This window comes from Haemaphysalis longicornis, unplaced genomic scaffold (genome assembly GCF_048455015.1).
Source record: "Haemaphysalis longicornis isolate Haplotype H1 unplaced genomic scaffold, Haemaphysalis longicornis Haplotype H1 scaffold_1, whole genome shotgun sequence".
Taxonomy (NCBI): domain Eukaryota; kingdom Metazoa; phylum Arthropoda; class Arachnida; order Ixodida; family Ixodidae; genus Haemaphysalis; species Haemaphysalis longicornis.
The window spans coordinates 231,438,629-231,499,576 of NW_027526203.1; the positions used below are offsets into that span (position 1 = coordinate 231,438,629).

Here is a 60,948-nt window from a genome sequence, read left to right on the forward strand (position 1 = left end):
CCATCTGTGCGTCAGCGCGGTCAGCGCGCAGCTTGCGCTCGGCTGCGCTCGCTCCCGTCGCCGTGCCAGCTGTGCGTTAGCGCGCAGCTTGCGCTCGGTTAAAAATTTACATCATCTTCCCGCGAGGGGAACCATGGGGTAGATGCGACGCATCGGGGGTGAACATGCTGCGTAAATAGGATACACAACAACAGCAATCCACACGCTGACATCGCTAACATAACGGAAACGCAACGGCAACCCCCGATGCGTTGCATCTACACCACGGTTCCCCTCGCGGGAAGATGGTGTAGATTTTTTGAAAAGCCATTAACCAACTAGCCAGCAACCATTGCAATTCTTGTAAATCAATGTTTTTCCACGACAAGCAATAACGTTCTACTATCATGCGGTATTTATTCTGTAAACGATTCCCGATTACTGTAGCAAGCTTATTTCTGTGAAATTAAACACGTTTCTACCGTAGTTGATGAAGTTACGGAAGCATCATTCATCACAATTTCTGTTTTGAGGTAAATCTTAAAAGGCACCCCCCAACTTTGTCTTTCGCTTGTGCACGGCGCCGTTTCGTCATCAACAGCAAAAGGCCAGCACCGCAGCATTCCTGGACCGGCTGCTTACACCGGCTTTGTAAAAGCATTTAGCTGCATTATATTCCTCGTAACACCAAACTGCACGCAGGCATGAAAAATTCTCCCGAAGGAACGGGCTTTCACTTCCAGCTTGACTTCGAGCTTGGCGCATTGAGCGTCGTCTGCTATTTGCAATTAAGTATTGGCGTAAATCACACACATGGCATGCCTCGTAAAGGCCGCCTCTACTTTTAAGATTTACCGATCTTAAAAAAGTCCTTGTGGTTACCTACGCTTTGCAACCCGCAACGTAGCAGAACGACAGTAAACCATGCACAACTACGCTGCGCTGACCGCCGCCGGCATTCCACTGACGATCGGTTCGCCACGGGCGGCGCTGTTCGCTGAAGCGACGGTGGTGCCATACAACGGCCTCCCGGGAGTACAAAAGACCTCAAGAATTACAGACACATCAGCCTACTCTCTGTTGTGTACAAGCTGTTCACGAAAGTAAAAAATTGACCACACCTTTCCGCGGGGGGAAACCATGGGGTGATGCGACGCATCTGGGCGGTGCTTGTTACGGTTGCGCCGACCATCGCGGTAGTAGACCTGTTAGTATCCATTCAAATCATCGGTGATCATCGGATGTCATCGGAGCGGCGGTGGTGGAGCGACTGAGCGGAGCGGCGCAGTTATCGCGTTTATATGTACCGTGCGTTAATGGTGAGGGGAATGTGAGAGAGTAGCGCATGCGCATGTGTTAACCGAGCGCTAACGCGCGCTGACGCACAGCTGGCATGGCGAGGGGAGCGAGCGCTAACGCAAGATGGCGCTGCGGTGAGAGCGGCGTTACCGCGCAGCTGGCGTGGCGAGGAGAATGGGGGAGAGGCTACGGATAGATGGAGGGACAAGGCGAGTCAAAGAGATGCGTCGCATCTAATAGTTAAACGCATAAGCGACAGCTTAAATTTCCAAAAACCCAGAGAACAGGCAGGGTTTAGAAAAGGATACTATACAATAGATTCAATTCAATTCAATTTTATTTAACATCACATGATGTTGGGAGGTACGGGCAAAAAGCCATAACGAGGCTTGACTGGACCCGTACCCCGGCTTTGCAAACAGAGGAAACGTTGCACAGAGTACATTATTAGCACATCTGCAGTACAGTGCATCAATTGAAATAAAAAAATACAGATTAGGATTCCGAAACAGAAAAAAAATCTACAGTCCGATTGCCGAAATGGAGTGAAACATACAGGGAAAATGCACCACTTGGTCTGTACGTTATCAGCAATATACATATTAAGTGACTCAGCAAATTTCCGTGAATAACAGCTCAAAGACCGAAAGAAAGAAAAGCATACCAGGCGAAAAGAAAAAGGAGAGAAAAAGAAAGAAGAAAAAACAGACAAAAAACAGAGAGAACAGCTCAAACACAAAAAAAAGTACGCACAGGGCAAAGAACTTAGCACAACGCGAATTAATTACAGTCATACATCGCAAATAGAAACAAGTGAAAAAAATAGCGCCAATCCACCCTGTGGATGGGGTTGAAAAGCAAAGCTGTAAATGGCACCCACATCGATTACCCATAAGACGTCACCTAAATTCACTCACGCTGCTCTACACATAGCGAAACCAGAGAGAAGTGAAATGCACTTAACCACACCCTCTATTACTTCAAAGAGATATTCTTAAGGTTAAATTAATGCAAGATGCATGAACGGTGGTTGGTTGAGTTGTATTGGTGTAGCACGTGAGTGGAAACGTTTTTTTAATAAATTAAAGCTTAAACCCGGTGTTAGACGATCTCACTTCTCCATCTTTGCCGTCGCGGACGGAGGCGACGAGATCGGCGGCAGAGACGGCGGAGGAGCTAGAGGAGGAGGAGGAGGAGGAGGAGGAGAAAATACTTCTATTCAGATTTCCGAACGGCCCAGAGTGCAGCCCATGGGAGTGGTTCCTTCTTCATTGTAGCCCATATTCAGTCCGCGGCGCCTGTGCTCTGCCCACCAGCTGAAGCTGGTTAGGCAGGGAGGGGCTGGACAGCAGCATCTCCCATTGCTCTTGTTCGGTAGTTGACGGAAAGAGAGGAGGGTGCTCAGGGCTAGAGTCGCACACCCCGATTATGTGGCTGAGTGTTCCTACTTCTGAGCAAAATTTACATTCAGCGTCGTAGCGATTCGGGTGCATTTAGTGAAGGAAGGAGCAGGATTGTATGAACCGTAGGGTAAATTGTTGTTCTATGGAAAGGTCAGGGTAAGGGGAAGATAGGCTCTGTCTCAGAAGGCGATAATGCTGGATTATGTCCCTGAACGAGACAAGCGGTTGACTGTCCTCGTGCAGCTCCATAGGACGGGCGTAAAAGTGCAGGCTTGGTGGGCGTATTCGTTGCCCTCCATGGAAGCGTGAGCGGGTGTCCAGATGACCTGAATGGAACCATTTAGGGAGTGGTTTTTTAGCGTGCACACGGAGTGCAGGTTGGGGCACCAAACCCGGCTGGTAATTCCGGTAGGCTTGTTGGGAATCGGTGACCACCTTACGAACACCTGGTAGAGTGAGATCAAAGGCGATGGCTGCCTCTTCTACTGCCGTCATGGCTTCGGGCCTGAGTGGGGCACAAGCAAGGAGGTTAGTTCTGGAGATAGCCACGATGATGGCGTACTGCTGCCCTCGATGTTGGGAGGCGTCTGTGCAAATAACTGCATGATCCCCACCGAGGGTGGCGTTTAGCTCTTGAGCTCGTGCTTTTCGGTGATCCTCGTCATGTGAGGGGTTCATATTTCTAAGCAAAAGGAGCATCTTTAGCTCTTGTTGGCAAAAGTCCAGGAGTACATCAAGCGGAGTGTCATTCTGTGCGGCCCAGTCAATCTGGTGAAGGATACGGCGACCTGCTGAAGTTCTGCTCATTCGGAGCTTCTGGATAGAAAGATGGCCCTCTAACAGCTCTTCCACCGTATTGTAGAGCCCCGTGCTAAGCAGCCTCTCTGTGGATGCACTCATGGGAAGACCAATGGCTTGCTCAACCGCCTTTCTAAGCATTATATAAAGCATATTTATGTCTCCTTGTTGAGAAGAAGACAGGGGGTTGATGTAGGTGATTCTCGAGAGGACAAAAGCTTGAACTAATCGGAAGGTATCAGATTCCTTGAGGTCTCGCTTCTTGGTGGCAACTCGCCTGATCATGTGTACGTCTTTATTGATGCTGTGTTTGAGGGGCTGCAAGGATACGTCACTCTTGGTGTTGGCCTGAAGGTGTAGGCCCAGGATCGTGATGCTGGGGCATGGAGGGATGGCCTGGCCATCAAGAGGTATTTGAATGTGTTCGTTGAGGTGTCGTTTTATTTATTCATTCATTTATTTATTCATTCAAACATACTGCAGCGCCTTTGGGGCAGGAGTGGGGGTAGGTAAAAAATATTGAATTAAGAAAACCAGGATACAGGCATACATGAATAAAATATACAGACTACTTGCCACACTGGCAGTGCAGGATGCGGAATGGACGCGACAGTAAAGAAAACTTATAATGACAAGGTCACAAGTGTACATATTGAGAGAGTATGTATAACATACGAAACACAAGTATACTGTGCGCACATCAACATGCCCTACAAATAACACGTTTTTACACCTATGCACTGATCGTGGCCTCCGCGATCGGCTGCCGGCGGCGCGCGCGCCGCCGGCAGCAAATCGCGGAGGCTACGCACTGATACACAAAGTTTGCAACAAAAAAATACACAAAAAAAAATATTAACAAGGCATAGATTAGTCATTTTCAAGTGCTTCCAAAAATTTCTGTGATTGAAGGGAACGGACGCTGCCTGGAAATCAATTCCATGCTTCTGTGGTGCGGGGAAAGAAACTAAACTTAAACGTGTTGATGCGTATGTGATAAGGGGAAATGTTCAGGGGGTTACTGCTTCTTTTGTCGGAGGCTTGGCCAGGGTGATATACTCGGAAGTGGATAAACGATACGTAGAATGAACGACGCGGTGAAAAAAATTTAGTGAATCGATGTGTCGGCGAGCAGACAGTGTTTTAAGGCTAAGCGATGGTAGGGCAGCAGTTGGGGAAAAGTTGCGGTCGTATCTGCGGCAGATAAACCGGACGGCTTTCTTTTGCACTGCTTCAATGCGGTTGATGCCACATTGTTTGTGTGGATTCCATGCGATGGAGGCATATTCCAATATCGGACGTATTATTGTGTTATACATTAATAATTTTGTGTCTTGAGGGACCTGAGGCAGTGTACGTTTCAGGTAGCCAAGTTTTCTTTGTGCTTTGGTAGAGATATGTTTGGACCATGACAAATTACTGGTAAGGTAGACGCCTAGATATTTGTAGTGTGGGACCTTTTCTAATTGCACACCCTGAGAAAAGTACGTGAAATCGGACGGCGATGCGCTGTGGGTAAATGACATGACTACGGTTTTACTAAAATTGATAGTAATCTGCCATGACTCGCACCACGCACAAAATGCTGAGAATGATTCGTTAAGACGATGGTGATCTTGTTTTGTTGTGATTGTGTGGTATAAGACGCAATCATCTGCGTAAAAGCGAATCTTCGAGTTGATGTTATAAGGCGGGTCGTTTATGTAGAGTATATATAACAAAGGGCCAAGTACAGAACCCTGGCAAACGCCGGAAGGCACACTGGAAACTGGTGATTCGGCTCCGTTATAGTCTACATATTGCGAGCGGTTGCTGAGAAAATGCGAAATCCAATTGACGACCTTCGTGTTATTTAAAAGTACTTCATTTGCAGATGAGTTTTGCATGAGGCACTATATCGAAAGCTTTCGAAAAGTCGATGAATATACATAGCTTGCACTGACGTCACTATAGCGGTCATTTTGGAGCACCGCTTGCACGGTGGAAGGCCGTGAACTTATCTCCCCCTCCGATCTCGAGTATCACTAGGAAAGCGGAGAGCAGTACTCCAGAAAGGGCTGTGGGGACGTCACATGCAAGCTATGTATAGCGTCAGTTTGGTTTCCGTAGTTCAGATTGTTAGCAATGTCGTGCGCGGATTCCGTTAGCTGGGTAATGGTACTGAAGCCTCGACGGAACCCGTGTTGTACGTTAGACAGTATGTTATTCCTTTCCAAATACTCTATTATGACGGTAGATTATATGCTCGAGCAATTTGCTCGAGTAAGGTGAAAGTGATATCGGTCTATAATTACTGAATAGTTGCTTGTCGCCGGACTTTTATAATGCCAACACTTTTGCTATTTTCCATGAACTCGGGACTGTACTTGTTTCAAATGATTTATTAAATATGATAGTTAGGTAGCGGCATGTCCATAAAGCGTACCGAACAAGAAACATGTTCGGAATCGCATCTGGTCCACTGCATTTCTTTGTGTTAAGGTTCAGGATAAGATTTAGGACGCCTTCCTCACTAACTGTTATATCATCCAAGGATATGGACGGGTTACAGCTCACGAACTCTGGACATTGGCCGTTGTCGCGGCTAAACACGGAATGAAAGAAAGTATTGAAGGCACTAGAGATCATAACGGGATCATTGATCATGTCGTTGTTTATTTTAAACGAATTCGACACGGTGTTTTTAGGCAATATTGATCCCCAAAATTTGCGGGGATTAATTGTTAGCAGGCGTTGTAACTCTACTCCGAAAATGAAATCTTTAGCGCACTTTATTTTGCTCCCGAGTTCTTTCTTTGCCTTGTCGAATTTGGCTATGCTCTGCGGGCTACTAGTAGATTTGGAACGCCTTAGCCGACGAACACGGCGCGATAAATGAAGAATTTCACGATTCATCCAGGGAACGTCAACATTTTTCTTTTTTGTTTTAGTAGGAACGAAACGTTCCATGCAAGATTTAACCAGGCTCTCGAACCAGGCTTGACGTGAGGGCGGACGAGAAGGAGCTGAGATTTTTTACGTGTACACTGGAAGCCACAGGCTTTAGCACATTTGCGTACTAGAGGTGAGATGCCATGGGTTGGTGTGAGCTTCCTTTAATCGCTATCGCGTGGCATTCAGTGAGAATTCAGGGGTTAAATACACCACTTGTGTTCCCCGCCTCCGCATGGGCTCGTAGCTAAATCGGTAAGACAACGGGCTCTGGCTTTGTTACTCTATTAGTTCCAGGTTCAATTCCTGGCGGTGCGAGTAAATTCTTTTATTTGTTCGCGGTAGTTTTCTGTTGACACCAACGGTCGCGAAAGAACCCTTGGGGGGTAGAGGTAAAAAGCTTTGCTTTAAAATACGTTTTTGCGCCAGTGCAAAGGAACTGCAAGAAATTTTCCCGCAAGCGTTTGAATGAGACGGAAGCGATATCTGAGTTGCTTTCACGTGATAACGTATTAAGAATGGACGGTAGACGATGCTTCAGCATCTGTGTACCATAATCGGTTCGGCATGTATAAACTTTGTAAGGTTCAGGATGGCGAGTGCAGTAACTTGGATCATTTATTCTTAGGTTAGCTAATTCAGCCAAAGTGTGTTCTCTTTGGTTAAGTTCAGTTTTGTAGCATCGACACAATCGGAAAGAATATAAATATTTAACACTAATAATCTTCAATTGCTGGAAGAACTGGGCAGCATGGGTTAGGTAGCAAACCTTAGTAACTATACGAACGCCTCGTTTCTGAATTCGAAGTACCTTGTGGCGAGTTGGGCGAGTTGGTGTACTTGCATCTTGGGGAACAGCGCGAACTAACAGGGACACAATAAGAAAGAAGTGGACAGGACTAGCGCTGACTTTCAACTCGATTTATTGGAAAGGACGTAACTACTTAAACATACACAGAATCCTCCTCCCCCACCACGCCACGTGCCCACCTTAGCCAATGACATACTATCACGACCAAAACACTCCACTGTTGACAACGCAACTTTCTTAACACTGGAACACTTTATCGCGACGACCGCTCCAAATATCCAAATTCTTTTTCGTGCAAGAAACTGATGTTTCACTGATACAATCACTCCCCCACTTTCTGATGTTGTATGATTCCATCAACTCTCTAGTACGCCTGTCTTTATGCTTAAACAGGATATCAGTCTCGCGGAAAAGCGGATAGATGAGGAAAATAAACAGTTGTACGAAGTTCGATTTACGGAAACAGGAAAATACGGACAGTGACGGCGCAGACAACCTATCACTTGTGACAGTTTTTAAATTGTTCTTTGTCGCCCAGGTGTGAATAAGTTTAAGCGTTTTGTTCGCCTGGTTGGCAAGATCAACACCTGTTTGGCTGTGAAAAAAACAAACTAGTGTCATCGGCATACAGGATGTATTTTGCAGATGAATCAATGTTTATAATTTCGTTAATATAAAGAATAAAAAGAAAAGGTCCAAATATACTGCCGAGGGGGACGCCAATGGTTACTGGTTTTATCATGGAGCAATGATGGTTAATGTCTACAAACTGAGAACGGTTTTGAAGATAGGAAGCTATCAAAGCGTGCATTTTAAACCGGAAACCATAGTATTCGAGTTTAAGCAGAACAATTTTGTGATCAATAAGGTCGAAAGCTTTTGTAAAAACTACAAAAATCCCAGGAACCACGTTCCGGTTTTCAAAAATTTGTAAAACATACTCCTTTCGGGTCAGCAATGCCACTTCAGTAGATTTATTCTGTCGGAAATTGAATTGCGCCGAGCTTATGTTATGCAGGTCCGAAAAAGATAACAGTCGTTTAAGAATTACTTTTTCGAGTCCTTTTGAAAAAATTGGAAGGATAGATATTGGACGGTAGTTACCAAAGTCATTACTGTCGCCTTTTTTAAAAAAATACGGTCACTTTTGCGCATTGCATATTACGAGGAAATATTCCCGCCGATAAACAGACGTTAAATATGTGCACAATAGGATTGATGAGAGTATGTCGATGACATGTTTAATCGGTTTAACTTGAAGGCCAAGATTGTCTTCAGCTTCACTATTTTTGAGTGATGTGAATGCCGATATGACTTCACATGGGGACACGGGCTCTATAAACATTGTGTTTTGTTGGTGGGGTTCCATGTAAGAAAATTCGTAATCTGTATTTGTAGACACTGGCGCTAAGGACAGAAAATAATTATTAAAGACATTTGCAAGGTCAGTTTTAGTTAACTCGCAATTACCCCTAACAATTTTAGTGACAGGCTGCGTGGAGCGTCCAAGTAGAGTTCATTATTTTTCAGGTGTCTTTTGAAGTTTTTTTGCGGCAGCATCAAATATATTGATGTAATACTGCCGTTTAGAAGCGCGAAGTTCTTTTGTAACATGGTTTCTAAACTCTTTAAATTTCCTGAATTCATCAGGGTCCTTCGTATGCATAAATCTTCAATATAGTTGGTCCCTCTTTTTTATGAGCCTTAACGTTTCTCCAGTCGCCCACGTCTTCCGCGCCTTTTTTGACTGTCTGAAAGTTTTAAGAGGGAACGAACGGTTATAAAAGTCGGTGAATTTCGTGATGAAGTTTTCATGGGCCGATTCAGGGCTGTCATCTTCCAGCACGTTGTATCAGTTAACATTCGTAAGTTGCTCTCTGCATATCTATCTCACACTACACACACACGTACACGCACGCACACGCATATATATATATATATATATATATATATATATATATATATATATATATATATATATATATATATATATATATATATATATATATTTATTTATTTATTTATTTATTTTAACATACTGCCAATCCCATTTGGGATTTTTGCAGGAGGGGCAATACATCGTTGCAAATACACAAATTTCAAGCATGGTTTTCGTTCATACAGGACGAGAACAGTATAGACATCTGAGAGAGAGGTTTTCTACATGACAAGCGAAGGTTGCATATTACATATGAAATCTGAAATCTCGTGCATCAAACTTCACCAGTTCATAGAAAAACAAAGCAGCAAAACATAGTCAAATTCAATGCAGGATGAAACACAGACAGAATATGTTACAGCAGTGATTGAAGAACGAGCGAAACCAAACATTTTATGAAACCAAGCCAAACATATTACTGAAGAGCTACTCAGTAACAGTGAAAATCATAAGTGACCCAGAGAGCCTAGGAAAACCGTGTAGACTCAATTAATGAAATTTTGGGCGTCATTTTGGTTAATTTGTTTCATGGAAGTGGTTTTCAATTAGACTTAGAAATCGTTCTATAGATACGCTACTCGTAATCGATGAATGCATACTGTTCCACTCTCTTACAGCTAGTGGGAAGAAAGAATATTTAAGGCAATCAGTGCGATAATTGTATTCTTTAAATGTTAAAGTCTGATTATGCCGCGTGGGCCTCGCTATATTGGTAGCGAGATACTTTGAAGTATCAAGGTTTAGGTTTTTATTAAAGAGTTGATGTAGGAATTTTAAACGCGCTAGTTTTGAACGATTCTGTAGGGTTAGCATACCGGCGTTCCTCAGTAGTTCTGTTGGTGAAGCATTTGTGTCATACCGATTGTAAATGTACCTAACCGCTTTTCGTTGTATTCGCTCTAATTTATTTATGTGTACTTTAGCATGCGGGAACCAGATAATGTTAGAGTATTCGAGTAAAGATCTCACAAAGGCGTTGTAGGCTAATTTCTTCGTTTCTGGCGGTCCTGATCGAAGGCGTCTTCTGAGGGAAAACAGCCTTCCTAGTGCAGCCGATGCGATATGATTTATGTGGGCATCCCATCTGAAGTCTTGCGTAAATATCACTCCCAAGTATTTGTGCTGGTGCACCCGGATTATAGGACTATTATTTATGTTGTAAACGTGTTCGTACCTGTTCTTCCTTCTTGTTATTGATAAATGAACGCATTTTTCTACATTGAGGGACATTTGCCAGTCATTACACCAGTAATAAACAGAGTTTAGTGCAGATTGTAGTATCAGATGGTCTTCTATGGTGTTAATTTCCCGGTAAATTACGCAATCGTCAGCAAATAATCGAATGTTGGCTGAAATACTAGAAGGCAAGTCATTTATATAAATAAGAAATAAGATTGGGGCCAGGACGCAACCCTGGGGAACTCCGGATGTGACATGTGTTAATGGTGAAAATTTTCCATTGTATTCTACGTACTGAAAACGGTTGATTAAGTAGTTTTTTATCCAGCGAACCATGACATCGTCGTTGATAACCGCCTCTAGTTTTTTTATTAGCTTATTGTGTGGTATTGTGTGATCGAATGCCTTTGAAAGGTCCAAGAAGATTACGTCGACGTGATTTTGGTTGTCTATGCTTACAGATATATCATGTGTTAGTTCAACAAGTTGAGTTATTGTCGATAGACCCTGACGAAAACCGTGTTGGCAAGGTGATAATATATGTTCACGTTCTAGGTGTGTAGTTATGTGCTTTAAGATTATGTGCTCAAGCAGCTTGCTTACTGTGCAAGTTAAAGAAATTGGTATAAAGTTTGACTCGGCGTCATAGCGGCCTACTTTGGGTACGGGAACAATTTTGGCCGTTTTCCAGTCTTTCGGTAATGTAGCTGTTGACAGTGACTTGTTGAAAATCAAGACAAGATATTTTGCTACCAGTTCGGCATATCGTTTTAAGAAAGCGTTTGGAATATTGTCGGGACCGTTACTCTTTTTTGTGTCAACGTTCAGCAAAAGGTTTAACACACCTGCTTCCGTTATAGATAGTGGATCTAAACGGCGTAGATTTTGGAAATCTATGTGTCGCATATTATTGTCATCGACAGTGAAGACGGATTTAAAGTAATCATTCAGCGAGTCAGCAGTAACAGAATCTTTGTCTTGGGTTTTTACATTTTTTCTGGACTTTTGGGGCTTAAGTAGTTCCAAAACTTTCTAGGAGAGCTTTTCAGAAAGCCCGGGAGTACTTGGCTGAAGTAATTGTTTTTGGCTACCTTTATTTTCGACTTCATGTCGTGAAGTGCGTCAGTAAGCTTGTTTCGTGCAGATTCTTCAGACTTTGCTTTCAAAAATTTTCTCAATCGTTTTACTTTACGTTTAGCGTGTATTATGTCGCGCGTTATCCACGGGTTATGTTTTCGGGATTTTTTAACTTTATTGGGAACGTATTTATCTATGCAGTGGAAAATTATTTCTTTAAATTTCTGCCATAGCGTTTCGATATCAGCAACGCTGTCGGTTGAAAGTTCTTCGAACCAGGAGAATTCGAAATCAAGGTGGTCTACTATCGCAGTGTCGTCCGCGGAGTTAAAGTCAAGAAATGTTATTTTAGGTTGGGAGTAAAGTGGCCTGTCCTGAACGGGGAGGGTACATATGGTGAGTTTGTGATCTGATATGCCATCAACAATTTCAATCTTCGCTTCATCCGAAGGAAAGTGCTCGCTAAGGAATATTAAATCTAATATATTCGAAGAAGACCCCTGAATTCGAGTCGCTTGGGTGACAATTTGAACAAGGTTAAAAGAAAACACAATATCAAGCATAATCTCTGAGCACGTGGAAGAAAATTGCATTGTCTGCCAGTTGGCATCTGGTAGATTAAAATCTCCCAATAATATCAGCCGCGAACCTAAAACGTGTCGTTGCATGTATTCTTGTAGTGACTGCATGACGTCACAGTCACTTGTTGGACTGCGATAGAAGCATCCCACAGTAACAGCGCATGATCCAAACATTAGCCTGACGAAAATAGCCTCCACACTGTCAACCTCGGGAAGAACTGTGTAGCTGATTTCTTTCTTTACCATAACAGCCACTCCCCCGCCTCGCGTCGGCCGGTCCTTCCGTATTACTGCATAATTTGGGGGCGCTATTTCATCGTTCGTGACATCGGTGGTTAACCATGTTTCGGTCAGGCCAATAAAATCTGGGTCAAGTCCGAGCAGTAGGGATTCTAGCGATTCCAGTTTGTTAAGTATGCTACGAGCGTTTACGTTCACGAAGCTTATTTCTGATGTCGCGGCCTGCGAGTGCGTGTTGTTGGTGTATCGTCTTGGGAGTTTTTTGTTGTTGGCGGATGATTCCGGTGATCTTTGATAGATACTTTGTCATTTTTTTCATTGTCCCAGATAAACGTTTCTTTGTTAATGTACAATTTATCGTATGACAAAGTCACCTTGTCACCCGCATCTTTATTTGCTCTTGCACTATTCCACAGCTTCCTCCTGATCTCTCGTACTCGGGGTGAAAAGTCTTCACTTATAGCAAAGTCTGTTTCTTTCAGTTTGTGACAGTTCTTGAACACTTTTGCCTTATCTCGGGAATTTAACAGTTTTAGGATTACTGGTCTATTTTTTCCTTCGGCAGCTCGCCCTAGACGGTGTATCCGTTCAATGGCTACAGGCTCTATCTCTAGAATGTTCTTCAGAATTTTTTCATTTATTGTGTCCTCAAGAGATTCATTATTTTCGTTTTTGTCCTCCTCAATGCCGTAGAATATTAGATTAGATCTCCTTGAGCGATTTTCCAGGTCATCTAATTTCAACTCAAGAGCTGTTATTTCCTTCTGCAGGTTAGATACCTGGTCCATACACGTTGATATCTTGCTGTCGAGTACGGTCAGGTTTTCCAATTTCGCGTCAATGGAAGCTAACCGTCCCTCTTTGATCTCTTTTATATCGTTAGCTATAAGTTCTATCTGCTTCGCTATCTTAGCTAAGTCAGGTCCCGGGTTAGTCTCGACGTCACCACTTAAAAGCAGTAAATCTAAAGCGTACAACAGCATGTCGGAAAGCATAGGACAAAGCAGCCTTGGGCACGGCAGCACAATCAAGCAAGGATCGCTAGATCGGAAGCATTTGCCGTAGCGTTTGCTCACCTGGACGAAAAAGAAGAACGGATTACTGATCTGCATGCCTGCAGTGCTGCCGTGCCCTGTGAGGCTTGGGTGACGCTGTCCTGGTTTTATACCCGAAGGCGCCCGGAAGGCCGCCAGGGCAGCGTTGTAACCCGCGCAGGCGTGCTGTGTTGTCCCTGTAGGTCGGTGAAGCCAGCAGGTGTCGATGATTCCCAGTGTCAAAGCGGCATTTGCGTCGTAGTCGTGAGTCAGTCTTATCGGGTTGACTTTTGGCGCCTGCGCAGATCCTCCATAGTCCACTGGTAGCGGCAGCAAGGCGACGATAATCTGGACGAAAAAGACGAACGGATTACTGATCTGCATGCCTGCAGTGCTGCCGTGCCCTGTGAGGCTTGGGTGACGCTGTCCTGGTTTTATACCCGAAGGCGCCCGGAAGGCCGCCAGGGCAGCGTTGTAACCCGCGCAGGCGTGCTGTGTTGTCCCTGTAGGTCGGTGAAGCCAGCAGGTGTCGATGATTCCCAGTGTCAAAGCGGCATTTGCGTCGTAGTCGTGAGTCAGTCTTATCGGGTTGACTTTTGGCGCCTGCGCAGATCCTCCATAGTCCACTGGTAGCGGCAGCAAGGCGACGATAATCTGGACGAAAAAGACGAACGGATTACTGATCTGCATGCCTGCAGTGCTGCCGTGCCCTGTGAGGCTTGGGTGACGCTGTCCTGGTTTTATACCCGAAGGCGCCCGGAAGGCCGCCAGGGCAGCGTTGTAACCCGCGCAGGCGTGCTGTGTTGTCCCTGTAGGTCGGTGAAGCCAGCAGGTGTCGATGATTCCCAGTGTCAAAGCGGCATTTGCGTCGTAGTCGTGAGTCAGTCTTATCGGGTTGACTTTTGGCGCCTGCGCAGATCCTCCATAGTCCACTGGTAGCGGCAGCAAGGCGACGATAATCTGGACGAAAAAGACGAACGGATTACTGATCTGCATGCCTGCAGTGCTGCCGTGCCCTGTATATGTGTATATATATATATATATATATATATATATATATATATATATATATATATATATATATATATATATATATATATATATATATATATATAAATAGGTCGCCCAGATAGCCGAATTGGTAAGGCATTCGACATGTAATCGAAAGGCGTGGGTTCGGTCCCCACTCTGGGCGCGTGTTTTTCTTTCTTTCTTCTGTATATTTAAAAAAAAGTTCACTTCATTAACCGTAATAAAAAAAAAGAAAAGAGCCTAACCACACCCCTATGCCTCCTTTGGCGTCGTAGACTGCTGACCTATCTTTCTGTATTTCCTTAACGAGCCCCTCATTTCCTTACTCTATCATTCTGCGAAAGCTTAGCGAGGGTCTCGGTTCTGGCAGCCTTGATGCCTAGGTAGCATAAGAGGGCTTCCCGCCAGTTACCCGCTCATGACAGGCTGTAGACGTTGGAGTCACGCCCCGGGGGTTGAAAAGAAGGTCCCCTTCTCCCCGTGTAGTCAGAGTGGCGCTGGCTACCACCCTCAAGTGTCAGATACACTCCTAGTAAATATAAATAGCCCAGAAAGTGAAGGAGAACACAGTCGCCCAGATAGCCGAATTGGTAAGGCATTCGACATGTAATCGAAAGGCGTGGGTTCGGTCCCCACTCTGGGCGCGTTTTTCTTTCTTTCTTCTGTATATTTAAAAAAAAGTTCACTTCATTAACCGTAATAAAAAAAAAAAGCCTAACCACACCCCTATGCCTCCTTTGGCGTCGTAGACTGCTGACCTATCTTTCTGTATATCCTTAACGAGCCCCTCATTTCCTTACTATATCATTCTGCGAAAGCTTAGCGAGGGTCTCGGTTCTGGCAGCCTTGATGCCTAGGTAGCATAAGAGGGCTTCCCGCCAGTTACCCGCTCATGACAGGCTGTAGACGTTGGAGTCACGCCCCGGGGGTTGAAAAGAAGGTCCCCTTCTCCCCGTGTAGTCAGAGTGGCGCTGGCTACCACCCTCAAGTGTCAGATACACTCCTAGTAAATATAAATAGCCCAGAAAGTGAAGGAGAACACAGTCGCCCAGATAGCCGAATTGGTAAGGCATTCGACATGTAATCGAAAGGCGTGGGTTCGGTCCCCACTCTGGGCGCGTTTTTCTTTCTTTCTTCTGTATATTTAAAAAAAAGTTCACTTCATTAACCGTAATAAAAAAAAAAAGCCTAACCACACCCCTATGCCGCCTTTGGCGTCGTAGACTGCTGACCTATCTTTCTGTATTTCCTTAACGAGCCCCTCATTTCCTTACTATATCATTCTGCGAAAGCTTAGCGAGGGTCTCGGTTCTGGCAGCCTTGATGCCTAGGTAGCATAAGAGGGCTTCCCGCCAGTTACCCGCTCATGATAGGCTGTAGACGTTGGAGTCACGCCCCGGGGGTTGAAAAGAAGGTCCCCTTCTCCCCGTGTAGTCATAGTGGCGCTGGCTACCACCCTCAAGTGTCAGATACACTCCTAGTAAATATAAATAGCCCAGAAAGTGAAGGAGAACACAGTCGCCCAGATAGCCGAATTGGTAAGGCATTCGACATGTAATCGAAAGGCGTGGGTTCGGTCCCCACTCTGGGCGCGTGTTTTTCTTTCTTTCTTCTGTATATTTAAAAAAAAGTTCACTTCATTAACCGTAATAAAAAAAAAGAGCCTAACCACACCCCTATGCCTCCTTTGGCGTCGTAGACTGCTGACCTATCTTTCTGTATATATATATATGGAGAGAGAGAGAGAGAGGAAAAATTAAGGATTGGCAGTCAAGGAAACCTCGGAAAGCAAAGGGGAGAATGTGGTAGGTCATTGAAACAGATAAAGAATTTTGAAAGAATGAAAGTGGAAACAAAAAAAGCCCGCCGGGTGGGATCCGAACCCACGACCTCCAGAATACCGGTCTGGTGCGATGACCACTACGCTGCCAGCGGGGCTATTTTCCCCTCCACTTTTTGGGGGTATTTATGTTGTGTATTTTTGTTTCCTAAGCTTGGGGGTGGCAGCCAGCGCCACTCCAACTTCTCGGGGTGAAGGGGACCTTCTTTTTAACCCCCGGGCCGTGACTCGAGTGTCTAAGACATGTCGAGAGTGGTCGACCAGCGTTGAACCCTCTTAAGCTCCCTATGGCACCAAGACTGCCAGAACAGAGGCCCTCGCTATGCATGTAGCGAATCAGAAAATGGGAAATGAGGGACTCGTTGAAATAAGACAGAAAAAAATATGGATTGGCAGTCAAGAAAACCTCGGAAAGCAAACGGGACAATGTGGTAGGTCATTGAAACAGATAAAGAATTTGGAAAGAACGAAAGTGGAGAAAAAATGCCCGCCGGGTGGGATCCGAACTGGAGGTCCTGGGTTCGGATCCCACCCGGCGGGCATTGTTTCTCCACTTTCGTTCTTTCCAAATTCTATAAAGATATTTCATTTTAATAAGATCACATCGTGTCAAATTAAATAACAATAATGCGCTTGGGGTGCGTTAGTGTATTTAGTGACATTAGGGTGCGTGACACGAGAAGTTACTGACTTGAATTTCCAGTCTTTGAAGTGGGCGATTTCGTGCGTCTGTGATAACAAATGGAGGGGTCTAACTTGAGACTGCTCCCAGCAATTTGTAGATTTAAACTTTTTCTTTTGAAAGCAAGAAATCTAATTAAGTCTTTTAAATGGTATACCAGAAACGCTAGTTTGTTTTTGTTTTGTTTACCATTTTTAAGCATTTTCTCGGGAGCGCGGAAACAGACAGGGAACTTCGTAACGCTTTGTCCTTTTTGCTGCTCTCCATCCGGTAGCGATGTTACATTCATTCGCTCGACTTATTCAGGGCAGTTCCAGATTTAGAGACTGGGTATACCTTTGGCATCGAGATCCAGTAAATCTGTGCATACATTTTATTCGTTCTCATTGCATTATGCATGGTGGCGACAGTTGCCTCTCGTGCCCGCTTGTTCTTGGTTTCTGATTAAATGAACGTGAAGTAAGTTGCCTGTCCGATGTGATTGATTGATTGATTGATTGATTGATTGATTGATTGATTGATTGATTGATTGATTGATTGATTGATTGATTGATTGATTGATTGATTGTGATGTTTAACGCGCCGCCGCTACACAGGCTATGAGGCCCGCCGTAGTGGAGGTCTCCGGATTAATTTTGCCCACCTGGGGTTCTTTAAAGTGCGCGAAATCTCGAACACACGGGCGTTTTCGCTTTTCGCCTCCATCAGAAAACCGGCCGCCGCGGCCGGGAATCAAACCCGCCACCTCGTGCTCAGCAGCACAACGCCTTAGCCACTGAGCCACCGCGGCGGGTGCCTATCCGATTTCTGCAAATGCCAGGAAATCCGTACTTCACGCTTTTGTTTTTCTGAACAACGCGGTGCCTACTAATACAGGTAGCTGCTGACCATTGTCCTTGCATTCGTGGAAAGTGCTAGCAACGCCGTAATCGCTTTGTTTTGCGAAAGTAAATTTTCCGCGAACTGTGCACACCTTATTTCACGCTTCAGAGGCCCTGGATAGCATAGCCGGAACCGCCGGGATTGTGAAAGCAGACGTGCGGAACAGCTGTGTCACTTTGGACCACTTTTTGCCTTGTGGTTCGCGTTGTGGTTCGTCGCGGTTAGCGTAATCAGTAATGAATGTTCCCTAGCCTTTGCTACGGTGCCGATCTCGCTGACTGGGGAAGCCTCGAAAACAAGTAGATACAACGCCTACTGTTAAAATTAGCCCAAACCCTGACACCAACAGTCGGCCCGAACGGGAGCCAGCAGCAGCTCGACGCAATGGCGTAAACGAGGCTCTCCCGCCTGTTCCCCTATATATTTTCCCTTCCCTTTTTCTTGATGCTTAATTGTATAGGCTTAAATGGACTCTGCTAATGAGGTATACTGAGGCAACTATTGAACGCCCTTCCAAAAAGTTATTATACTTGGTAATGATAGGCGTAAGATGAACAAATTTTAGCTGTGGGTGTGTCTACCCGCGGCAGTGTGGATATAAAATGGTTTGGATTGATTGATTGATTGATTGATTGATTGATTGATTGATTGATTGATTGATTGTATAATTGATTGCGGGGTTTAACGCGCTGAAGCTACACAGGCTATGAGGTGAGCCGTAGTGGAGGGCTCATTAATTGTGACCACCTGGGGATCTTTTCGAAATCTCCGCACACGAGTGTTTTTGCTTTTCGCCTCCATCACAAAAGCGGCCGCAGTGTAGAAAATGGTATTACAATATAAATGATGTGGTAAGGTAAAGAAACATTTTTATATTTTTACTTTTTTGCGGAAAACAGGAGCTGTACTTTTGTGTAAAGACTGCAGTTCCTCACAGTTTTCTGACAAGAAGCCAGCAGACGATCCCATAAGGTGTGTTGTGGTTTCAGCATAGTGCGCGATTTTTTCGTTTCTTGACGTCTGCTTTCAAACGTGATTGAGCAAAGCTACAGCTTCTGTGTGGCCACGCCCCACCAAATGCCTTACATGAAAACGACGACGACCGTTATGGCGGTTTACATTTGGCATTTGTAAGGAAGAGCATCAACTCATACACCCATACATATATGTCATGTGGCGAAATAAACGATCATAAAAAAAACAGCAACAACAACGGTCGCATATCTCCTGCGTCGACGACGATGCCAATGACGATTAGTATTTTGGCTACACACTGCACTCCTGTGAACAAAGACAACGTATAATGGTCAGCGGTTACCTTCCACAGCTAACGGCTATCGGGTTTAATCCACAGCGGGGACGTAGCGACAATTACCATTATTAACCTTCGCCTTCATTGCCAATTTCTCACATTGACAAAGGTGACGGCGGTAATGACGATGATTGCTTTCACTACTCCACGTGTCGACAAAGACGACGGCCGCAATTATGATGTCAGTTAGCTTAGTGGCCAGTATCTTGTGTAGGTGAAGACGGCGATGACCGTGGCGATGATTGTACCTACCAGTTCCTTCCACCTTGTACCTTCCTCGTACTCCAAAAGTAAAAAAAAGAAAACAGTGGGCAGGGGCACTGAACTAGAAGAGAAAACACAGGGACGCTCATATACTTGCAACTGTTCTTTATTTGATGAAACTCCTTTAAAATACGTTTTCAAGCGAATTTTGTCTTGGCTGACTTGCGCCGTTGGTGTTCGCGTACGCCGAAACGCCTTGCGGCAAAGCCAACTTTATCCTCCTGCTCTTCAGGCGCATCTCTCATTCGCCGTTCGCAGCTAATGATGTCGCGCGCGCACAAATGTCGCGCTATATCACGCCACAATGTGAGCGAATTAGCGTCGTCGCTCGCATCACGCCACATCGCAAGGGTGGTCGCTCGTCTTGTCGGGCAGCTCACCTTGGGTAGGAGACATGGGTAAGCCGCGTGTGGTTCGCTCTGCGGGTGCACGGAAAGCCATTGAAGAACGTAAACGTTCCCGATAATCGCCCAAGAATAATATACAATAACGTATACCGAGCTTATGCGTTCGGGTAAAGGTCAGCGAAATGAAAGGGATTTGTTCTGATGGTCGATGGTTTCGCGTTTTCATTTCGGTCATTGCCTTTTTATTTTTTTATTTATTTATTTATTTTTATTTATTTATTCATACTGTAAGCCTAATTAAAGGCTCATACAGGAGTGGTACAGTGCAAAAAAAATACGACACTTTAACAAATCTCTTCAAAGGTGTTAGCATACAAGGGCTAATAATGGCGATGTACAGTGGGGTCCACTGTTAAAGGAGCCATGAAGAGAAAACACAAGTTTGGTTCATTCAAAAGATTGTCTCGTTAGAATCATACTGATACCACTTTTAACGTAAACTTCGCTCAAATAAGCTACATAATTAGGAAAAACGGGAATGGTCATGCGACCCACCAGCTCATTTCCCGCAACAGAACCGATGATGTCACATGAGCTAAGCTCTGCGATTGGCGGAGGCTGGCAGAAGAAGACGCAAATTAGGTAGAGCTTACAAACTAGACGAACGAGCGATTTGCGCTTAAATTTAGGGCACATTCTTTACAAAGCAATAAGAATGATGGGACAAACGGTGGAAGTTACGAAAGCACATGTAAACATAGAAGTACTGATGCGTTCTGCTGTTCGTACTGCGCACAGCATGCTTGGTTTAGCTGCACAGCACTACGGGGCTTGGGGTTGTCTCAGACGACACTGGCCGATTGACGCAAGCAACGGTGTCTTACGTGACCCCATTTGTCGAGCGAGCACTGTTTCAGGGAACGAATATTTTCTCCCAGAACAAAAACAAGCCAGGTTTAAATGCGGGCAAAAACAAACCAAACGCTTGCCACGGTATGGTGGCGCCATCTAGGTTACGGAACGTAAAGAAACGCGGGAACAAACTAACACCGCTGTACAGGGTGGAGACAACCTTTGAACGGTCCCGTGCCGCCGCAATTGGGCCAACGGGCTCAACGCGTTATTCTTTTCGTTTCCCACGAGACCTAGCAACGCGAAACAGACAATATGATTCAAACTTCTTCAGTAAACCGCGTTGCGGCGGTAATTTTAGCGCGGTTTTGACACAATGACTTGCTTCGGCGGCGAGCGAGCAACCGAAAATGGCGGCGCCAGCGTATACGTGTCTCTACCCTGTACGGGGGATGCGTGAATGAAGGTACTCTAGGCTGCAGAGCGGTCGGTTCCTGTGATGTCACTTGGGACCACGAAAACGCATGATTGAGCGGGAAAATCAAAATTTTAACCTAAATTGTTTAATTTCTCAGTGAATAAAGCACCGTTTGTATCCGGACAAGCGCTGGGGGCACTATAAAACACGAAATCTTTCGAATAAAACCAACTTGCATTTTCTCTTCATGGCTCCTTTAAAGGAAAACGGCGAGCGCGTGGCCACTGCGCTCCGCGAAGCGCCGGCGCCGAGAAGTGGCGAGAATCTAACTCTATGCGAGAATCGGAGGCAGCCGGCGCATGCGCACTGACCGCATGAGGCCGGCGCTTCGCCCAGCCGCTCACATCCTACGATTGCGAAAGCGGAGCGCCGTAGCAGACGACAGAGCAGCTTCGCCCGCCTCAGGCGGTCAGTGCGCATGTGCCGGCTGCCTCCGATTCTCACCACTTCTCGGCGCCGGTGCTTCGCGGAGCGCAGTGGCCACGCGCTCGCCGTTTCCCTTTAACAGTGGACCCCACTGTATGTTTATATTTCACAGGTTAACACACTTCCATTAGTATTGAGAGTTATACAATATTTCAACTTTAGCAACAAACATGTCCACAGAACGCGCTTCAACAACTTCACTAGGTAATTTATTCCATGTTTCTATGGTTAGTGGAAAATAGGAAAATTTGAAAGTGTTACTACGAGGAACAAAAGGCCTGATATTACAGCTATGGCTGGTTCTACGTGAATGATAAAAAGGAGGCCAGATATACGAGTCTTTGTCTATGTTTAGGGCGCCGTGATAAACAAGATAAAGGAACTTTAAGGATGACACCTGTCTGCGGCATTTTAATGTTGGTAGGCAAGCTTGGTTGCGGAGTGCGGTTATGCTATCGTACCGTGAGTATTTCGAGTAAATGAAGTGCAGGCCCATATTTTGTATGTGTTCTATCTTATCAATGAGGTATGCCTGGTGAGGGTTCCATACTACGCTCGCGTATTCAAGAATGGGACGTACTAGCGTTGAGTACGCTGCTAGTTTTGCTTTAGGAGGGGCCGCTGACAGTTTTCGTCGCAAAAATCCTAGTTGTCTCAATGCTTTAGCGCAAATATTGTTTACATGTATAATCCACTTTAAAGGGACACTGAAGTGATATGTAAACATTGCGGGATTACTAGCGCAAATTGTAGTCCGGAGTCCCCAGGCCATGTTTCGACCACTCTAGGCGCGTTTACGCGATTTTATTTAGTAGAAAAACTAATTCGAAAATGCTGTCCTCCTCTCTTTACGCTCGTCCATTTTCTGTGGCGTTTTCGTGTGACGTCAGGAGGGGATTAGCTGGCCATTGGCTGCGCTACTGCACGGCTCCCCGGCCTTCAGACAGAGTCAGTCGGCCCAGCGTTTCGTCCGCCGGCCGCCGGCGGGTCGTCGCAATCAAGGAGGTTAAAAAAAATAGCTTGGTCGCAATTCGTTCGCTTAGTTGAAACGAAGCCAGGGCACGTTTGTGAATGGAAGAATGTGCCTTTCTTTACTTGGTTTGTTTGTACACTGTATCTAGCTCCAAGTCAAGGTCGCTTCACACAAGCGCTGCACAAGCGCACATGCGACGCTTCGCTGACTGGTACGCCAGTAGGAAAATATAAGGCCTCTTGAAGGCGGGAGAAGAGTCAGCGAAGTCAATATAGGTACTAAGGAAATAAAATCAACTGATATTTTTACCGTACAGCGTAAAACTAGTGCGCGGGAAGCACTTTTTTGCGCTGGGCGAACAAGCACAGCGGTCAGCAGCACGACTACGCATCTGCGAACGCTTTTCCGTCTACGAAATGCAATCGCTAGACGTGAGCTACTGTGGAAACTCGGGCGACGCTTACTGCACGAGCACAGTACAACAAATAGTCACCTAAGCTGCTTGAAATGCCAGAACTAAATAAAAGTGTAAACCGGTTGTACAATATATACCCTATATTAGCAAGACTTCGCATCCCGCTCCGTGGCTCAGTGGTCTGGGGCGCTAGGTATGTCACCGCAAGTGTTTTGCAAGTCACGAGTTCGAATCCCCGCGGGTACGTGATTTTTTTGTAAGTTAACTTTTTTGTTTTCTTCCGATGTTTTCTAAATTGAGTTCACCTTTTTTTGGGCCGCAAGGTTCATGGCTACACGAACTAGTTCACAAAACGCGCGCAGGCTGGCACTGGCGCGCTAGCGAGTTCTCGTTGGCGTGCTGTTGCCATAAGCACCGACTGCTTGCAGGCAGTGGGCACAGGCCAGAATGAACGGACCCTTGGCCTGGTGCGAACACGCTTTTTACGATACAGGCATGAGGGAGGCAAGCTCCAAATATGGGGGAAAAGCGCATGACATTTGGGCGTCTGCGGGTACGCGGAGGGCGTTCATGCACTGCGTAGGTCTCGGCTAGTGAATGCTACGACTACAAGCCGTCCTGGGAGGCTTATTTTGTGCATTTTACAGCCGACAACATGGCAGAAGCGTGGTACGATGATTACTGAGATATTGAGAATGCCCATCCAACAACGCCATTGGTTGTTTTACAGAACCGAAACCGAAACTTGTTTGATTGCTAACCTTGGGCATCGTCCAATCACGGCGCCCCTCCTCCCAACGTCACAGCCTTAGTTGGTGCGGCCGCCGCAAACCGCGCATGGTAGTTTTTCTTCTTTCGCGCTTTGTAAAATAATTACCGATTTGTCAACCGGATAAACGATGAAAAGTGTGCTAATTTGAGCCAGTCTACGCAGTGCAAGCAAAAACGGGAGCTTGACAAATTCACTTCAGTGTCCCTTTAAGTTTTTAGCAATTGTTACACCTAGGTATTTCACACTGTCCGTCTGAGTTAAAATATCACCTTCTAGATCGTAATTAAAGCATAGGGGCTGTTTTTTCTGGGTTATAGTGATACTTTTTGTTTTGTTTGCGTTAATCTGCATCCACCATTTGGCGCGCCAGGCAGAAATGTTCGCTAGGGAAGTGTTTAGTTTCATTTGATCATCAATTGTCCGCACAGCCGTATAGATTATGCAGTCGTCTTTTTTTAATTTGTATTTATTTATCTATTTATTTGTTTGTTTGTTTGTTTGTTTGTTTGTTTGTTTGTTTGTTTGTTTGTTTGTTTGTTTGTTTGTTTGTTTGTTTTATACTGCTAGCCTCAACTCCGGAGGCGGGCAGTGGCGTCGGAAATAACTAAAAAAAGCCAAACAAGCAACAACAATTTCGCCACGCGGAATCGCCGATCATGGCCAGGCCGCTATCTATAAAGCCGGTCGTGGCGCGCGCTATAGTAGTACCCTCGTCTTGATTGGTGTTTAAGTCGTTCAGTACCTGCTGGTGCCTGCTGGGGTGTAGCTTCTGTGTACGGCAGCGGTGACACCCGTCCAATTTCTGAGACTGCTATCCGTTTAGTAGAGTTTTGTTTGTGGATTATTTGTGCCGGTTTCTGGGACTCTGGGCCAACAGTGACGACTCATCTCTAAAGACGAAAATTTTGCCGCGTTTTCTGCGGGGCTCTAGAGTAGAAAAAATCCTATAATCCTTCAACTGTGCGCGCGACTAGATCATGCCGCTCGCGTTGCATTGTCATGTATACTGTAAGTACATGTTTTTTTTCAGTTTGTTGGTTTGGTGTTTTCTACGTCCTCGGCAGCGTTTTCCTTGATTTTTTTATTCGACTTTCTCTTTAGAGTTTTTACTCCTAATTTTGTTTCTAGCATGCTATTGCGTCTCGTTTGTTTATATTTTATGTTTGTTTTCTCTAGGCTGTTGTCTCTGCAAGATACCGCAGTCTCCCACATTCTCCCAACGTCACTTTAGTCATCCCCATTTTGCGTGCAAAGTCCTGCCGCTTGTAGGGATTACCTTTCACATTAAATAGTTCTATTTCCCTGCCTCTTTCTCAGCCCTGCTTATCTGCTTCAGGACGGCCTCGACGCGGAGGGTCCATCTCTATTTGTTCCTGTCTGGATGCATGCATATGTTACGGTATATTGAGTCAGTCAGTACAGATTCCCGCTCATGTGTTAGGTTTCAGTTGTGTGTAACTCTCTCTTTTTGGCTGGTGTGGTATCCTCTATTTTGTAGGATACTTTTTCCTGTGTCGTGCTACGCAGTCGTTGCAGCTGGTTGGTTTCGTGGGCGCCTCATTAAGTAGTACCTCGAAGTCTGTCACGCCTGTGTCTGCCAGTGCCTTCGTTGAGGTGTAGGTGAGCGCCCAGATTGCAATTTTATGGGCCTTAACAGCATCTCCGCTCAAGGGCACTTTGCGGTGCGAGCACTAGGGTATGGCTATGCCCTGCAGGTGAATCGTCAGTTAAACTTGCTGTTTTCGTGGTGTGCTTATATACCACGAGAAGCTCGGATTCTTGAGGGGAATAGGCGAGGTCACCGTTATAGTAACCTTCAACCACTCGGGCTACCTGTTGAAATGCTTCTTCGACTTGTACAGGGCCGCTTCTCATTATCTTTATGGATATATCATCTACATATACTGCAGGTTTGATATCACCAATGCTGTCTGGTTCCGCTGGTGGGTTTTTCATGGCTATGATAAGAACTGGGGTGATAGTAAAGCACCTTGAGGCGTGCCACGGTTGAAGTCTTCCTTCTCCCGGGCTTTCAGTGGTCCGAGCGTGAGTAATGTCTTCCGGTTGCATAGAAAACTACGCACATAGTTGTATATTTTGAGCCGCAGTTTGTTTCTTGCAGATTTAAGCTTTAAGTCATGTGATACATTATCAAATGCCTTCGAGGGGCCGAGGGCCAGGCTGCTTTTATCTGAGCGAAGCTGGGGTCGTCCTCGTTGAGTGGGAGAAGGTAGTCCTGTACCGAGGTCCTCTTTCTGTAGCCGATGAGTCTATGTTGGAATGCGCTCGTGTCCTCGAGGTTCTTGGCGAGTCTGATTAGGATGACCTTTTCTATGAGTTTGCCCAGACAGGATGTTAATTATGGGGCTTAGATTGTGCAGGCGAAGTTTTTTTTTTTTTTTCTGATGCAGATACTATAGTATGACCCAAGCCGTCTTATACAGGCAAGGCGGGATCTTTCCTTTCTCCCAGGCTTCGTTCATGGAGGTCGTAGGCGGGCCTAGTCTTTGCAATGCTTAATTCACATTTCTTGAGTAATCCAAGAAATGTAAATATGCTTGTACTGAGCTCTGTCCGGTTCGTCTGCCATGCTGCGTTTCGTGCGCTCCAGGGACCCAGTGTTTTCTCTGTGATCATGGATCTATTCAGGTATGCGAGCCAATTTGATCCTCCTGCATAAGCTGGATATACTGGGCGATCTTTGAGAGGGAGGTACCTCTTGGCTAGTTTCACCAGTAGGTGCCTCGGATCTTTGTTCTGTCCCTCTAGCAGGCGATTGGTGTCCTTAGCTTTGTCTGTCGCTGACTGATTCAGTTCGGTGTGCCGCGTAAAAGTTTTTAAGCGCGTTTGATACGTTAACATTTTCACTTAGGTAATGCCATTTCGTACTCGTGAGCGCCTCGGCATAGCCTTGTGCTTCACTGAAAATGCGGGCGATCCCTAAAATCATACAAGGGCTTCTTGTTTTCATGAGTGCGCCCGCTTAGCGCCATGCAGGTATCCCGAAAGTATCGATAAGGTACGAATAGGGTTGTCAAGGGCTACACGACAGTTGTTGCTTGGACTATACCGCAACACGTTGCTATAATTTTTTTGCGGATTAATTGCTTTCTGTCAAGGAAACAGAAAGAGAGCTATTGCATTTTGTGCTTTGTTCACTGCCTTCCGGCATCTTGTTTTAAATCAGCCCCTTGCAATAATGTTAAGTTTCCGTTCATGTAAGTTCGCAAGGTAGTAGCTGCCCACAACACCCGCATTCCATCGAACTATACGCCGGCAATGCGACCGCTCCTTCCGCTGCGGTGCGTGATGAAGCCCCGAGTGTGCCTATAGATATTCCAGGAGTAAAGAAAAAAACGTGATCTTTCAATATCGGCCCTGCAACAGCTAACTTTGACGTACCTGCACGAGACATACAGTGACCGAACCCATGTATACACCGATGGCTCGGTAACATCGTCGGGTTCTGCCGGCGCTGTTATTATACCATGAATGTCACTGTCCAGCAAATTCAAGATAGCCAATCCTACAACCTCCATGGCTACAGAACTTACGGCCATCCGTAGCGCTCTTCACACCATCGAGCAAAGTTCGTGCCGCAAATGGGCTGTCTTCTGTGATTCGAAGCCTGCACTTCAGTCACTCCAGTCAGCCCTGTGCCGGGGACCTCACGAACAGCTCCTAACAGAAATAAGAATGGTGTACGACCGTGCTGCCCAGGCGGGCCATGATGCCACCCTGCAGTGGCTTCCCAGCCACTGCGGAATTGTCGAAGTGCGGACGCTGCCACCTGGTTGGCGCATCAAACAGCGACGACTGTACTCATTCCATTGTCTAGGACGGACGCAGCTAGGGCTCTCCGCATACTTGCCCTGGAAACAGCAATCTCCCAATGGTCTACAGAAGGATTCACATGTGCACGCATTGGTGCCCTTGACCCGCACCTGCAATGTTCCCTCCCACTAAGCCTCCCACGGTCTGACGCAGCTCTTCTTTGCCGTCTCTGGCTCGGGGCGGCTTTCACAAATGCCTATTCATACATAATAGGAATGGCAGTAAGTGAGAGTGTGAAACGTGCGGCACGCCAAAGACGATACGCCACGCATTATGCAAGTGCCCACGCTACTCGCCTGAAAGAGAGAAGCTGTCGTCAGCACTGAGGAACGTGTACTCTCGGAGGCCATTTTCGGAGGAGAAGATTCTGTGCCACTGGCCTTCTCTGTCATCCGTTCAGAAGGCGACTAAGGAACTCTTACGCTTTCTACGCGCGACGAACTTAAACAACAGACTATAGACTGAAAGCCTCCAGTGTCAGTGTCAGTGCTTCAGCGCAGGGCATACGTGCCTGCTCCAACTTTTATGCATTCTTTCCTTTGTCTTTTTTGCCTATTTTCCCTTTCCCACGTGCAGGATAGCAAACTAGGCTCTAGCCACGTTAATTGTCTTGCCTTCCTTCTACATCCTTCCTTCAGTTCATGTAAAAATCAAGCTGAGTTATAGCGGGTGAAGTTCAAACCCATGTCACTAGAAAATAACACACTCAGTTTTTTCTGAATTCAAAACTTTGCTTTTCACCGCTACGACGACGTAGTTGAAATTCATGGCCACTCGGCCCTGAATCCCACGCCAACGTCGCTAAGCCTCGTCTACGCGCACACACGTCCGACAAACGTCATCGCACCGTGGCGCTAAGCATGGTGACGCACGCTATTGTAGCCGTATCCTTGACCTTCAGCCGAATGCTGCTAAGTGCACGCCCAGCGTGTCCTACCTTGTGTTTTCTACGGGTTGTACTCTGGACGCCAGCGAGCCCACACGCGACGAGCCCCGAATGCGGAATCGCCATGGCATGCCGTAAAACCCAGGCCTCAGCCGCCTTACTCTGTCCGCCCTGCATTCGGCCACGGCCCGGCTACCACACGTTACGCTCCGTCGAACACTGCGCCCTGCAAGTGCCGTTATCGTGACCTCAACCGATACGGTGCACCTTACGCAAGCGGAGCGGTGGTGTGGCCGTTTCTCCCACACGTTTCACAGCGACTAGCTGCTGACCAAACCTGCGTACGTCGACACGGTGTGTGTAGAAAAAAAGTCGCGTCGACAAAATTTTATCTTGCGGCAAAGCCAACTTTCGTGTGAATGCTCTGTAAGATCTCAATCTAATGCAGGTATCTTGTAAAAAACATCCCACTGAAATTGGCCAATAGGGTGATTCTATTATTATAGCTGAGCTTCCTTTACTTGTTTATTTATTTCACAGCGAAGTTTTAAACGTTTCAGAATTCTCGGCTGCTGTCAATTCATGGCCGTCTACGGAGGGAGTATGGTTCCAGGAAACGGCGGCCGTAAAGCTTGTTTAATCGAAGCTATCCCAAAACAAATTATATGAAAATTGGCCGCTAAGACGACTATAACATTGCAGGGAGTTTAATTTAATTTTCGTAATTACGTAGTTTCACATTGAAGTAGCAAATATTCTGAAGTTCCCGTCTGCTGTCAATTCGTGTACGTATTCTACGGAAAGGAAACGGAAAGCCGCATGTTTTTCCGCTAAAATAAAGCTCTAATCAGTCCAAGTTTTATTCAGCGAATTAACTGGTAAGTATGCTCAATAGCAAATCACAAACGTGTTTTGTTTCGTGCAGTTCTTGTTCGTTTCCTTTATTTATTACGAAAAACGGGGTCGTGTTTAAACCACATAGCGTTCGAAAAACAGTGCTCAAATTGCAGGGTGGATTAGCTATTCGCATACAATTGGATACAGAGTTTAGTAATGTTTAGTCATTTTAAATCACAGTGCGCCCCAGAACTACCCTACTGAAAAAAATCAAACGATATATGAACGATAACTCGTATACGAGATTATGGGATCGTAAGGTGAATGATATCATAGGCTTCAACGACATCATTGAGATATCGTAGTAGCATATCGTAGTAGCTCATCGTAGTAGCTCATCGTATACGTTGGATCATACAAGTCGGATCGTTGCAAGCGATGTCGTTCGAGTTTATCGTACAGATTTTGCTGGGGTGAGCGACAATATGTATTCGATGTGTGCGTGTAATACAAGCGTTAAATGCGCAGGTGTTGATATTGTGCTGTGAATGTGCTTAGATCGTTGCACAGTAGAATACGCAAAAGAATACTTGGAAGCTGCTGCCTTTTCCCTTTTATTTCATGTCCCGCAGCAGGTTGGCCACATATCCGTTAAATGCTTTCAGCCGCTTCTCCGTGGTAGCTTCACTGTTCCGGTGTTTCATGAAGTAACCATGGGCACCTGCACAAAATGGAAAAAGAGAGGGAGCAGAGAACATGTGTTTAGAGGGTGCACGTGAACCTTTTGGGTGTGTCTGACCCATTAATCAAGCGATATTACATACATGCTCAGTTAGTTGTACCACCTGTGAAGACTTTCCATGGTCAAATGAGGCTACTCTTCACAACTGCAGAAGCTGTGCTTGCTCACAATGCTATGACTATGACCACCAAACATCGTTGGCCCACACTTAAATGCAAGATTCGTCACATGTGGAGATGTGTCCCTTATTATTGTGCTAGTGCAGTGGAGAAAGGTGTGGGGAGGGGCACCTAAGAAAAGCCATGTTTCCCTTAAGCTTCATGAGCTTGAGCTCACAGCATGGCTGCAGGCTGACGCTAAGGTCCGAGGCGCAAGCCTATACCAGCACATCTTATATTGAGCACGGACCACCACTTGGACATGGCACTTGCCTCACGAGTTTATGTGGATGCTATGTCGTGAGAACAGTGCATTCGCAATATTGTTTATTTTGCCCCTATCCCTGATCTTTAATAATGTGCAAGAATTCGCAACTACAATATAACAATTGAACCAAATAATGCAATATTTCATTACAACTCAAACCGAATAAGACCTGGTGAAATGTAACAGCGCAATAAACGGCAAGGGACACAGAAGAAAATTCACAAGACGGGCGCTTCTGTGTCCCTCGTTGTTTATTGCGCTATTACATTTCATCATGAATTTGTACCAACTCACCCAAATTTCCATTTTGTTCGAATAAAACCATTTGAAAATTACGAGCGAGGTCTCTCCACTTGGGCTTTCCTGCACTGCTTGAGTGACAAACAGTGAAACGCTGATGGAGCATTTGATAACCACCTCTCATCTCCTTAGTATTATTGGGCCAGCTCTGCCCCTCTGGCCATAATGCAATTCATGAAAACAGCAACAGTGAAATAATGGGGGGCAAAACCAACATGAATCAGAGGCAAGGGCCCGATATATGAGCCTAACGTTGGAATAAGTTGAACGAGTATTTGATGACACTAGATGGTGGCTGAAACAAACCATTGCAGTCTCGAAGACATCAAATAACTTTGCATTTAAAATAAGCATCTATTGCGGGGAATTCGTCACAGCTCTCAAAAATAAATGAATTGCATCGCATATGACCCTCCTTCTCATGAAAATTTGGATCGTGTTAAAGCTTACAATCGATAGCTAAATGTATTGTTGTTCTAGGACACCTGCTTCAAGTGTTCGTGGCAAGAGCCGAAGGACTGTATGGAGAATGTTTTATGACCTGTAACGTGCGCCAGTTGTTGCATCTCGAAAACTGTGTGGAAAATTTAGGACCGTTATCGGCTTTCTCCGTCTTTCCCTTTGAGACGGGAAATAGAAGAATTACAAAAATGGTGAAGGCAACAAAAGGAGCTCCTTATCAAATTGTGGAAAGAGTTGTTCATCAGGAGCTAGAGGTTATGCTTCATTCATCACCTCTAGCCTCAAATGTGCAGCTCTTCTGTGAGCAACAATTACGCAATGCTCTTACCACGAAGAAACACACAATGCAAATGGGTAAGTGCAAACAAACAACTATTTATTCTTTGGAACGCCTCCAACAGCTTTACAGAAAAGAGAAGAAACAAACACTAAAAAAAGGGTGGGGGGGAGATTTAAGGCGAGAAATGAAACAACGAAATACAGAAATTTTGACTCTGAACTATTCAAGTTGAATGCGCAGAAGCCTAATCATCAGAATTTTCTGCGCACACCCGGATTTACGGGGGCCAGGGTGCATCTTTTAAAAGGACAGTTTTGCAACAACCTTAAGACTATGACGCGTGCTCACGTATTCTCCGAATGTGCCTGATCCCATGAAACAGGACTTCACAATTTTCCTTTTCTGCAGCTTGGGTGATTTGAACAAAACCTCGGTCTGCCCAAATAAAGCCTTCTATCCACACACTTTGCAGTGTGTGGCCAAGTTTCCAGGCCCGCTCGTCCGCTCACCTGTGTAGCGGGTGCTCCCTGAGCCTGGTGTTTACGCACCTGCCTGGGTGTCCCATCCAGCTTCTTTTGCAGTTCAAGGGGATGCGGTAGACAGCGCCGACCGAGCATTCAACAAATTTTGTTTTCTGCTTTGTGTCAAACTGATATTTTCACGCCGTGTTTCCATCCTGATTAACCCTATTACAAAGCCCTTTAATTTGATGGGGGCTGAGAAAACGACTCCAGCTTCTCGCTTCGCTTTTAGCTTCTTTATCTTGTGTATGTACAGGCTAACTTTCTTTCTCTGCTGTTCTTTGGGCCCTTGCTTGGCTTTACTCCCTTTAGCACTTCTAGGCAGTGGACACAAGAACTTGCGTGGGAAACCCACTAGACCTTAAGCGTGCCCACTGTTACAGTTACAGGACTTTTTTTAGGGCTTGGAGGAAACAGCCTGCAGCAATGCTTCTCTGTACTAGCTTCGGATGTCCAGAGTTAAAGGGAAGCATAGGTACCCCCCCCCCGCTTCGATAAGACCCGCACGTATTGGATGCTCCAAAATGGATTTGAATGTCTAAATACCGCAGCCTATCGCTGTCAGGTGTCTCATGTTTGAACTGTAACCCCTCAAATGCAGTGTGAAAGTGCTCAAGTATGGCAAAAAGCTAGTAAAGAGAAGCATTGTTGCAGGCTGTTTCCTCCAAGCCCTAAAAAAAGTCCTGTAACTGTAACAGTGGGCACGCTTAAGGTCTAGTGGGTTTCCCACGCAAGTTCTTGTGTCCACTGCCTAGAAGTGCTAAAGGTGGTAAAGCCAAGCAAGGGCCCATAGAACAGCAGAGAAAGAAAGTTAGCCTGTACATACACAAGATAAAGAAGCTAAAAGCGAAGCGAGAAGCTGGAGTCGTTTTCTGAGCCCCCATCAAATTAAAGGGCTTTGTAAGAGGGTTAATCAGGATGGAAACACGGCGTGAAAATATCAGTTTGACACACAGCAGAAAACAAAATTTGTTGAATGCTCGGTCGGCACTGTCTACCGCATCCCCTTTAACTGCAAAAGAAGCTGGATGGAACACCCAGGCAGGTGCGTAAACACCAGGCTCAGGGAGCACCCGCTACACAGGTGAGCGGACGAGCGGGCCTGGAAACTTGGCCACACACTGCAAAGTGTGTGGATAGAAGGCTTTATTTGGGCAGACCGAGGTTTTGTTCAAATCACCCAAGCTGCAGAAAAGGAAAATTGTGAAGTCCTGTTTCATGGGATCAGGCACATTCGGAGAATACGTGAGCACGCGTCATAGTCTTAAGGTTGTTGCAAAACTGTCCTTTTAAAAGATGCACCCTGGCCCCTGTAAATCCGGGTGTGCGCAGAAAATTCTGATGATTAGGCTTCTGTGCATTCAACTTGAATAGTTCAGAGTCAAAATTTCTGTATTTTGTTGTTTCATTTCTCGCCTTAAATCTCCCCCTCCCCCCCCCACCCTTTTTTTAGTGTTTGTTTCTTCCCTTTTCTGTAAAGCTGTTGGAGGCGTTCCAAAGAACAAATAGTTGCTTGTTTGCACTTACCCATTTGCGTTGTGTGTTTCTTTGTCTCCATCCTTGTATCGTAAGCCTAAGCAGTGCATTAATCTAACCCAAGCGTGATATGAACAACTAGCCCAGAGAAGTGCTTTAATCAGTTTGAAAGCATTGATGGTGGTTGTCGAAAAAGATTGTGTGATAAACTGCAACATCGTCTGCGACGAGATGTGCACGGGAAGATATGCAACATGGTAGATGATAAAAATAGATTTAAAACGTAGAGGACCAAGCACACTGCCTTGGACGACACCAAATTAATGGCGGCAAAATAAGTAGAGGTATTAGCAGACGTTAACTTGAAGGGGCACTAAATAGGCTCCCGAAGGTAGTGGTTTCAAATACAAAATTGCTAGACAACATGTTCACGACAACGTATACCAAATATAATACCTCTGCGTAAAGCGAATGCTGCACAAAAGTGCAAGAAAGGTCTTCGCTTCTTTCCTTGTTTACCTGTCAATCCTTGTCGCCATTCTCACACACTCTGACGTAACTTTGCGACTCTGACGCAACCTTCATGGCAAAGCTGGTGCTGAACACTACAGCGTTGCTTTTGGCGGGTTTCCTAAAATCTGCAGTTAATCAGCGTTCCCAGCTGCGGTGGAAATGCGGGTGCATGGTTCGGCGGTTCCGCCGAACGGCACTACAGCACAGCTATCTTTGGAAAAACAAATGTCGATCGTTGCCATCCGTTACACGAGCTTAGCTCAGTTTGTGGATATAGTGCATTGTTTGCAAAGTATGAATAACACCGAAAAACACGGAGAGCCTCTGCAGGTGGAATCGCCGCTACAAGCGTGACCGCGGCAAGCATCTGCCTGCACGGTCGACAAGGACCCCGCTATGCAGTGTATACGTGATATGGCATGAACCGCAGCAGTTAAAACTTGTCACTGCCCTATTGCTGGAAATCAGTTTACAAATGCATGAAAGGGGGAAATAGTGCAGTCCCTGGTAATCGTCATCAGCTCAGCTTCGTAAAGTGGTGACTGAATAACTGCGGCGATGCTAAGCCTTTTTTGCGCAAGTTAGAGGGACCTGCTCGCTGCAACAGCGCCACCTGCAAGAAATGCTAGCGAACCGCCAATCGTAGGTGGAAATCTTCAATTACAGTCACCAGCGAACATGTGTTTGGGACCCCCCTATCTGGCCGTCAAACACTCATTTCCCCCATTCTACAACTGACGTACCGACGCAACCACGGCAGTGCGAGCGGCCCGCCTGCTTACTGCCCCACTCAGCTCAGCGCAGCCAGCAGTGGGCAGAGCATACACGTCGCCTGCTAAAAAAGAAAAGCGTGACAAGCAGAGTCAATGGCTGTGTGTACCTCGAAACTGTAAGGTCTCTAGGTGGTCTTGTGCATGTCAGTGATGTCATAGCATTCACACCGATTAAGAGGTGCGAGGACAGGGTGAAAGCTCCAGGCCTTATTGCCAACCCTTTTTATTGAACAATAACTAAGCTAATACTTAACACTTTTAAACCATTTTTTGCGGGATGCTGTTCCTTCAGCGAACAACACGTAAAATCGCTACATTTGGAACCCTGTTTAGGGCCCCTTTAATTCAACAAGGAAGAAAATCCGTGATCCAAATGAGGACATTAGGGTGAAGTCTGAGTAGTAGTCTGCGGTGTGTAATGCGATCAAATGCGTTAGAAAAATTGAGATAAACTGCAGGAGTGTGTAAACCTGCGTCAATGGATGAATGTAGACCCTGAAGAATCCCAGAAAGTTGCGTTTTACGAGAGTAACCCTTGTGAGTTACTCTTAACCCCATGCTGATATCCAAATATGATGATGTAATTTTATAAGTACTTAGTGACTTGAGAGAGAATGAAATGTTCCACAACCTTGCATATGGTGCTTGTTAGGGAAATTGGCCTGTAGTTTAATGGTGAAGCACGGTACCCAGATGGAAAGGTTTGTACTACCTCGGCTATCCACCCATCACTGAGAATAGCGCCTGTCGAGAGACTGAAAATAGCGCCATCAGAATTCTACAGTGTGGATTGTACTTTTCAGTACACTGTAAATAATACCAGTAGGATCTGAAGTAGGTGGAATTTTAAGCTTACCTAAAATAGAAAGTAGTTCCACGTCAGTTTGTATGGTTAGTTCTTCAAGCCTTATAGAAATATTTTATGATGATGATGGTGTTTAGGTTTTAATGGCGCAAGGCCAACTAAGGGCAAAGAGCGCCAAACAAAAGTCGTGTTATGAGAGCGACATGAAAGTAAAAGTAAAACATTTCAGTAAAAATAAACAAAGTAAGACACAACATAATTAAGATGACTGGTGTAAAGGGCCAGGTTGTCAAGATGCATGATAAGAAATGAGATGTAAAAATTTTACGTCGGTAAGAAACTCGAAAACACGTTTGAGTGAAAACATGGGCTTGTCTCCTACGAAGTATGACGGGTGTTGTGGAATATGTCGTGTGTATAGTTGTTAGAAGTGTTTGAATTGTGTTATGCCAAGTGCCTTGCATTGAATGAGTATGTGGATTTGGGATAGGCCCTCTCCACACCCGCTGCATATGTATAGAAACATTTTAAAAGGATTGCCTGGCTTGATTCCATGCGAATGAACCCTTTAAAACAAAGTTCGGTTTCTCTTCCTGCGCCTCCAGATTCTCTTGAATATCCCCACTAACCAATAACATGCTTAAAATGCACAGCACTGCTTCACGAAAATGTTTCCAATAACCAGAGGCTAGAACACTGCTAACAGGTATACATCATGACAATGGAAGTTTGCACAAAGTGCAATAACTAACCTGCAAGTACATAATCGATGGGTGCACTGAATGGCAGCAGTGCCTGGGGCCGAGGAAATGACGTGCGTTTGAAGGGGTGTGCCGAGTGACTTGGTGCCAGGTGACAGACAAAGGAATGGCTTTTCCTGGTGGCGAAGCATACAGAGCACCAAGGGAAGGCCGGCCGCAGCTTAGGTCCAGCAGGTGGTTGGCCAGGGGAGGCCCTGGCAAAGCCTTGGGAACTGTACTGACAGGCAGCCGACCCAGGACAGCCAGCAGCAGCACCTGAAGGTACACGATCTGTGAGTGCACAGACAGTAGTTGAAATACAAGAGAAGGCCACGCAAAGATCAAATGCTTACATCAAGTGGATTTGTAATCGCTTAAGGACATTCACCATCAAGGCAATAATAAGAACATTCCAGCAACATCCAAAGTGAAATTTAGGTCACATTAAGGATGTGTTTATTAGACACGCCAGTAATGCGATTGGGGTATTCATGATATATCCAAAGCTTACCGCTACGCTAATTTGCATTGAACGCATGCTAGCAGCTTATCTGGGTCCATAGCTTTCAATAGGGACTAGTGTGTGCTTGTTGAGGATCCTCTATTGCATTGCCTAGCTTGTCTTTGCAAGTTCGATTCTCCAATATAAATCGAGTTGAGAGTGCGGGCCTACAGTTTCCTTGTTAGTCTCTGTATGGTCTTCAATTTCGGGATATTAGGATGTTGACACCTTGCTTAACTTTCATCACTAATTTACAACAATGCAGATGCCTCTGATATCGAGCCCCACAGTTCCCGCGAGCTGCTCCTACGGAATCAAGTGCCCGCTTTTTCGCATGTACACTACTTCCAGGGCATCTCCTGTCCACGTTACTTCATCGTATACCGCAGGCATTCACGAATGTGTACTGATCACAGCGTTGTGCCGCTCACGCGAAATTTCGACGGGATCTGCAGTCGCGAAGGCAGATTTTGGTAGACACATAACGCAAAAACGCATAGGTTTTAAAGAACCTCGCGTGATGTGATCATGTCAAATAATTAGCAGCCCTCTACTACAGCGCGAGCGTCGTAGTTAAGGTCTAGCTTACGCGTAATTTGATGCTGACTGCCGCGGAAACCGTGGACAGGTAAATCCAGGTCGCCCAGAAAGTACGCAAGTCCCCTAGGATTTAAGAGAAAATGAGATGGGGGTTTAGTGAACCGCTGACCCATAAATACCAGAACCCATTCCAAACAAGTACAGATTTATAAAACATGCCTACTTACCCTAGCAGGAACTGTTTCCTACGTAAAGTCCTTCTTCACTGTCGTCCTCACTTTGCGAACACCAATACACTTTGTTCGGAAGCAATGCCATCCACTTTTGACGCGCAGTCTTTTGAGGCGGGCGGCGATGATCGTTCTTCCAGTGCCCATGTTTTCAACACATGCGTAGGTTGGAAGGACTGACATCGCGCAATAAAACTTCTATAAGTTTGATTTCAGCTGGAAATCTGCAGATAAAACTGATGCAAACAGCACAGCACAACGCGGGATCCTCACAAACGCACACACAATGTGAGACATAGTTGCCAGGCTGCAATAGCAGCACCTCTTTGACGAAAGTCGTGTTAGTACGAGAATATCGGCAATAATCTTTTCGTTTCTGAAAGCTATAACAAGTTTATATCTTAAAATTGAGGTTTTCATACGCAGAAGTACATAGTAATGAAAAACTTTGACACATATACATTGATGTTAAAGTAGTTTCGATAGTTTTGACGGCCTTTATTCTGGTCAATTCTCAGCGGTTTCTTTTCCTTTTTTAGAGAAATAGACGGAACAAATCGCAAACGTTGACGTGATTGGAAGCAGGAAACAAGCGCTTACCCTTGTAAAATAAAAAGCTATTAAATTCCTCACGGACAAAAAAAAAAAAAATCTTTCCCGAGATTTGAACTTGCGACTATCAAAACGCTAGACGAGCATTCTACCACTGCCCTATCCTAGCAAGGTGCTTTGGTGGGCTAAAAATGTAGTATAATTACCAAAGTGTCAATAGATATTGTTGCTTGAGTCTTGTTTTGACCGTAGTTTAGACATTTCGGCAGTTATAGCGCTTGCTCCTCTCGCACCGATCTTGCTGACAAGGCCAACTACGCTAATGTTACAAGCCATATAGCCAAAGCTCCCTTATTTGACCCAACAAAGCTATCTCAGATCATCCCCGATCTCTTCCATGCAAGCGACGGTAGCCACGAATGAAGTGAAATGCGCCGCTAGTTTGGTAACGCTTGTTTGTCACGCACCGATCTTGCAGACAAGCCACATCACGCTAATACGACAATTAATGACAGCAAACCTGTTGTGTAAAACGACTGCTGACAGCACCGAAAACCTCTGAAGTAGTTAGAGTACGTGGGCATAGCTCAAGGCGCAACATGAGAAAGCAACCGAAGCGACGAACGACGCGAAAACCGTGATGGGTACAGCAAACAGGTGCAGTGTGCGGTAGCGATGAGCGAAAAGAATATTACAGGCCGCTCCCAGCGGCCCATGTGAAAATAGAAGATAGAATCCCTGCCTACACGCCCTAAAATACATCTGCACAGCCGATTGAGTTTGTCGCTAAAGAAAAGCAACCAAGGCTGCAGCAATAAACTGTGCTTGCCTTGGTGTGAGCCAAAGCATGTCTTGACATCGTTGTTTGGTAGGGCTTCTGACTGTTATTAAAAAAGAAAAAATACAGTGTGGACAGGCAGCTAGGGCACAAATGTGTACGTCTAGCGTCTGTCATGCACTGTTTTGGAGGATACGGCGCAACGTGCTGTTATACAGAAACAAATACTTCACAGTGAACAGTTTGGCTGTACATGGTACGTTTCACTGAAAAAAAAAAAATGCTGAAGCCCCAGCTTGTTATGTGCTTTTATGGATTAAGCATGTCCCATCAGCAGCTGTTTTCAAATACTCTAATTCCTATTGGAGCATTGTAAAGTTTAAACAGGGATTTCTTCAATGCCCCCTCCCCACTCAAAATCCCCCCAACACCCCATGAGGAGAATTCGGACAACCCCCCCAAAAGCAAAATTCTGGATGAACCCTTGTTTGTGCTCAACTTGTGCATCTTCCAGTAAGATCCTTACAAACATTCCCTGAAGGAACAAGGGGTGTCAATTTCACTGAAAATGATAAATGGTGCTTTTTAGTTTTGGTCGGTTGTCAACATATAACGTCCTCAATAAGCACGCACCGGGGTTGCCCCCAAAACCGGTGCAACGCACAGTGCCAGGTGACAATGTGCACCCGGCATGGAGCGTTGATCGAGGACAAACTGAGCAATTCTACCCAAGCACCATCTCTTAAGCTAAGAAAGCCACGCATAAAAATGTTCACAAGTGGCAATACAGCAGCATAACGTGACACAGCGCTACTAGAAAGTGATATTTATTGAAGGGCAATGATTATGTGTACATTAAACCCATATCCGTCACACATGCGCAACAATGCACTTTCACCGCTTCAACTAAACAGCTACATACAAGCTGATTCTCATCTTCGTTAAAGCCATGATACGAGTGCCTGTTTCTGTCCACCCTTCCGCTTGATGGTCTAGGCACCCCAGTGACTGTTCATGAAAATTCAATCGAACGAAACGGATGCAAATCTCCAACTGGCTGGCAATTCATGCAGCCTTCTTTGCAGTACACGAAGTTCATGTCTTCATTTACAATCTCTGGCCATTGTTGCCTCCGTGCGGAGCCCGTCGCATCATTGCCTAATGATTTCGCAAGCAAGTCATCCTTGTCAGTACCAACATACAGCTCTGTCCACCTTCACACAAGTGCACCGATGCGCCATCACCACCGTCGCTGCAGCAGACGGTGGAGAAAGCCGCTTCTCCAGCGTTGTTCGCAATGTATCTTGTGATTGCACCCCGGAGCCCCGTCGACTCCCTCAGTGTGTGGCGCGACGGTGTGGCCCGGTTTATGGAGGACAGGTGGTGCACACCAGCGCAGTTGATCAAGGATGAAGAGGCGCACCGGTGCGCCCCGGTGTGACTGGTGCAGTTTATCGAAGATGCTATTAGTAGAAATCACTGTGTTTTTACGTGTCATATTTAAATGTCACCTAATAATGCTGTCAGTTCACTTTGCAACAGGGTTGAAGAGCTGTGTGTTTAGATCGCCCAGTCCAATTTAGGGTTATTGAGTGGTTGGCTGAACACAGTCGACCAAATAGTCCGAGTACCAGTACAACCCTTGGGCAGACATAAAAATGTCTGCTGGTGTGTATGTAGGGGGGATATAGGTAACATATTGAAGAAGCAGAGGGAGAGGGCATGAATTAAAACCTAACACACACACAATATTGACTAAGAAACAAAAAGATGTCAAAAGCACCGAAATTTTGAAGCATTAAGGCTAACACGGTGGGCAGCAAGCACAGCAACACTCTCAAAATCGTATTGATCCATGATCATATTGATCCAACACTTGATCGTATTGAACCATGACCCATGATGTATCTTTTTGTATCTTTTGCATCTGATGTATCTTTTTTTTTGTTCTTGCTGTTTTACAGCTGTGTGCAGTATTATATTCTTGCCCCTCCTGCTGAGGCCCTTAAATGGGCCTGCAGTATTCTGTGAATAAGTAAATAAATAAATAAATAAAAGACATTGTACCCAGAAATTACTTTCAAGAGATACGACAGAAAAAAAGAGGTGTGGGGACTCTACGGCGCCATTCACCAGAAATCTGTATGCAGTTGTCAACGGGTACAGCAATACCGCAAAAGAGAACGTGACTAAGAAACACATCCACCTTTCTGTCTAGCCATGCACACCACCGGGTTGACAAACGCTCTGTGCGAACAAAACTATGAAATTGACTATGACTAAGAGATGCAACAGGAAAAAAATAGAATGGGGGGGGGAGGTTGTACCGTGCCATTTACAAGCAGGCTGTACCAGTTGCTGACAAGCACAGATGAACACATGGCCAAGAACAAAAAACAAGAGGGCAATAGGAACTTAAGCACTACAATTTACTACAAAGCCCGCATTGCGAAGAGCCAACAAGGTTATCCATGAAGATCAAAAAGTGTGGTCGCTCAGTATCTTTAATTTTTGTTAATATAGCAAAAAAATGCTGTATTCAATGACCCTACTTTGCAGATAGTCAATTCTCATTGTTGCAAACTTGACAGGACATTGGAAGTTTGTTGAATGGGCAGAAATCATCATAAATATCACTCTGGCAAAGACAAAAGTGCACGTTATGTTTGGACATGGATTTTAATGACATTTTTTAGCATTTTGAAGGCTAAACTACACAAACTGAACTGAAAACTGAAAACAAACTGAAAACAGAGGTGAAAAGTCCACAACTAGTTAATTCGTCTTCTACTGCTGACCAGAACTTTCAGGGCCTATATAACAAGATTGGTCATTTTCAACAAATTGGGTCACGTCAAAAATGACAGTTTTGAAAATGACCAAACTTAATACGGTCTTTGAATACTGAGTAGGGCTAACAACAATGCTCTACACTAACGTTTTGCTTTATTTCGAACGTTGGTTTAGTAGCAAAACATTCTTTTTTGAGGTCTTGACATTCTTAAATTAAATTTTCAACTGTTTAGTGATATTTGGACACATATTTTTAGCAGGTGGTAATGAAGAAGCAGATATTTTCTAGTGTGGACAAGTGCAATTTATGAATTAACTGAATGACCGAGTTTGAATTATGCACCCGTAGAAACATTACAGAACAAGAGGTTAAAGAATTTGAATTTTGTGTAAGTAAACTTGAGAGTGCAAAGTGTCAGCGTTTGTATTGTACTTTATTTTGTACTGTACCTTGTACTTTTTTCCAGTGCTGACAAGGCAGAATATATGTTGTCGTAAGACTACCTTGAAGACATACTGCAGAAATTCTACGACTCATCGTTGAAATCTTCATATCATGAAGATGTTGTCGATCTTTTCGTGACATGTCGTTCCGCTCTATGCGATAACAGACCTTTATGATATCGTAGCACATCGACATATCGAAGAAGGCCTTCCGATGTCAAAGACATGTCGTTGAAGTCATTGCGACATCGGACCTTTACGATGTCAGAGGACAACGATAAGTCATTGAAATCCTTACGATGTCAATGACATGTCATAAAGCTTCTTCGACATCGTATTGAAATCTCTGCGATATCGAAGACATGTCGTTGAAATGTTTATGATATCATTCATGTCGTATGGATATCGCTGCCATATTTTCAGTAGGGTAGCGCCCCGTCGCTGCTAAGATGTGAGCGAAACGGCTCTTGAAACCCAACAAGCAAGCTGACAGACACACGTCGTAGAAGTGGGTGCAGCGTTCGCGACTCGCAAGCAGTGACGTAAGGCGGGACGTCCGCCGGCGCGCGCCACATAGTGGATGAGTGCCTGAACTAAGCGTCCCTACCGTTCCTTTTGGAAAGCGGGCGACGCGTTAGGTAATGTTTATACAGGCGGCGTTGGTGTAACACACCAACACAAACCGTTCGACCACGGAGGGCAGCAGACAGGTCGCATTGGGCCGTGATACGTCGGCGTTTAAATCTCCAACCAGCCCAACGGGCATGTCATTGGTGACGGCATGAGGCCTAGGTGCGCGTGCACGCACACCTCCCCCTCCTCCCTCCACATCCCACCCATGCATGCTTAAGCCATAAAGAGAAAACACGAGTTTGGTTCATTCAAAAGATTACTTAGAATCATACTGACACCACTTTTAGCGTAAACTTCGCTCAAATAAGCTACATAATTAGGAAAAAATGGAATGGCCATGCGACCCACGAGCTCATTTCCCGCAACAGAACCTATGATGTCATACCAGCCAGCTCTGCGATTGGCAGAGGGCGGCAAAAGCAAACGCAAATTAGGCAGCGCTTATAAGCTTGCCGAACGAGCTATTTGTGCTTAAATTTAGGGCAGATCCTTTTCAAAGCCGTAAGAATGGTGGGACAAACAGTGGAAGTTACGAAAGCACATGTAAACATTTTCTGATGCGTGCTGCTGTTGGTACTGCGCGCCCTGTGCTTGGTTTAGCTGCACAGGACTGCCGGGCTTAGGGGTTGTCTCAGACGACACTTGCCGATTCACGCAGGGAACGGTGTCTTACGTGACCATTGTCAAGCAAGCACTACGTTCCACGAAACAGTTATTTTCTCCGTGAACAAAAACAAGCCAGGTTTAAGTACGGTCAAAAACAAACCAAAGGCAGAAAACGGCTTGCTACGGTATGGTGGCGTCATCTAGGTTCACTAACGGTAAACAAGGCCTCCCAATCGGCTGCAGAGCTATGGTCCCTAGAAACCATAGCAGAGCGCTCAGTTCCTGTGATGTCATTGCAGACCACGAAAACGCACGATTTAGCGGGAAAATCAAAATTTTAACTTAAAATTATTAATTTCGTTGTGAATAAAGCATCGTTTGCATTCGGGCAAGCGCTGGGGGCACTATAAAACAAAAAGTCTTTCGAATAACACAAACTTGTATTTTGTCTTCATGGTTCCTTTAAACTGGCTTGCTGAACAAGAATTTTTGGCCTACGTTGGTGTTCCAAACGGGCAGGTTGCATGCTCTTCATCCGGGAGGTATTCGTAGCTACTCGACAAGGTGGAACTTGAGGCGAAAACGGTGGCGGCTGCACGTTCTGCGGCAGCGTCTTTACGTTGTTTTCGCGCGCCTTCACGCTCCTGTGCGCGCCGACGCTCATCTTATTCTTGCCCCTCCCAGGGAACGACGCGTGTTCGTCCCATAGTGAGTTAAAAAGTGCAACTGCTGATATCTGTGCTAGCGCTGTTATCAGCCGATTACGCAATTTCTGAAAGTGGCAACGGTGGTGGCGAGGGGTATAAAACTTGTGTAAGAGGCGTCGGCGCTAGCGAGGAGGAGTGGAAAAGCGGTGCGAAGAAAAGCGGGTAATGAAAACCGCGGGAGGGGGAGATTGAACATATACAGCCTCGCTATAAAGAACTGGATTCAACCTCCCCGTTGCCATTTTGTGATTGGAGTGAGTAGGACTTAAAGGGGCCATGCAGACAAAATGCAAGTTTGGTTCATTCGAAGGATGGCCTCGTTAGAATAACACTGACACCACTTTTAGCGCAACCTTCACTCACATTAGCTTTTTACTAGGAGAAAAAGAGAATGGCTATGCGACCCTCTGGTTCATTTCCCGAACTAGAAACTATGACGTATTATGGGGAGCTGTGAGATTGGCTGCGGCCGGCAAAACCCAACGCAGACTAAACGGGATTTATAAGCTTCGAGAACGAGCTATTTGCGCTTAAATTTAATGTGTATTCATTTTATAGCAGGAAGAATGGTGAGGTAAGTGATGGAAGTTGCGAAGTGCGTACTGGAAGCACTATGCCGGTTATAGCTGCACAGCCGTCCGGCGCGCTCAGCTTACACTGGCCAACTGGCATAGGCGGCATTGTATTCTGTGACTCGGTTTGTCGAGCGTACCAAATGCTTCATGAAACGAGTGCAGTTGAACATGGATATAACGAAGTTGACAAGAATTCGCAATTTTTCGTTACACGCAGGCTTTTGTTACATGCAGGTTTCGAGATAAAGCTCGCGTGAATGAAGAAGCAACGAAACCAAAATGCTAGACATCAGTGGCTGTGAACTCGCCCTCAAGAATTTATTGGAGTGAAAAATGGCATGATTTGCCCCTGCGGGCTTTCCACGAGCTTAGTCACTGCAGGGCACTCTAAAGAAGCAATGTCACTCACCCCCGTATTCACAAACGTAAATCACGTTTGCCGTTTGACACATGTCGGTACCTTCACGCTTGTCAAGAACCAAACTTCTGCTGAAAGAAAGCCTTGTCGTGAACTTGATGTTCTTTTACACGCTCAAAATTAGTGAGAGGGTGCTATACTGTACCGGGTGGTGACGTTCTTCTTTCTCGTCGGCGGAGACGGCATTTGAAAATGCAAGCTTGTCTTGGAAAGACAAAACTTTTCGCTTTCTGGCAGCATAACTTATCACCTACCAACCGACACCACAGATACAAGTAGAGATAATTGAAAAAATGCGCTAACAGGACGGGACTGAGGGAAGGAAACACAAAAACAGCGCAGACTAGCAAACTGAGTTTATTGACCACAGCATATATACTACCACTTATCGGCACGTGGGCAATCAACAAGGAAAGATAAAACACACATCACTAAACGCACAGGCCGCCACATGTCGGTCAATAGTCCAGGAACGCGATTTCTTTGGTCGATAGGGATATCGACGCAACGCTTATGCAATTATCACCCGCATGCGCAATTTCTCGTGCTTCTATAATCTCCCGCGTGAGCGAGTCACGGCTCTTGGCAATCACCTCGGTTTTGTTAAACAAGGGGTAGCAATTTCTACAATCACGGCAATGAATAGCTAGATGCCCATTGTTAGAGTTCCGGACGTTATTTCTATGTTCTCGTAGCCTATCGTTAATGCATCTGCCGGTTTGGCCGATGTATATATACTTTTTACAAAAAAAGAGGAATCTTGTACACTACTCCTTCGATGCAGTCCACAAACATGGTGCCGTGCCTAGTGCGACAGTCACTCTCCTTCTTGGGTCCGCAATTAATCTTCCGACAAAGCTTGGACAGCTTGTCAGGCGCTGAAAAGGCTACTTTGCCGCCGGTGCGCATGGCAGTCCGGGAGATTATAGAAGCACGAGAAATTGCGCATGCGGGTGATAATTGCATAAGCGTTGCGTCGATATCCCTATCGACCAAAGAAATCGCGTTCCTGGACTATTGACCGACATGTGGCGGCCTGTGCGTTTAGTGATGTGTGTTTTATCTATATGCTGTGGTCAATAAACTCAGTTTGCTAGTCTGCGCTGTTTTTGTGTTTCCTTCCCTCAGTCCCGTCCTGTTAGCGCATTTTTTCAATTATGTCAAGAAACCAACTAGCCCCCCAGACAGCTTTGACAAGTAGAGACACACGACTACACGCCGACAGGCAGGCCTAGCACCTCACCGCCGCGCACTCACACATGGAAACGCACGGTAGTTTGCTGTGCGGATAAAATTTTCTAAATCAGTGCATATGTTCAGCCGATTTTTAGAGAAAGTGCAAAAAAACAATGGCTCATCACCGTAGCGAATTCGTTACATCAAGGTTAACCGTCCCAATCCCTTCGTTACACGAGGTTGCAAACACATGGGTTTCAATGGGGCTGGCAATGGGAATTGAAAAACTTCGTTAAAACCAGGAATTCGCTACATAGAGGTTCGTTACACTCAGGTTTAACTGTACTATCAACCGTAACAAACATTATACAGGCACAAATCTGGTCAAAAACAAAGTAAGGTGGACAGCGGTTCCGAGCGGTATGGGGCCGCAATTTAGGACTGGCAGCAAACAAGGCGTTACGCCGTTCGCGGCAGCCCTAGTCCGCATACTTAGTACGTTCGCTTCATTACTTACCCTGGATACGTCATCGCAGTAGTCATGAAACACACGATTTAGCGGGAGAATCAAAATTATGGCTTATATTGTTTAATTTCTCTGCGAATAAAGCACCGTTTGGTACCGGAAAAGCGCTGGGGGCACTATAAAATCCCAAATCTTTCGAATAAAACTTGTATTTTGTCTGCACGGCCCCTTTAAGTTCCTCCAATTTCATCGCTCCTTTCAGCGTTCAGAAGCATTGAAGTTTGATTTGCATGAGTGTTCGCAAGTTGGTACATTGCAAAAATTGAACATTGCTAAGACGGGACGCGTACCCGTGTTTGTTACTTTTTACTCTGTCGCGTCTTAGCTCTGTTTAATTTTTGTTATTCGCAAATTTCCATTCTTACGCTCCGATTCAACTGAGTGTAGGTAGGTCTACTAATTCACTTCAGCTTTTGACACGCGCCTAACGCCTAACGTTCGTGCGGAGCGGCCTTCCTGTAACCGATCTTATCAAAAACTCGACCCCTGAGGACATAATGATCATAATGATGAACATAATGAACATGAACATAATTAACATATGATAAGCAGTTCTGTCTTGGCCAGGGAAGAACAGTGAGAGTGACATAGTATAATTTTTCGGGGGATTAATGGATCACAGCGAGCGTTTCGAGAATACCGGACAAGTGGGTCCTGCTAAGTTGTTATGTGGGCCCTGCAGCGGGCTTTTAAAATGTTTTCTTTGTTACCTTCGCGGCAGGCGAGCAACACTGCGCAAGCTTTGGTTGCACCAGCACAGAATGACCCACCGTGATTTGCACCGTAGCAGACATACTTATGATCTGGGCCTACTGTGGTTCTTTAAAGCGGATATGCTTTTACTGCTGCAACTGAAAGGAAACCGGCACACTGCAGCGATATTGCTTCTGTGACGCCGCATGAGCGCACAAAGAATGCGCGGGCTTTGAAGAACGTCGGGCGAAAGAGTCTTTTGGACGCGTTTTTAAGTTATCCGACATGCTCATCTGGCTCAAATATTTCATAGCCACTTCACCTAAGGACTGCAAGAGCTTTCGACAACGTTCTAAATCGTCTCAGACGTTACAAAATACTGAAATAAGTGTTTCGTGGGCTCTTCGAAATAAAGTACTGCTCAACTTCCTACTTTAATTGCACATAATATATTGCACATAATATCAAAGGAGGATATTATCTAATTTCAAACAACCTGTTTTTCAACTCAATCGCAAAGTGGCTTTACAAATTGGTGGATAGAAGCATTGCATACCTCCCTCTTTCCCTCTCCCTCCCTCCTTCCCTCACTCACTCACTCACTCACTCACTCACTCACTCACTCACTCACTCACTCACTCACTCGCTATCTCTTGGGAACACCATTTAAGCTTAGTTAAATTTTACATATTGTTCCCGTGGACTTGATCACCCTTTTGTCGAAGCTGTACTACTAAAATTCAAATTGCGCATTATTGTATCTTTAGTGGCGTTTTGATCATGACACGCATGCACAAGACCACGGGAATAACGTTTAGGACTTTCTGTGCCGACGCAAAACTCCAGGCAATGAAACGTAGCATATCGCGTACGGCTTCGAAATAATTGAGTTCCCCGATGTTTGTTTAACGTGCTTTTAAAAGGGGCCATGCAGACAAAATAAAACTGTTTAATTTGAAAGAACGACACTCAGCTCCATTACAGCCATTGGTTGGTGAAACGTTTATTGAGCTTAAAGGGAATGGTAGAACGGTGTGGTTAGCCTCCTAAGTCCATGAGGCCCCTTTTCCGGGCTGCCTCCAGGGCAGAAGAATGTTTTTTTTTTTTTTTTTTTTTTTTTTTCAGGAGGCCTCTTGTCCGGGCTGCCTCCAGGGCAGAAGAATGTTTTTAGACGGAAAAAAACGCAAAAAGTATTAAAAATTTTCACATTTTGAGCTACAGTGACATGTTAGGAGTACCGACGCCATATGAAATGCGCCGAGCCTAAACAACAACTTCTGTCAAAGTGTTCCTGAATGCATTGCGCCATAAATGTGATATAGTGGCCTTCTCTGAGACCCAGTTTTCGAAGGATTCGGACGTCGTGAAATTTCCAGGGTACGCGTCACTGCGCAGATGTAGCACGAAAGGAGGGGGCGTGGCAGCATACGTCCGAAACCATATAAGGTTTTGCGTAGTTCCAGAATATTCAATTTTAATCTGCGACTGGTAATCAGTACCGCCAGCTCAGTGCTCTCGCAGTTATCTACAGGCCTCCCCCGGATGTTATGGCAACATTTTCGGAATTTCTCGACGATATGCTACACTAATGTACTCGGAGACAGACCAGCCATAATTACTGGTACCCTAAACCATAGACTTGCTGTCCTCGCAACCTTGCAAGCAAAAACTGCTTGATATTTTTCCCCCTGCGGCTATGAAGGCGTCATTAACGTCCCAACACGCATTACCGCCACGTGGACCCTACTGGATATGTGCTCAACTGATAGTTTAGAAGCTGGTATTCGAATTTCAGGCCTTAGCGACCACGTGTCGATTTTTATCATATTTGCCCCTCATTCTGGATGAAATAAACGCAACACAACTGCGGCACTCGTTGCGCGTGCAGAATAATAAATGACCACAAAATTGCTGTGTTTCAGAGATTAATCGAAAACTTTGATTGGCTTGATGTCCTCGGAACACCTCGGGTTGCTACGACTTGTTTATTAGTAAAGTTTAAGAGCTCTGCAACGTGGCATTCCCACTTTTACAAGCTAAGAAATGTAAAAACTCTAGGAAGCCATAGATAGACGCCACACTTCTGAGAAGGATCAGGGATTGCGACAGGCTGTTTGCGTTATTTGTGAAAACGAAAAACCTCAAACACCTAACAGAATTTCAAAAAAGTCGAAATAAACTATACTGCGATATTAAAAAGGGCATTGTTCATACTATGAAAACAAATTTGCTACCGTAATTAGCGACCATAAAAAAATCTGATTGATTGTAGGGTTTAACGCGCCGACGCAACGCAGGCGATGAGGCGCGCCGTAGTGGAGGGCTTCGGATTAATTTTGACCACCTGGGGATCTTTAACGTGCGCCGAAATCTCGAACACACGGGCGTTTTTGCTTTTCGCCTCCATCAGAAAAGCGGCCGCCGCGGCCGGGAATCGAACCCGCGACCTCGTGCTCAGCAGCGCAACGCCTTAGCCACTGAGCCACCGCGGCGGGTCATAAAAAAAAAATCTGGACTACTCTGAATACCTTAACGACGAAAAACCAAAACAGAGGAATTTCAGAGCTAGTGATAGATGACACAATATTCAAAGGAACTGTGCTTGCTGATCAATTCAATGAGCGCTTCCTGGTATTAGTCGCAGCTTCCACCACCAATGCAGCTACCGATCCTGAATCATACATCAAAATGTGTATAAAGGATTCCGTATACCTATATCCCGTTTCAGAATCAGATGTCTTTAATGTATTAAAACAGCTAAAAAACTGTAAAGCCTGCAGAGAAGATGAAATAAAGGTGGAGCCTATAAAGGCAGTAGCTCAATTTATTTGTCAACCGCTATCGCACATTTTCAACTTGATAATGAGTACAGGTGTTTTTCCCGATAAACTAAAAATTGCTAACGTTTCAGTCATATACAAAAAAAGAGATTCAAATGATATGAATAATTACAGACCAATCTCAGTTCTTCCTGTAATGTCAAAAGTTATATACTAACAGCTTATAAACACAGGGATATATAATTTTTGTAAGACTAGCAACGTCATATCAGAGCAACAGTACGGTTTCCAAAAAGGAAAATCAACTGAGTTAACACTGTCGAACATTAAAGATAAAATAATTGACCGTATTGCACAAACACTAAATTCACAATAGGTGTCTTCATTGATTTTAAGAAAGCTTTTGACTCCATAAAGCACCGCATTTTACTGCAAATATTAGGCAGGTGTGGAATTAAGGGGATTTGCTCGGATCAAGTAACAGGCTACCTATGTAACCGTTTTGAGTGCACAGACAATCGAACACGCAAGATCCAAACTAGGAAAACTCAACTTTGGAGTACCACAAGGACCCATACTCGGCCCGTTCTTATTCTCGCTGTACATGAATGACATCGTACGTATTTCCTCCACACCAGATTTAGGCTTGACACGAACATATTCTTTTCCGGCAGTGATCATGCTCCACTCCAGACACTGAGAAATATCTGGCTTGATGAATTATTGATATGGCTAGTAGCAAATTAGCTGTCATTGAACACAACTAAGTTTGTCGTTTCTCGTACTAAGAATAAGAATTTAAGCCAACAAATCTCTATCGCATTTCGTGGTACGACCTTTGAACAAGTCACTTCACACCAATTTCTTGGCGTCAGGTTCAATGAAAATTTAAATTGGTCACCTCATATAAATAGACTTCAAACTGGTGTATCACACTCTAGAGGCGTCATTTATAACCTGAAGCAGCTTCTTCCGGCATGGTTAAAAAATCAGGTGCGTTACGCCGCGTTAATACACTCTCGCCTCATTTATTGCTCCATTGTATGGGGAACAATTGGCAAAGTCAATTAGATAACCTACTAGTACTTCAAAAGATAGTAACACGCTTGGTAGAAAATGAATCACCTAGAATCCACGCTGCCCCAATCTTCCACAGCATCGCATACTGACTATTAAAAACAGCGTAAACAAAAAAATGGCACTGTTCGTTTATCAACAGTCCAAGAATAATTCTGACGCCTTCATGGAACAATACGCATCGAAGAACCACGAATACAATCTACGTCATGCGAGCTTCAACAAAGAAAGAATCCGCACAAACTATAAGTTGCAAAGGATAACCTACACAATTCCAGACTTTTTGAACAAACACCTTGTTATTCTTACATTGATGCAGTCTTCTTTTTCAGTACAACCTTCCAAAAAGTAAACTGGTGTGCATATGGAGCTACAGTGAACGACCTCTTTAGGATGTGGATGTGCCCCAATAGTACTGTTGAATGTTTGTCTGTGTTTCTAAGCTTTGCTTTAAAAAAAGAATGAACGGAGACAAAAACGATCATGCGTAAGCATTCTGCATACCATGCTAATTAAACGAAGCTGCCTACGTCAATAGAATCCGCCGACGCTGAGCAGACGACGCTTGCGCTCTCCAGAAGGTCACGAAAATGCTGTTCAATAGCAGGCATTTTGGTGCTTCCAATTTGTCGGTTTGGACTGCTCAGAACTGCTACAAAGCAGCTACGCATTTCCTTTTCTTATTTTGCCCATGGAATTTCTATTCCGAGAGCTCTCCTGGGCTGCCTATGAACCGCTCTTAAATGCTCTGGACAGGCAAATGAAAGAGACCACCTGTTCTGTTCGTAAAATGACGCGCAAATGCGCAGAATGATGGGGAGATTCAAAAGCACAGAAACGGCGTGACTAACTTTGCAGGGAAACTGCGCTTTCCGCTGTTTACAAAAAAGAAACAAGTTATACTTCGCACCGGCGCCGTTGACAACATAAAGTAACGAGTGCGCTTCTTCTTCTTTTTTTATTTTTGGTATGTTCAAAACAATGTTTCGGAACCCCTCTTTTTTTATTTTTGGTATGTTCAAAACAATGTTTCGGAACCCCTTCTCTCCTTGGAACAAAGAAATGGGTGAAAAGACAGGAGCGCAGTATAGAGCTCCGATTTGGCTTGCCGTTGCTGGGAGTAGCGATGAGGCTCCCTCGGAGTTCTGACTCATCGGAGTTCTGACTCATCAAGACAGACGGTGTTTCGCCGAGCAGCTATTTGATACAAATCGACCAACGAAACACGCATTTTCCTCCCTGGAGCTAGAAAAATTACTTGAAAACGAGAGGGGAAATCACTATAAGATTTTCGTCAGCTCAAACGCACTTGCTGAATGGTAGCTAGCTGGAACAAATAAGAGCTAGGGCAAATCAGGTTGATGACGGGACCCAGCCTGTAATTTGACTCCAAAAATGTAGACCGCGCTGTCACATGATGCGATGCAAGAATGGCGTTTCGCTTGCGCGATGCCGCAGTGTCTATCACAATTTTGCGGTAAATTGTTTCCTGGCACCATTATTTGTTACATTTGGTTCGTTTTTTGTGTGTGTGCGTGTGAGTGAGTGCATGCGTGCAAGTGTGTGCATGTGTGTGTACACGGGGTGGGGGTTCGCCAGGGGCTAAAATGTACAGAGAGATGAATTAAGAAATGCCAACAACGGAGCGCATAGCTTGCTGCAACGTCTGGCTAGAGTGAACTAGAATATTGGAAGAGTGGCAAAAGCAAGGGCATTTTCAATGGGAAGCAGTGAGGCCGAAAAACTGGAAATCCGCAAGGGGCGCTGCCATCGATTACTAGAGGGTAAATAGTGTAGTGAATACAGTCACCGCCTGCTACTCGTTGTCCCTGGGTTCGAATCCTGGCATGTGGCCTTTTTTTTTTTCTTTTTTTGAAACCCAGGAACACGAATGAAAGCAAATGCTCTGTGCTAAACACCGACTTATTTAATGTTTGTGTTGATTATTGGCAGCGAAAAAATCTTCAGAAATTCACAGAATTGTCTATTAATGCCTAGCGTTCTTGTGCTACTTCTGTTGAGTGTGAGTTCTTTGTAGCCAAATACGAGCATGAGTAGCTAAAGTCGTTGGTTTATTTTATTATTTTTAAGCTTTGTTTGTTTCTTTTCTCGACTAATGCAAATTTTAGTAATATAGTGATGAAGCGCCTTATAGCTGGCTGATAATACCTTTTTCCGAAGGTGCACGGCGTATTACAGAGTTTGGGCGTTTACGCTATTTTTTATTAGCATTTCTGACGTTCTTTTGCGGGCTTTTTAGTTTAGTATTCGGTTGTGGGAGTAAATTTATAAGATGCATATTTTTGATTTTGTGAGATAATGTTTGTGAAAATTTTATTTTTATTTTTTGTGTTTTGAAATGCTGTCGGACAAATTATCCCCATTTACGCTATTGCAACAATTAAAGCTGTTTTTTTTTTCGACAAATCTTTATTTTTGTGGAAATGCAGGGGGTTACTTGGTCCTGGCTGCGGAGGTACTCAGCAAAGAATGCTATTACATTTTGGGCATTGAGAGTCGCATAGCCTTGCTCTCGGCCAAGTGGTTTAGTGGGGCGTAAGCAGATACGACGGTTGTACGCTTTCCCCAATTGCTAATGCCTCTATTCCCCTACCAAAGGCGCCTACTGGTAAGAGATAGGGAGTATTTGACTGAACTGTTCCCAAGCAGCTTTCGCTTCTCAAAGTTGCGCTCGGAAGAAAATTCATCCTCAAGACCTCGTATGACAAGCTCTCATTCGGGATAGCCTACATTTTCTGTGGCATTCCCAATCTGCCTTCCTTCTCGCGTTGAAACAAAAATGAAGTGGAGGGAAAGGAACACTGGGCCGCGCAGCCTTTTTCGCGGCAATGGTGGCTCAGGGCACACGCGCGTTCAGGCTTTTGAGCTCTTGTGACATCCCATAGCAGGCACGAGCATTTTTTTCTTCAAGGACAAATACACACAAAGCATGATGAGCTCTACCTAATGGAGGAATAGTTTTGCAGGGGTGACGGGTCACTCTGTTTCCCGAAATTTTTGGTTTTCTCGGGGGTGGATGGAAGAATGGCACGCCCATCCTTATGACGACCGAGACTTATTTTTTTTAAATCGATGCAACAAAAGAGAGCTTAGACTCCTACTTCCACCACAATTTCATCCGTCATCGTACAAAACGTTCTTGTTAGCGGCGCCAAGATATCTGCGCGAAGGAGCGCCAACGAACGAATCCGTGTTAAGAAAACATGACTTGAAAAGCACATCGACGGCATAGCGAAGTTTTTATCTAAGGTTTAAATTGATTTCATTTATAGTTTCGTGTTTTAACTCTGTTTAAAATTATTTCTTATTTTCTGAATCATCTTTGACCACCCCAAGTTCTCTAAGGTTGATTCGCGATCTCCTCCCACCTTCCGGTTACAAATGCATTCGATCGGCCTCCTACACGTTACACCGCTGCTTGTTTCCTTAGGCCATGGTTTCTCAAAGTGGGTTCCGTGGAACCTAGGGGTTCCGCAGGTCCCTCCTCAGGGTTCCGCGAGCCTCTGATAAATTTTCCCTGGTTCCGCAGTCGCAAAGTCTTATATGGTAAACTTGAGGTGCGATCGAGCTAAGGAACCTCCATTACTCACGCCCGAGTGTCAGTGAGCACATCTCGGCACATAACAGAAACGCGCGAGCTGCGCAATAAATCTCGCCAGCAGCTTGTAGCCAGCCCGACTCCGAAAACGGGCCACGTGGTTAAACTATTGCACTTGAATCTCAGCCTTATATTACCCCCATGCGCATTTCTCCTGTTTGGAGATAGGTGCCGCTAGCGTACGCATTCGCGTAAAGTCGACGGGAAAAAAAAACGATACCCCTGCTTGCTTTTGAATTTATTGCACGTTAATGTAGCATGAACGGAATGGAAAATGGCGAGAGGGGGGGAGGGGGGGGTTCCTTGGCACTTAACGGAACATAGCAGGGTTCCCTGGGACCAACATGCTTGAGAACCCCTGCCTTAGGCCATTGCCGGGTTCAAGCACGTGTTTCAAGAAGCTTCGCACTTCAACGCAATTGGAGCCTCTGAAATAGGCGCACAGCCATGAACTTCTCGCTGTTTTTGACGCCTCGCGCATTAAAAACATGCGCATAAAGTTGGCTTTGCCGCATTGCGTCTTGATGTGAGGGCATCGAGAGAGAGAGAAGGAAAATAGGAAGAGGAGGGGGGGGGGGGGGCGGAAATTGATAGGGTCGCCGCGACATGCAGTGCCCGCGACGAAGGGCACCGAAAAATGTATGAAAGCGTAACGTAATACAGCTACGCTATAAAAAAGGACATATTATCCTGACCTTAAGTGTGGTTTAGGCATCTTGTTCGTGCGCCCCATGCATATGCAAAAAAAAAAACCAAGTTGTCCCACACCGTGATTCGAACCCATGAATGCTGATTGGAAGGTGGACACTCTATCCACTACACTACGTCCCGTCCAGTATTCCGCAGCAGCGCCCCTAGCGGATTTCCGTATTTCTGGCTTTAATTTCCCTGTGCCGCTTTTGCCACTATTACAATATTCTAGTTCACTGTAGTCTGGCTGTCAAGTCAAAAACTGCGCGCATGCGAACTTTTTCAATAGCGTTTGAGACTGCGGCCTACCTTCATTTATGGGAAATGCTTGATCGAGAAGCGACGCATGGTCGTTTATTTTTAAGCACCTTTTTACGCGGCGTCGCCACTGAGGAGGGTGGTTGTTGATCGGCATCATGCTATCTGCAATCAGGGTGCTGCGCGCTTGGCCCCCGAATATAGCAGATAACAGGGACTCCCATCTTGCTCAGTGGTGACAGAGCTCAAAAAAGCGCCTCAACATATAAACGACCTGTGTCGATTCTCGATCAAGCATTTCGCATAACAGTAGAGCGCACTCTCAAACGCTATCGAAAAAGTGCGCATGCGCGCCGTTTACTGACTTTGCAGCCAGACGGTGCAATATGCGTGGGAGGCTGTGCGCTCCGTTGTTCGTATTTCTTTTAATCCCCCCTGTATACGCTTTCGCCCTCCCAATAGTGTCGCATTCGGCTTCTAGTAGCAATTTTCAAAAATGCGCTCGTGCCTTCCCGTGGACAACCAGCAGCGACTGTTACGATATGCCTGAATCGGCACAATAGCGGAGCGCCGACTCACCGCCGAACACGGCTCCGGATTTGTGGACGTACCCAGACGTCCCGTCCAGGCGCGCAACCCGTGGCGACATTACGGGCCAATTCGCTCCACGTGCGACAGGAGGAAAATACCCGGTAAGGGTCTTTTGTGCATCGCGGAGCTCAAATCTCGTTTTGTTATACCTTCTTTGTCGCGACCACAGAGGCAGCTGTGTTGCGTTTTTCTGTATTTATAACGCATGAACAGTTGCGGCAGGGTTTCGCATGGGCTCCACGTCTGCCGCAACGAGGCCTCATCTGTACTCGGTTCTTGTCGCCGGCCGCATGGTCGACGTCGCGCGCGCTGCTTGGCTTGTCATGCGCCGTCGTCCATTAGCGCAAATGGCGCCGCGGCCACCGGACCTGCACCGCGGTTTTGCGCCCCCCCCCCCCCCTTCCTCCCCCTCTGACCAGCAAGTTGATTTGCGCGCCCACTGTGTGCGAGCAGACTGTTAGCTCGGCGTTCTCGCTGGCCCTCAGGTGTAACGGTCACCTTGGCGCCGCTACATCGCCCCAGCCGCGTGGCAGCAGAGTTCGCCGCAGGACCGTGTTCCGTGTTGCAAGCGCCCTTACTAGCACCATACCCCCCCCCCTCCCCCTCTACCTTCGTCCACAAAACCCTGCTCCGTCACACTCTGCAGGTCTTCGCAGTGTACGCGACACATAATGCGTTGGCGTTGAGTTCATTTAACAAAATGGGGGAGAGGTCTCGTTCAAAATTAAAAGGGTCCTTCGCTGTTTCCGCGTGGCTGGCTTTCGTCTGATCTCTTTGAACAAGTGTGCTCAATATTTGCTGTTTCACGCTGAGGTTTGAGCGATCGTTTCAGCACTTTTTTTTTTTTTTTGTCTCCGTATGCTGCATCGTACTCATGCCTCTGTCGGTGAGTTTGGAAATTAAAGTGGTTGTCGTATGGTTGCGCTGTTCTTTCTCTCGTCCAGAATGTCTGTTTCCGGGTTGTTTTTTTTTTTTTTTCTTACTGTGTGCGCCGAACGAAAACAGTTATTACTAAAAGCTATCGCCCAAAAGAGGAAGAACGCAACTGCTGTCACCCATTTTCGTGAGACGAGTACAGGCCAGGTAAAGTCAAATTAGTGGTTGTGGGCGCACGTATTCATTGGATGAGCTTTCCAATTAAGGTACGCCAAGCAAGGCATGAATTCAGAAACTGCCATCAGCTATGCGTAGCCGATAGGTGTTATGCGTTGCTGTCATTATTTCGCCTTCTTTTTTCCACCCTTGGATAACAAGCCCTTTCAAACAGGGCATATTTTTCTATTTCTCTCTTCTTTTTTTTTTTTCTCTTTTTTCGCTCGGTGCAATGTCAAGGACCATACCTATGCTGCTGGAACTCTACAGTCGCGTGTGTTCCAGACTGGGAACAATAAAGGAACACCTGGCCCAGAGATATATGATGTGCTCCTTGTAGTGAGAATGTACAGTCGCATGCGATTTGAAGGTAATCGCGCGAGCGTCGACTGACCACGACGATAACGCCCCCACGCGGCTTGTTTTACTCCGCCTGGTTCCTGGTTTACGCATTCTTCTCTCCCTCGGTTGCTGTTTATTCCAGCAGCCATCACTCCAGCAGCAAAATCAATAACCCCTTCCTCTTGTTTTATCGCGCACGCAGCGACGACGTCGCACTTGTGGCATTTTACAGCAGTTCTCGAAAAGGTGCGCACAAACGCATTCTCGGGAAATACTGGACATTTATAACAATGGGTGCTATCGTTGCTCACGATAACCAAGAAAAAAACGCACACGTGATTGCAACTAAGGTCCCCTAATTGCAACCACACAAGATCACCACAAAGCGGAAAGGGGGGTTTACTAGCCGCGGGAGTGATCACTGCTTGACGGAACAGCGACCGAGAGAGAGGAGAATGCATAAACTAGGTCCCAGTCGCTCCGAAAAAGGCCGCGCGGGGGCGTTATCGCCTTTATCAGTCGAAGCTCGCGCGATTACCTTCAAATCGCACGCGACTGTACGTGTGGGAGCGAATTCAGACCCCTTGGTGTTCTTTAACACGAACCGATATCTCATACGCACCCGCGGTCATGCTATTTGTTTGTTCGTTCCCTTACCATTTGTTTGTTTGTTTTCAATTACTCGATAAAAAGACTTCAAGGACGCCTAAGCACTACTTATGAGCGGTCAACACGAAAGTGCTTATTTCCAGTTGACCGCTGCCTTCCGCTCCTTGGCCGTGAGCCTGTGACGGCAGCTGCCATGGCCGCTCATTAATCCACCTGAGTGGGCATATGTTGTTCAGTTATAACTTATAGTTACATTAACTTCCTGCACTTGACAGGTGCCATCATTATTTTCTTCTCATTCCCCATGCGTTTTACTTCACGCCGTGATGAGCTTGATTTGCTTATTTTGTTAGGTCTGATTTGATTATGAGGTTTTAACGCGCCGACACTACACAGGCGATGAGGCGCACCGTATACTGGAGGGCTCCGGATTAACGTTGACCACCTGGGGATCTTTTAACGTGCGCCGACATCTCGACACAGGGGCGTTTTTGCTTTTCTCCTCCATCAGAAAAGCAGCCGCCGAGGCCGGGAATCGAACCCGCGTCATTTGGCTCAGCAGCAGGAAGCCTCAGCCACTGGTTTTGTTAGGTTTGCTGCCTTCATGTTTGTAGTTGGCCGCACTAGATGTGAAGGTCGAAAGTATACTGCATAGTCTATACTTTTTTTTTTCAATAATTTCCTTTATTCCTCTCTATCGCCCCCCCCCCCTTTTTTTTTTTTGTTCTTTTGACTGTCGATGTATTGCCAACCCCCAGAAAAAACAAAGCGTGTCGGAGAAATCACCCATGTGCACGGTACGAGTTCGTCAACGTTCGTCGGGGAATCCTGACCTTTTTCGATCTTTTAGCGCGCCTTGGCGGCGTCTTTAATTGGATTACGGTGCGATGCATCACCCGACAGGAAAATAGAAAGCGGTTGCAAGAAGCGTCTTCGAGATGCCGCCCTTTCCCACCCGCACTGGGCTGTACGTTGCTCTTTTTTTTTTTTCGTGAGTTATTGCGAGACCGCAGCGATGGCTCAGAGGTACAGCACTCCCCTCGTATGCGGGAGGTACTGGGTTCGAATCCTGGCACCGCCGGACACCCACCGGTTTCTTTAATGGGTACAGGCGTCCCTGGTCGAGTGCGGACCCTTGAAAGGGGAATCCACGTCTGGAAAGCTGCCTTTACCCTATCGAGGGGCCCCTGACCCTTGTCCATCTGGCGGGGCCCCCGGCCATCATGCCGCGTTGCGCCATTGCCGGGGGTGAAAGAGTCTGGCGGCATGTCCTGCCACAGGTGGTTGCGAGCTGAGCGTCCATCGTGGCTGTGGAAGGCACCATGTGAATTCGTGTTCCTTGGTGGCGCCGGGCACCTACCGGTAAAATAGGTACAAGCGACTCCCCGGCCTGGCGCTCGGCCAGTGTGGGACTACAACGCTTGGGAAGTTCACCCGGCTTGCACGGGAAATCGCCCCTATGGAAAGGGGCGGATGCAAAAACGCAGGAACTTTTTCTTTTTTTTTTTTTTAGCAGACCGTTTAGTTAACAGGTCAACAGAGCCCTTCAGGACCCGGGCTAATCTCGCTGCTGCGCTTAATGAAGTCAGGCACCGTCAACAAGCACTGCGAGAAATGAGGCGTGATATATGGTAGTCTTTGTAAGGGTGTTTTCGAAGGCTTGTTCCGCCCACAGAGCGAATGAAATCGAGATTACCGACATTTGGAGACGAAAGATACCGAAGCGAATCGGCCAAAGCCGGGCGAATGAATGCTTGTTTGTGACAAAGAGGAAGAGTTTCGTGTCGGTGTTTTCTTTCCAATGCTGGACGCCTTTATTCAGGGAATCAAAAAAAGATTCACGCAGAAGACTTCTGACCTCGAGTCTGCCATGCAGGACATCCCGGGCATCTCTGCAGGAGATGAGCAGATAGCTATTACTTGTAGACTTTTTTGAGACAGATGCAGACAGCTTACGCGCTGAAATGCGGCTACTTAGGTCTCGAACCAGTAACAAAAAAAAAAATGAACAGCATGACCGTGTATGATTGGCTGGACTCACTCAGGGAAAATGTGTTCAGGGATTTTTCTCGCGATATTCAGCTTTTTCCAACAATTCCTGCAACAAGTTGCTGTTTTGAAAAGACATTTTCCAAACTACCTCATGCACATACCAAATTCCGGTGTACTATGTTGCAGGACCGGCTTTGTTGGCTTATGCTGCCTTTTATCGAGCAATAAATTGCAGCATCCATCAGCTTTTATCATATTCTGAAGTCATGGCGCATTTAAATGCAAATAATTTACTATTAGAAAATTAACATGGATTCGGATATAAGCGATCATGCCAAACCCAACTGTTTGAATTGGTAACTAACCTTCACAAAGCTATCCACATGTCCTTTTACACCGACGCAATATTCAGATTTTTCCAAAGCATTTGATCGCGTGCCCCACAATCAACAAATGCTTAAAGTTCAGCAGTTACAACTCAACGACAAAACTAATCGCTGTATGAAAGAATTTCTGACAAACCGATCTCAATCGGGAGTCCTACAGGGCTCAGTTTTGGGTCCCCTTCTGTTTCTGATCTATAT

At 45.6% G+C, this 60,948-nt stretch overlaps 1 protein-coding gene and 1 long non-coding RNA gene across 3 annotated transcripts; both read right to left on the bottom strand.

Annotated features, from left to right (window-relative positions):
• Nucleotides 1-12,440: 12,440 nt before the first annotated feature.
• On the bottom strand, nucleotides 12,441-14,267 carry LOC144158158 (uncharacterized). Its single transcript, XM_077688822.1, has one exon. The coding sequence runs from the start codon at nucleotides 14,265-14,267 to the stop codon at nucleotides 12,441-12,443; it is 1,827 nt and encodes a 608-aa protein (XP_077544948.1).
• A 15,426-nt stretch (nucleotides 14,268-29,693) lies between these two features.
• LOC144142626 (uncharacterized) lies at nucleotides 29,694-37,746 on the bottom strand. 2 transcript variants are annotated; one of them, XR_013317011.1, is made up of 3 exons: nucleotides 37,411-37,746; nucleotides 36,154-36,417; nucleotides 29,694-29,824 (listed from the first exon to the last, which is right to left on the bottom strand). It is a non-coding gene; the product is annotated as an uncharacterized LOC144142626 (long non-coding RNA). The 2 variants fall into 2 exon arrangements; XR_013317010.1 differs by lacking the exon at nucleotides 37,411-37,746 and having other exon boundaries at nucleotides 36,154-37,346.
• Between the last annotated feature and the right edge of the window lie 23,202 nt (nucleotides 37,747-60,948).

Excerpts from the sequence above, each read along its gene's own strand:
- LOC144158158 (XM_077688822.1), bottom strand. The coding sequence starts at position 14,267 with ATGCAGATCAGTAATCCGTTCGTCTTTTTCGTCCAGATTATCGTCGCC.